General features: G+C 38.5%; 1 pseudogene; it reads left to right on the plus strand.

The window, feature by feature from the left end:
* The first annotated feature begins 31,677 nt into the window (after positions 1–31,677).
* On the plus strand, positions 31,678–36,493 carry LOC136391701 (E3 ubiquitin-protein ligase makorin-1 pseudogene; annotated as a pseudogene).
* Positions 36,494–72,089: the final 35,596 nt, after the last annotated feature.

Here is a 72,089-nt window from a genome sequence, read left to right on the forward strand (position 1 = left end):
CAGGTGGATCCCGGTCGGGCGCATGCAGGAGTCTGTCTGACTGTCTCTCCCTGTTTCCAGCTTCAGAAAAATACACACACACAGAAAAAAAAAGATATGAAAAAAATAAATTAAATAGAAGAAAACATAGGTACTAAACTTATAGACCTTGACTGTAGAGAACAGTTTATGAACTTGACACCAAAGGCAAGGGAAGTAAAAGCAAAATCAACCAATGAATCAATGAATGGGATTGCTGTCATCCCTCGCCATATCACAGTTCACTTTTCATGGTCTCACTGTATCATGGATTTTTTGCTATATTGCAGGATTTTGCAGTATATAGGTATTTTTATATATTTATTATTTTAATTATTTTTGCAATAAAATAAGCATTTTATAGCCTAAAAAATTAAAAACAATATAAAATAAATGTAAAAGATATTAATTAAAACATTAAAAGAATATTAAATTGAAATAAAATACATAGCATACAGCAGATGAGTAGATAAAGACTCACACATATGACTACTGCACCACCTAATGAAGCACCTGATGAAGTGATACCTTTAGAAGAGCTATAATGTTCTTCTTGGCTGTGTGCTACATTCATCTCATTGTCTTCACCTTCGTCGTCATTAGTTCTGTGCAGTTAATTCATCATCATCTTCATCGTTCAAGTTGTAGTATATTCACTGGGGAGTACCCATATAGATTTTATATGTTGTTAAAGAGTTTAAGAGTGTAGAAAGTGTTTAAGAGCATAGGAAGTGTTTATAAGAGTGTGGGAAAGGTTAATAACAGTGTAGGAAAGGTTTATTACAGAGTGTGGGGAAAGTTTATATAGCCTTAAAATATATATAAATAATAAAATAAATATAAGGTTGCTACTTCGAAAATTTTCATCTATCATGGGTGGTTCTGGAACCTAACCCCCACGATAGATGAGGGCCCAGTATATATTAAACTAAAAGGCTTCTGCACAGCAACAAAAACTGACAAAAAAACAAATAGGCAGCCAATTAAATGGGAAATGTTATTTGCAAACAACAGCTGTGATAAGGGGTTAATATCCAAAATATATAAAGAACTCACAAAGCTCAGCAATGAACAAGCAAACAATCCAGACAAAAAATGGGGAGAGGACCTGAACAGACATTTTTCCCAAGAGGACATACAGATGACCAACAGATATATAAAAAGATGCTCATCTATACTAGCTATTCGAGAAAGGCAAATCAAAACTACAATGAGATACCACCTCACACCTATTAGATCAGCTATTATCAACAAGGCAGGTAATAACAAGTGTTGAAGAGGCTGTGGAAAAAAAGGAACCCTCATTCACTGCTGGTAAGAATGTAAATTAGTACAACTGTAATGGAAGAATAGTGGTTCCTCAAAAAAATTAAGAATAGAACTATATATGACCCAACAATCCCTCCACTGGATATCTACCCCCCAAAATCAAAAGCATTGGTATGTAAAGACATATATACCCCCATGTTCATTACAGCATTATTTACAGTAGCCAAGACATGGAAACAACCAAAGTGTCTCTTGATAGAGGATTGGATAAAGAGGAGGTGGTACATATATACAATGGAATACTACTCAGCCATAAAAAATGCTGACATAGTGATATTTACAACAACATGGATGGACCTTGAGAACACTATACTGAATGAAATAAGTAAATCAGAGAATGTTAAGAATTGTATCATTTCACACATAGGTGGTATATAAAACTGAGATACATGGACATAGATAAAATTAAAGTGGTTACCAGAGAATAGGAAAGAGGGGGGAAAGGAGGTGAAGGAGGGAAATGACAGAGTGGCTGAGGGCATAGGTGTAAAGAGGGAGAAATATAAGGTGATGGAAAATGATGTGACTTGGATGATGAGTATACAACATAATTAACAGTGCAAATGCTATAGAAATGTTTTCCTGAAACCCATATTCTCTTATTGAACAATGTTACCCTACTTGAGTTAATTTTCTAAATAAAATTTAATAAATAAATAAATAAATAAAAATTTTACTTTCGCTTGCCTGTCATAATACAGCTTAAATCAATTCTCTGATGATGAACTGCCTATTATAATATTTTCTATTATTTTCAGCCTCTTTTCTATGAAGGTAGGATAAAAATATTTTAACTTCAGGAGAAAATCAGTCATACGTCATTGCAAGTGACAATAAACAAAAACATTTTAGAAAGCCAAAGTAATTTCAAAGTGCTTTAAGATCTATGAATGAGGAGCTATGCAGCATGCCCTGGCTGCTTGATAAGAAAATAATTTCATTTTCAACGATCTGCACAAAGACTTCGATTGGCATCAGAGGTCAACAAATTTATTCAAAGACTGTATCTTGCATCTGCTCATGGAACTCAAATCAATATTTCTCAGTTCTTTATGTCTAGACCTTCTCTCCAGTGCCCTGATGAATTTTCAGATTCAGAATCTCCTTCATTTACACACACACACACACACACACACACACCACATACATTTATCTTCCATCCACTGGGTGGGCTTTAGAGTTATGGTCCAAATTATCACTTATTAACAAGTTACTTACCCTCTCTGTTCTTGAGTTCTCACCTGTATAATGAGATAGCAGTATTATTACAGCAGCTCAGAATCACTGACAGGTCAAACATGATTATGTGTTTTGCACAGGATCTAGCTCATCATAATTATCAAAAAATGCTAGAAGAAAAGCAACCATACAGAACTTTAGAGATGGAAGAGACCTTAGAAATTATCAATTTATAGATAAGGACACTGATTCTTTTTTTTTTATCATTTCCAAGTGAGAGGCACCCCAACCAGGACCCACTTGGGAACCTTCCATCTGGAGCTGATGCTTTACCCACCTGGAGCCACTGTTCCGTTGCTCAGCAACTCAGCTATTTTAATGCCTGAGGCGAGGTCACAGAGCCATCCTCAGAGCCTGGGGACAACTTGCTCAAAGAATTTTGAGCCATGGCTGTGGGAGGGGGAGGGGGGAGAAGCAGATGGTCACTTCTCTTGTGTTCCCTGACTGGGAATCAAACCAGGGACAACCACATGCTGGGCTGAAGCTCTACTACTGAGCCAACTGGTCAGGGCCAGGACACTGATTCTTAGAGAGGGAAATTGACTTCCTAAAATTACACTGATAGTTGATGGCAAAACTGGTACTAGAACACAAATTTTCTGACTCCCAGACCAATGTGCTTTCCAACATTGCTGCTATTTTCTCTTGTGTAACTCAACTTTTACTATCTCATTAATAAATTAAAAAAAAAAAACACTGCAACAAACAAAGTCAAGAGACTCATACTCTACTCCCAGACTGACACCTCCACAAACTTCAGAGTTTTTTCTATAAAATTAAGGGGCTGGAAAAATAGGATTGCAAAGATTCTGAACATCAATAGCATTCTGTGATTCTATTAACAAATCTAAACTCTGCACCATTTTTATGGGTTAAGAGTGGGACTGGAATAATTTACACCACCACTCTACAGTCTTCTGCTCTGATTGTCTAATCACTTTGTAAAATTGTCCTGCCTTGCACTCCCCTCTTTAATATCTCCCTCCAATGTTTTTACTCTGCCTGGAACAATGTGAGCAGAAATGTAATGAGCACAGATGAGATCATGAAAAGAAATTTAGGGATACATCTCTAGCAAGAAGGTAGTGTGTTCTTCATGCCTGATGGTTTATACAACAGGCATCTAAATTAGAAATAAATCAGCAGTCCTATAGAGGCACACAGCATGCTTTGTGGAAATAAACAATAGAAAAAGTCCAAGAAATAACTTCAATTCTGTCTCCAGGATAATGTGTGCTTCTTTCTCTGCTCATTAACAGTAACAGATTATGTACATAGAAGTTCTGTAGGAAACTACAGGGTGTAGTAAGCATATCCATTCCATAGGTTAAAGGAAGAGTGAAGGTGAGCTAGACCATAGTGATGAGATAGAGGGAGATGACTCATCATCTTTCCCACTAGCTTGTAAAGACTTGGGACAGACCCAGATGCACAATAGCATTGCTGGAGTGACATGGAGGAGACTGACAGAGAAGAGAATACAGAATACAAGTAAAATGAACAGGGCTGGGCTGGGGGGATTGCACATGTTCTCCAGGCAGCACTGGAAATATTAAATGGCTGCCCATCTTGTCCCTGAATTCTATTAAAGACTAGATCAATTTGAAGCAAAGAAGTAAGGTTCAAACATGTAAAGGGCTAAGACATGGTGAATAAAAGCAGTCACTTCTCATTAACAAGAGGGACCATAACTCTCATTGTCCCTGGGACAGTACTGGCTTATGTCTGTTAGCTCAGGGCCAGTTCAGCACCCATCCCATTGGAAGTATGTTTATTAAAGCTTCGTTAAGATATCCCAGCATGGCCCTGGGCAATTGGCTCAGTGGATAGAGTATCAGCCCAGCATACTGACATCCTGGGTTCAATCCTCGGTCAGGGCACACATGAGAAGTGACCATCTGCCTCTCTCCCCTCCTTCTCCCCCTTCTCTTCCTCTTCCCCTCCCACAGTCAGAAGCTCAATTAGTACAAGTGTTGGCACAGCACTGAGGATAGTTTGGTCCCAGCATCGACCCCAGAGGGTGTTGCCATGTGTAGCCCAGTCAGGGTGTAAGCAGGAATCTGTCTCACTATCTCCCTTCCTCTCACTTCCAAAAAAAAAAAAATGATAACTCAGCATGGGGTTGGCAGACTTTCACCTCTCTGTTCTCCAGAGTAAATAATACTCATTTAGCTTTGTGTGAAACCCATATGTAATGAATTAAGATCTAACTTTAAGACATGATTTATAACTAAAAGATGATTTTAAAAAAAATCTCTATTTTCCAACCTTTCCCAGAAGCAACATGACTAATATTTCCCTTTCAAGAACAGCATGCAAGGTGCTCATTTGCCCATATGATAAAAGATACTCATATACAAACACTTAGGAAAAACGCCTTCCCAACTCAAGGTGGAAGACATATTCAACATTGCTCCCTCCACTGGTGACTCAGTGAATGAGCCAGTGAGAAGTCTAGATGCACAGAGGCCAAGTTTCCCATTCATCCATGAGTGGAAATCATAGTTGTAATCAGAAGTAGAGTCTGGACAGTTCTGCCATAGAGAGAAATATAGAAAGTTGTGTGAACCCTCTTACCAGAGTGACTTTGTCATTCATTGTATGGAGTTTTATTATTTGGTAATGTTTTTTTATTTTGTAATAAACATTTTGACAGCCTTGATTTTTTTAAGTGCTTTATAATAAAACAATAAGTTCTGAATTTCTATTTCTCAATAATGTTCAGATTTATCTTCTACCATGCGGATAGTGTGATATCACTGACCACATGAAACCCTGAAGAGACAAATCTCTAAAGAGCATCAGCATCTACTTCAAACATTATTTTAAGAAGCCTGTGCCCAAAGATAAAATATAATTCTTTCAGCCATAGAAGATGTATTTACATATCACTCTGTGAGGCATAATTTGTTCATTAGATAAAATGACTCTTTGTCTAAATTAATTTCACTTATTTTATATTTCAAATGTTTCTGTGAATATACCAAAATTACAGAGAAAGCTATATAGATTGACTCTCCAAAGCACAAAACCTTCACAGTTAAATATTGTCAATTTTAATCTGTGTTGTCACTGAAGTTTCAAAGAGAAAATCAGTTAATTCCAATAATAGCTCCAATAGTTCCAATATTTCTATCATCTCATGAAAAAGTTCAGCAGTTAAAATTTAAATTTCTATGGTGGAAACATAATTTTTGAAGTGCAATGTTATGATCAAAGCAATATTCTTAGTAAATTAAGGAACCAATGAAGAGAACAGATAAAAAGAAAAACATTTATTCAAATTCATGTGTTTTAATCTTGCTGTGTCAATGGCTTTCTATAAGTCTAATGTGTTTTCTGTTGGCAAACAAACTAACAAAAAACATACATATATAACCCATGGAGCAGAAATTACTTGAAATTGGTTACGGTGCAGACATAATTAATAATTATGTCCAGATTAATTGTAATTCTTTACCAATGAAAATAGAAATAAAATGGTAATGTGTCATATCTATATTTACAGACATAAGTAGAGTAATTGAACTTAAAAAATGTTAATGTAATGTAATAATGTTAATATAAGACAAAAAACTATTTGCCCATCAGAAAATACTTCAAAAAAGTATGCATTTTGATTATTTGTTGCTCCTTTCACTCCTTTTCAATCTCAAAACTGTTTTAACTTTTTCAAAAGTGTTTTTATGGGCACTCCATTTAAAGCTGACAAGAACAAAATTAATGCAATTAGAAGAAGGTGGTATGGGGCAGATTGCAATTCAAAGTATAAAAGAGGTTTCTAATAATTAGAGGAATTTGACAAGGGGGAGCACAGTGTAGTAGGAAAATAACCTATTAATACATCCAAGGAGAGATAGCTGATTTCAGTATTGACAATGGAATAGGCCAGTTCATGAGGCCATGAGCTCACCATCACTGGGAACGTTCAAACGTGATCAGTGAAAAGACCTTCCTGAGTTGGAGGATCCAGAATGTCTCTGAGGTTTCCTTAAATCCCGTGATTTATTTCTTCAACAAATAATCCTTGCTCTCTGTTGGACTGCTTACCCTTGACAAGGATAGTTATGTTATGAGGTATCTCACACAGAAATTGTGTGAGATGATAAATGTTGTTTTCAGTAGCTAAAAAAAACATGAGAGCCTACCATGTAGGTGGCCACTATTCTAGTGGTGGAAAACAGTGGTGGCAAGTCTATAGTGTAATAATTGTATGAAATGCTAATAACCACCTGATAAAAAAATGAGTAAATAAGTCAAGGGTAGTGAAAATGACTAATTGAAAATGCTCTGAAAACTGTCAAGTATAACATAGACAGGAGCTATAATTATTGTTAAATTGAGCTATACATTGATAGTTATATCTTTAATTTGTCCTATATTTAATCATTAGTTATACATGCAGCTGTTTTATACATGCTACAATTTAGTCTTCCAGGTTCAGGTTTTCAGATTTCTGTTTCTTAGGTTGGGCATACCTTAATTTGTGTTAACCTGTGCTTAGTTTTGTGAAGTTGTCCTTCCACATAAGCATGTTCTACCTCCCAAAATAGCTTATATAAATCTTAAGGTAAGGGTCTCTTTTGCATTTCCTGCTTAGCCCTCATAGTGTTTAGATCAAGTTTCAGTACCCAGAGGGCTCTCAGGAAACAAGACTGGCTGCATAAAGGTACTTTCTTCCCCAGTTGGCAAGAGAAGTCTCAAATCTTTAGCACTTTTTTTTCTGATAAAGAGTAACTCCATTCTTTGTTCCTTCATTGTTCCTATATCCTATTCTTCTCCCACAAAATGAAATTTTATTATGATCAGGATACAGCAAACAAAACTAGCATGACACAAATCCTTAAAACTGTAAGAGCACTTCTCAAAAGAAGTTCAAGTCCACCACTGTGCCCAGTAGCTTTTGATCCCAAAAAAGATAAAGACCTGTGCTTCCATAGCTAATTATTTTCTACTCCCTTGAATTACACTGGGATCCTTTTATCATTATTATAATGCTTCCTTGCATAAATGGCTGAAAGCCTCATTCTGTGCTCTTGAGAGCTTATCTGAATCACACCCATGGGGCATATTGTGTGAACTTGAAATTATTTCTCATGAATATTCTATGAATGTATTGAAACAAACCATGAAAATTTCCAGTCAAATTGAATTTTTTTTAGAACTTTTACAGCATCCCAAGTCCTGAAAACAAGGAGTATTAATAGTAGGTTTTGACATAAAAACTGTGGATGCTCAATTTGCAAAAGCAAAGGTTTCTAGTTCCCACATTCATGATTTTAATGTTTAAGTAGTAAACTATAAATAGTATTAGATCAGTCACCATGCCTCTTTCATTCCCCAATAATTATCACAATGAAGACTTCTACACCAATTATAAGGACAAAGGGGGCTCCCCACTGTCTCCTGATACACACAGGTTAATGGGAGAGTATTTCCCAGACTATTACTGATGCATGGTTTGTGTTCTCTGGCAACCAGTCTTTCCATCATGACTTTGTGAGGGAAAGGGAAAAATCAATGTCACCACAGGAAGGAGGAGAATATGCTGTTGAGGAAGACCCTACCAGACAGGGAGAGAAAATAGGAAGACTTCTTCTTCCAAATTCCAATGGAATGTGGGGAGAAGAGATCAAATATCCATGACTTCACTTGCTCCCTTTGAAGTGAAATTCTGGAAGTAAGAAGCATAATAGAAACATCTGGACAGACAGATATGGGGAAGCACAAGAGCTTTTGTGGAGATTTGAGATTAGTGTGCTTCCCTGGGAGGCTAAAGGCAGGGCCTCGCCCTCAGTATTCTTCTTCTACCAGTGCCACACTGGTAGAAGAAGAAGACCAACCAAAAAAGCCCTGGCAGTGCTCCTTGCTTCCTAAGGCCTGGGCAAGGCATGCAAGAGCTCTAGGGTCTCCTACCTGATTTGAAGCAGGGGTTCAGTGACCCAGGGGGGCCTGTGAAGAATTTCAATCAGGACAAAATGGTTGCAGCATTCAAGGCTTCATGATTAAAGGCAAAACCATGAACTCCATATTGTGGACCTGACCTACAAGTGGCTAGAAAGGAACATATCCAACATTATCACTGGGAACAGACTAATCAGTCTCAGCACAGTGAAGACCAGTGAGGAGTCAAAGGATACTCCATGGGTCTGAAACGCCCATCTCTTCCCAGCTAACATGAGGTCACACATGCCCCACACCCTGATTTATCCAGGCACCATCTTAAAAGGGGGTGAGAATCTATAAAGACTAAATATTTACCCAAAGAGGACTGAATCATTCAAGTGACATTATTTAAACCAGAAGGTATTGAGATTATATAAATTGAGAATTAAATTAGTTTCCACATCTTCCCCTAACTGCCACCATCTAGGTGAGAAAAAGCACATCAGTTTTAGGAAACTCCATTTGCTTCACACAGTGCTGTGAGGCAAGTGAATTTATCATACCAGTCCTGAGCTCTCCTTTGCTGCCATCCAACTCTAAAATACTCAATATATTTTTAAATATTTGGCAGTTTTGTCAATCTCAACATAACATTTCCTTCTTTCTACTGGGTCTCATCTCATCAAGATGTACCGGGGAAATTTTTGAAAGCTGGCAAAAGGATGGCCTCCAAATTCCAACATTGTCCTGACAAAAATCAATGGAGACAGCTGGCTGTGGGGTCCAAGGGCTGCACCGGCTTGAGAACACAATCAGGGGGAGGAGAATGTGTGTGCATGCGTGGTTCCACCCACCTGGGCCAACGGGCTCTGATGTTCATCTGCTGAAACATTCATAGCCAGACTGAAGGGCTCCAAAGGTATTTAACTGTAAAGGGGGAGGGCTTTAAATTTCCTAAGTGAAACACACATCACCTCCAAATCTCTGGAGCCTTGAACAGTAGCTGCAGACTGACATGCCCCTAAATACACACACACACACACACACACACACACAGCAATCACCTGTTAACAGCTCCCCATTGCCACCACAGTGTGCTATCCCAGGCTAGCTGGAAAACCAGTTCCCTCCCTTCCTGCACCTGCACAATCTCCTGCTTGAGTCTCCACATCACCCTGTTGTAAGTGATTCTCCTTCACTCAAGCTCACCGTGATGTTCCACTAATCCCTCAAACCTTTTTTATGAAGAGAAAGTGAATGAATAAATTTATTTTATTTTTATAAAAATAAAAAACATTTAGATTAAGCTGGGACAGGAGAAAGAGGGCAGAGGTCTGCCTTTCACAAGGCAGGCCAAGGCCCAGTGGAAGAGGCCCTATGATCTGATTGCTCCGTTCCTTCTGCAACTGTAATCAAGGTTGACTCCCGCTCACAATCTCCTTTGCTTTCGTCTGTCCAGGGCCTGCCACTATTTCGAATTTAGTCATTCAAGTCTGAGTCCTCAGCAGGGAACGATGTCTGAGACCTTTGCCTTCTTCTAATTAGTTTTGTTTCCATTGCAGAAGCCAACTCACACTTTCCCTCTGCACTCTCTGGGCAGCGTGTCCCAGTTAGAGAATACACCCCATTATATTCGGGTTTGATATTTAAAAGTGCTAGTTCTTTCTTCATATCTGTCATAAAATATCTCCTTTCTCTTCCATCCCAGGCCATAATTAGCACCTGCAAGGTCTGTGGTTGAAAGAAAAATAATAAAAAATATTCTCCTTCCAGATATATTCTTCCTCCTGGTACTCATTGAATGAAAAATTCAGGGCACATTGATTATTATTTCCCAAGTTGTTCCCTTCATTTTTACTTCTAGAAAATTTTTAAATGCTTTATCAATATTTAACAATAGCAATTATCTTGAACTGGCAAAAGTGCTTTCCATTGTATAAGGTTGAAGGATAACATTTAGATAGTCCTTGTATAAAGATTCTTGTCTCATTACACCCACTAGGGGGAAAATGCAATAAATAATTACCTAAAATCCTTGCCATGAATAATAACCTGGTCAGCAAGGTCTCCCATCAATGTACAAAATCAATCTTATGAAGATGCTACCACCTGTAATTGTACACACACTTTATTCCTGCTCACTCCTCATACAGGCCCCAAGTACCTGTTTCCATTCTGACTACACTGCCTTTTGTTGAACTTGCAGCCTTGTTGAGATATAAGACCTGAAATCCTGAACAGGGAACAATCTTTTCTAAAGATTTTTATTTATTTATTCATTATAGAGAGGGAAGAGAGAAAGAGAGAGAGAGAAGAGGAGAGGAGCTGGAAGCATCAACTCCCATATGTGCCTTGACCAGGCAAGCCCAGGGTTTTGAACCGGCAACCTCAGCGTTTCCAGGTTGACGCTTTATCCACTGCGCCACCACAGGTCAGGCAAGAGAACAATCTTTTCTAAAGGGAAACATTAGCTATAAGCGAACCCTTCAGCCTAGCATGTCACTGCTGATGTGGAGAAGCAGCCTGGACCCAAGCCTGTCCCCATCCTCACAGGCTCTGTGAACCTGGCCACTGACCTGGCCTTTCCAAGACTCTGCCTAAGGACTGACTGTATGACTTCTGCCAACACAGTTTAAGAAAGAAACTGAGTTCTCATATGAAAAGCAGATTGAGAATTGCTGTCTTCCTAAATACTTCTAGAACTCTAACCTGATAAATATGTTCATAAAAATTATTGATAAAAAAAATTAGAAGCCTCAGCTGACTAGTTCTCCATCCAGACCACAATGTACTGAGGCCACTCACTGCCTGGACTCACTGTTTTGTCCCACAGGCACTGTCTGCCACTGTTATTACAGCAACTTCTCTGAAGAATGTAGCTCTCACTAAAAAAGGGGTAAAGAAGGTGAAGCATTGTCATGTCTCACCCTTTATCACCTCTTTCTGAACATGGAAGAGAAGCTCTTCATGACAGACCCCTAAGGATTTCTTTCAGCTTCATCCTAAGCCCAGTGTCCAGTGCCTTACATGCTTTTATAATGTATTTTCTACTGAAAGACATCTCTGTTGTTACTGCAGTGACCTTCTCTATTGCAACATTTTTTGCCGATCTCTGAGACTAAAAGAATATGGACCACCTCCAAAAGAACTGACTGATAAATTCAGTGGGCAACAATTCAGCTAGCTAGAAGAGTAAAGCAAGCTTCAGCCAAACATAGTTGGGATTTGTTTGATTGGGGAAAATAACAGGTCTTGGTTAGATGCCACACTGTCTGATGTCCTAAAGAAAAATATTACTCTTAGTCTTAAAAAATTCCTCATAAAAATTACTGCAAGATAAACATAAACAGTGTGTCCGTAAAGTCATGGTGCACTTTTGACCGGTCACAGGAAAGCAACAAAAGACTATAGAAATGTGAAATCTGCACCAAATAAAAGGAAAACTCTCCTAGTTTCACACCTATTCAGTGCAGTTCGATGTTGCCTCATGCACAGATTTTTTAGGGCTCTTTAGGTAGCTATCCCGTATAGCCTCTACAGACTCGTCCCTGACTGATGGCCTACCAGAACGGGGTTTCTCCACCAAACTGCCAGTTTCCTTCAACTGCTTATCCCACTGAGTAATGTTATTCCTATGTGGTGGCGCTTCATTATAAACGTGCCGATATTCACATTGCACTTTGGTCATGGATTCAAATTTAGCAAGCCACAGAACACATTGAACTTTCCTTTGTACTGTCCACATTTCGATTGGCATGGCCGTGGGCTGCTCCGCTGTATACACGGTGTTACATCATCATCTGTGCATGCACATATGCTGCCACATCATCTTACAGAAACTGAGAGGGTTTTCTCTTTATTTGGTACAGATTTCACATTCCTATCACCTTTTGTTGCTTTTCTGTGACCGGTCAAAAGTGCACCATGACTTTACGGACACACTATACATATGTGTGTGTGTCTATACATATGGGAAGCAAAGAACAACATGTGCCGCCAGAACTGGTGTGGATATAACAGAAGCACCTGGCCAGTAGGGTGAAGGAGAAACCTGTACAGAGTGTTTCCCTGTCAGGAAAGAAGACAGACCAACAGCAACTCAAATTTAAAGGTGCAAACAAAGAAGTTTCTATAAATGCATCTCATTTTATGTGAGATAACAGGAAGCAGTGTGTAGACTAAATGAAAAAAAAACAAGTCGGCATGACAATGAAACCTTTCTTTGTGTAATGTCGGTCCCGAAACTGAATCTTACCTTGAACAAAAATGAAAACTTGGAATTTAGCAATACCTACTCAAATATCTCTCCCTCTGCTCAAAATTTTTTCAATTTTTTATGTTTACTTATATAGAAATTACTTTTAATTAAATGTGGTACATTTTTTATTAAATTTGTTGGAGTGACACTAGTTAAAATTTTACAGGCTTCAGGTGCACAACTCTCCAACACATCATCTGTACACTGTATTATGTATCTGCTACCCCAAGCTGAGTCTCCCTCCATCACCATTTACCTTCGCTATACATACTCTCCTCCCCTCCCCCCACCTCCTCAACCCCCTTACTCTGGCTATCACTGCCCTGTTGTCCATGTCCTTGAGTTTTTCCCTTCTTTTTCATTTGTTGCTTAGACCTTCCACCTCCCTCACCCAGTCCCCCCGACAAACAGCTGTCAGCCTGCTCTCTACATATGAGTCTGTCTCTATGTTGCCTGTTAGCTCAATTTTTTCATTAGATTCCACATGTAAGTGAGATCCTATGGTACTTGTCTTTCTCTGACTGGCTTATTTCACTTAGTGTAATGATCTCCAGGTCCATTCATGCTGTTGCAAAGGGTAATATTTTCTTCTTTTTATGGCTTAGTAGGATTCCATTGTTTAAATGTACCACAACTTTTTTATCCACTCATCTGCTGATGCATTTGGGCTAATTATCAAATTATAGTTTAAAGATTACTAAATCTGATATCCTGAAAAAAATTAACAGATGAATTAAGGTTTACAAATTCCAAGAAAGGGAGGGAAGGAAGAAGAAAGGGAGGGAGAGAAGAAATTGGAAAGTATCTACTATCTAAAAGGAGGGAATAGCAACCCATACAATGGAATAATTATTTGTATTAAAAATATATTTATTGCCTAACCAGGCAGTGGCGCAGTGGATAGAGCATTGGACTGGGATGCAGAGGACCCAGGTTCGAAAGCCCGATGTTGCCGGCTTGAGCATGGGCTCATCTGGTTTGAGCAAGGCTCACCAGCTTGAGCCCAAGGTCGCTGGCTTGAGCAAGGAGTTATTCAATCTGCTGTAGGCGCCCAGTCAAGGCACACGTGAGAAAGCAATCAATGAACAACTAAGGTGCTGCAATGAAGAATTGATGCTTCTCACCTCTCTTCCTTCTTGTCTGTCTGTCCCTATCTGTCCCTCTCTCTGTCTCTGTCACACACACACACACACACACACACAAAGATATTTATTTTTATATTTATTTTAGGAAAATTTATTTTTACAACAAGAAAAAATTTATATCATGGAGAAATATTCATCATATAATATCAAGTGGAAAAAACAAGAGATAATACATTATAAGACAAGTTTTCTAAAAACAAAAAAACTTAGCTTGGGTAAATGTATTCCTAAATGGTAACCTTTTTTTTTCTTGATAATATGATACAAAGATTTTTATCTTTTTTACATTTTTCCATATATTCTACAATATACACATGTAACTTTTATATTCATAAAAATGGTTTTTTTTAAAAGACTATCTTAATCATAAAAGGATTAACCATGGATTGAAACATAAAAAGATGAGCCTGTGGGCCAAATAGGCAAACATTGGCATGAACATCTAAGTAACACATGAGGTGTGACCCTGGAGATGACCCTGGCTGAGACTAGGGACAAGTGCAGTAGGCTGTGACTAACTGATGTTTTTAAGAATTCCCATGTGATCTAATAGAATGCACTGCATTGAAGGGGGCTGGTCTGGTGAAGTGCATGCTCTGTGAACACAAATACCAGCAGAACAGCCCAATGAAGACTTAAGCAAGATGCTTCCCCTTCTCTGATTTGGCTGAACCAAAAGGAGACTTAAGAATATGAAAGAGGATCAAGCATCCAGAACAATTAGAATCACCGGTGGAAGGATTAAAATTGATCACCATCTGCCTCATTTTTCCGCATGAGAAAGTTGATGCTCAGTGAGGCCAAGGGATGGAGAGTGATAGGTGCAGGTTAATGGGAACAGGACACAAATGATTCAAAAGACATCCCAGGTAGCTGATTATGTTTTGCTGGCATTTTTTTTCTCCTGAAATTCTTTTTTAAAACTGATTTCTGGGAGACCTGAAGATGGCAGTGGAGTAGGCAGATGTACAGACTCCCAGCTCACACCACTGAACTGGATTACAAACTTATGAACAATCAGCATGAAAAACCAACTCTGGACTACAAGAATAGCTCTCAAAACCAAGGAGCAAAGAAGAACCCACAACAAACCTGGTAGAAAGTGCCTAAATATCCCCTGCTTACAGAACAGAGGGGTGTGAGGCTCCAAGAAAAAGAGCAGAAAATACTACTCACAGCCACTTGCCTGGCGACCAGGAAATGAGTTGTGTTGAAAGGGCCAGATTGTCTTCCAAAAATAAAAGAGAGAGAGAAAGAGAGAGACAGTGAGAGGCAGAGGAATGCAGGGGACGACCTGAAAAGCTGATTCATCCAGTGGTGGAGGCGACCATAACTGGAGGAAGGGCTGATCATTCCACATAACACAAGACTGAGGTGCTTCTGGGTCACAGATCTCCAGATATCTCTCCAACTCCAATCAGTGCAACAAGACACAGATGAAAACAGGAAGTGGGGAGGAGGGGCAGTAACTCAGGTCTCCATGGAGATCTGAGCTACACCTCCCCCTATTGAAGCTGAGAAAACAGCCTGCCCCCAGAGAGATTATCTAGTAGAAGAGGCCTTCAGAGTCTCAGGATACACCCACCACATTCCTGGATACAGTTTCAAGGAAGCCCCCTGCTGAGATCAGTAAACAAGACTATCACCTGTTAAAAAAAAACAAACAAATCAAGATTTCAGAGTGGCCCAAATCCAAAAGTGGATAACAAATAATAGTTGATGCCAACCCAAGAAGACCCAGAAATAAAACAATTAAAAACTGGAGGCAGACAACACCAAGCCTAGAATTAACCAGCTCTACAAACAAAACACCCAAACACACAGACATAATGAGAAGACAGAGAAGTGCAATCCAAATGAAATTAAAAGAGAAACATCCAGGAAATGAACTGAATGATATGAAAATCACCAAACTTTCCGATGTGGAGATCAAAGTAATAATTGTAAGGATGCTTAAGGATCTTAGAACAACAATGGATGGTCATTACAAAGACCTAAATAAAGAAATAGCAAGTATAAAAAAAGATATTGAAATATTAAAAAAGAATCAGTCGGAGATGTCAAATATAATATCAAAAATGAAGACCACAATGTAAGAAATTAAAAACAGGATGAATGGAGCTGAGGATTGAATCAGCGAGTTGGAATACAAGTTGAATGAAGGCATGAAAGCAGAGAAGAAAAAAGAAAAGAGACTCAAAAAGTCTGAGGAAACTCTAAGAGAGCTCTGTGACAACATAAAGAGAAATAAAATCTGCATCATAGGGGTTCCTGAAGAAGAAGAGAAAGAACAAGGGATAGAGACTTTGTTCAATCATATCATGGATGAAAACTTCCCTAAATTAATGCAGGAGAAATTATCACAAGTTGAAGAAGCACAGAGAGCTCCATTAAAGAGAAACCCAAAGAAACCTACACCAAGACACATCATAATTAAAATACCAAAGATAAGTGATAAAGAGAAAATATTAAAAGCTGCTAGAGAAAAAAAGGCTATCACCTACAAAGGAGCCCCCATAAGGATGATATCCGACTTCTCAACAGACACACTTGAGGCCAGAAGGGAATGGCAAAAAATATTCAAAGTAATGCAGAACAAGAACCTATAACCAAGACTACTGTATCCAGCAATGCTATCATTTAAAATTGAAGAAGAAATAAAAAGCTTCTCAGACAAAAAACAACTCAAGGAATTCATTACAACCAAACCAATGCAGCAGGAAATGTTAAGGGGCCTGTTGTAAAGAGATGAAAGTGGGAAAAGAATGTAGCAAAAAAGGAATACACCTTTAAAGAATAAAATGGCAATAAACAACTACTATTCAATAGAAACCATAAATGTAAATGGTTAAATGATCCAATCAAAAGACATAGGGTAGCTGCATGGATAAGAAAACAAGACCCATACATATGCTGTCTACAAGAGACACACCTTAAAACAAAAGATACACATAGACTGAAGGTAAAAGGATGGAAAAAAAACATTTCATGCAAATGGAATGAAAGAAAAGCTGGGGTAGCAATACTTATATCAGACAAAATAGACTTTAAAACAAAGGATATAGTAAGAGATAAAGAAGGCCACTACATAAAAATAAAGGGAGCAATTCAACAGGAAGATATAACTATTATAAATATCAACACACCTAATATAGAAGCACATAAATATATAAAACACACTTTGATGGATATAAGGGGCGAGATCAACAGCAATACTATAATAGTAGGGGATTTTAATACCCTACTAAGATCACTAGATAGATCCTCAAGAAAGAAAATTAACAAGGAAACAGTAGACTTAAAGGACACACTGGATCAGCGGTTCTCACCCTGTGGGTCGTGACCCCAGCAGGGGTCAAAAAACCAAAATACAGGGGTCGCCTAAAGCCATCGGAAAATACATATTTATTATACAATACATTTTTAAATATAATATGTATTTCCGATGGCTTTAGGCGACCCCTGTGTTATGGTCGTATGACCCCCGCCGGGGTCGCGACCCACAGGTTGAGAACCGCTGCACTAGATCAACTTAATTTAACAGATATCTTCAGAACCTTTCATGTTACAGCAGCAGAATATACATTCCTTTCAAGTACTCATGGTACATTCTCTAGGATAGACCACATGTTGGGCACAAAAGTGGTCTAAACAAATTTAAGAAAATTGAAATCATATCAAGCACTTTCTCTGATCACAATGGCATGAAACTAAAAATCAACCACAACAGAAAAACTCAAAAATTATCAAACACATGGAAACTAAATAGCAGGTTGTTAAATAACAAATGGATTAAGAATGAGATAAAGGAAGAAATTAAAAAATTCCTAGAAACAAATGATAATGAGTATGCAACAACTCAAAATTTATGGGACACAGCAAAAGCAATACTGAGAGGGAAGTTCATAGCACTACAGGCACACTTTAAGAAGCTAGAAAAAGTTCAAATTAACAACTTAACCCTGCATCTAAAAGAACTAGAAAAGAACAGCAAGTAAAGCCCAAATGTAGTAGAAGGAAGGAAACAATAAAGATTAGAGCAGAAATAAATGACATAGAGGCTAAAGAAACAATACAGAGCATCAATGAAACTAGGAGCTGGTTTTTTGAAATGGTAAAAAGATCGATGAACCTTTAACTAGACTCACCAAGAAAAAAAAGAGAGAAGACTCAAATAAATAAAATTAGAAATGAGAGTGGAGAAATAACAACTGACACAAAAGAAATACGTAAGAAAATACTATGAAGAACTGTATGCCAAAAAACTAGACAACCTAGATGAAATGGCCAAATTTCTTGAAACATACAATCTTCCAAAAATCAATCTGGAAGAATCAGAAAACCTAAACTGACTGATTACACCAAATGAGATCGAAACAGTTATCAAAAAACTCCCAACAAAGAAAAGTCCAGGGCCTGATGGCTTCACAAGTGAATTCTACCAAATATTCAAAGAAGAACTAAATCCTATGCTTCTCAAGCTATTTCAAAAAATTCTAGAGGAAGGAAGACTTCCAAGCTCCTTTTATGAGGCGAACATAATTCTGTTTACAAAACCAGGCAAAGACAACACAAAGAAAGAAAATTATAGGCCAATATCCCTGATGAATATAGATGCTAAAATCCTCAACAAAATATTAGCAAACCGGATCCAACAATATATGGAAAAAAACATACACCATGATCAAGTGGGATTTATTCTGGGGAGGCAAGGCTGGTACAATATTCACAAATCTATCAATGTTATTCATCACAAAAACAAAAGGAAAGAGAAAAACCACATGATAATTTCAACAGATGCAGAAAAAGCATTTGATAAAATCCAGAACCCATTAATGATAAAAACTCTCAGCAAAGTGGGCATACAGGGAACATACCTCAACATGATAAAAGCCATCTATGAGAAACCCACAGCCAACATCATACTCAATGGACAAAAATTAAAAGCAATCCCCTTAAGATCAGGAACAACACAGGGGTGCCCCCTTTAACCACTCTTATTTAACATAGTCCTGGAAGTCCTAGCCATAGCAGTCAGACAAGAAGGAGAAATAAAAGGCATTCAAGTTGAAAAAGAAGAAGTAAAACTATCATTATTTGCAGATGATATGATATTGTATATAGAAAACCCTAAAGTCTCAGTCAAAAAACTACTGGACCTGATAAATGAATTCAGCAAAGTGGCAGGATATAAAATTAATACTCAGAAATCAGAGGCATTTTTATATACCGACAATGAAAAGTCAGAAAGAGAAATTAAGGAAACAATCCCCTTCATGTAATATTACAACCAGAAAAATAAAGTACCTAGGAGTAAATTTAACCAGGGAGACTAAAGACTTGTACTCAGGAAATTATAAAACATTGATAAAAAAAATTCAAGGAAGATACAAACAAGTGGAAGCATGTACCATGCTCATGGTTAGAAAGAATAAACATCATTAAAATGTCTATATTACCCAAAGCAATCTATAAATTTAATGCAATACTAATTAAAATACCAAAGACATACTTTAAAGGTATAGATCACATATTCCAAAACTTTATATGCAACCAAAAAAGAACATGAATATTCTCAGCAATCCTAAAAAAAGAAGGATAAAGTGAAAGGTATCACACTTCCTGATATCAAGTTATACTACAAGGCCATTGTACTCAAAACAGCCTGGTACTGGCAAAAGAACAGGCATATAGATCAATGGAACAGAACAGAGAACCCAGAACTAAACCCATAGCTCTATGGACAACTGATATTTGACAAAGGAGGTAAGAGCATACAATGGAGTAAAGACAACCTCTTTAATAAATGGTGTTGGGAAAATTGGACATCTACCTGCAAAAAAAATGAAACTAGACCACCAACTTACACCATTCACAAAAATAAACTCAAAATGGATAAAAGACTTAAATGTAAGCCGTGAAACCATAAGCATCTTAGAAGAAAACATAGGCAGTAAGCTCTCCGACATCTCTCGCTGAGATATATTTGCTGATTTATCTCCACAGGCAAGTGAAATAAAAGACAGGATAAACAAATGGGACTATATCAATATAAAAAGCTTTTGCACAGCCAAAGACAACAAGAACTTAAGGAAAAGACAAACTACACAATGGGAGAACATATTTGACAATATGTCTGATAAGGGGTTAATAACCAAAATTTATAATGAACTTGTAAATCTCAACACCACGAAGACAAAGAATTCAATCAAAAAATAGGCAAAAGGAATGAATAGACACTTCTCCAAAGAGGACATACAGATGGCCAATAGGCATATGAAAAAATGCTCAACATCCCTAACCGTTAGAGAAATGCAAATTAAAACCACAATGAGATATCACCTCACACCAGTCAGAATGGTGCTTATCAATAAAATAACACAGAATAAGTGCTCGTGAGGATGTGGAGAAAAGGGAACTCTCCTGCACTGCTCGTGAGAATGCAGACTGGTGCAGCCTCTGTGGAAAACAGTATGGAGATTCCTCAAATAATTAAAAATTGAACTGCCTTTTTACCCTGCTATTCCACTTTTAGTAATATACCCTAAGAACACCATAGAACTGTTCCAAAAGAAGAAATTCACCCCCATGTTTATGGCAGCATTGTTCACAATAGCGAATATCTGGAAACACCCCAAGTGTCCATCAGTTTACGTGTGGATTAAAAAGCTTTGATATATATATACTATGGAATACTACTCAGCTATTAGAAATGATGACAGCGGATCATTTACAATAACATGGATGGACCTTGATAACAATATACAGAGTGAAATAAGTATATCAGAAAAACTAAGAACTATATGAATCCATACATAGAGGGGACATAAAAATGAGACTCAGAGACATGGACAAAAATGTGATGGTAACTGGGAGTGGGGTGGGGGAGTGGGGAGGGGGTGAGGAACGAGAGAGAGGGGGTGGGGGGAGGGGAGAGGTACAAAGAAAACCAGATAGAAGGTGATGGAAGACAATTTGACTTTGGGTGAGGGTTATGCAACATAATCAAATGTCAAAATAATCTGGAGATGTTTTCTATGAACATATATACCCTGATTTATCAATGTCACTGCATTAAAATTAATAAAAATAAGATTAAAAAAGAATTCTGATTATAACTAATTCTTTGGAGAATTCTTGTTTAATTCTTACATTGTTGCTAGAAAGTTCATTTTAGGTTCAGTAGTATCTGATTTGATTACAGTGGGCAAAATTTACTACTTATAATTATCTCCTACCCTGGCTACATTTTATGATTTCTGCAATGATTAAAATAGGCTTTGGGGGCATAGAAGTTTAGTTTGTAACAAGATAATCTGATAACAACAGTCCTTGTCTCTTTACATTGCATGGAAAAAATGTTCAGTAGTGATATCTGTTCCTTATGGTAGAGAATAGAGAATGTAATCAAATTTTAATCTTTCTTAAAAATCTTCATCTTGGCCAATTGTTCAGCTTTTCAAAGCTCTTCACTTGGTTTATTAGATCATAAATCCAATTTAATAACACAGAGAAACTAATCGATTTTAGATCCAAGTAGATTGTTTACTAGTTTACCTTTAATTAAATATTATTTCCTTCCTAAAAGAGACCCATGACCCTGATTTTATATTTTCTTTCTCAAAGAATAAGCTTATATTGTTTTTACATACAACTTACCACTTGGCAGCAATAGTACCCAGGTGTGTGAGATATTATCTTTCCAGCTGTGGTGTGTTAGAGGCATCTGTGACTGTGTTTTACAAAGGGTAGGGGAGTTCTGGTTAGTAGCTCAGTTAGGTTTAGAAAGTTAAGGATGCTTCTACTGGACTTTTCAGATTCATTTGACTTCTGTATCTCTGCACAGAACTTGTCCCCACACCTTACTCTTCTCCAAAGCATCATTTCTCCAAAGTCTGGCACTCTCAGTTTTCAAGATATAGACTTCTCAATGTTTATCTGTTTCTCCAATGCCTAAGAGAACATATTCACTCAGCAGAAACATATTGAGCACCTCCACATTTAACAGGCACTGTGATAGGTGCCAGTGAGAAGGCACTGAACAAGACAGAGCCAGATCCCATTCTCATAAAACTTCCATTTGATAGGGAAAAACAATAAATACAAAAACCCAGTTTCAACTAGTAAGATCAATGAAGAAAGTGAAACAAGGTAATGGAATAAAAAGCGATGGGAAGGTGAGTACTTAGATTGGGTGAACAGAGTAGGCTCCATTGAGGAGGAGAAATTTAAGCTTAAGCCTCATCCAGAGAAGAAGCTGCCAGTAAGAAAGCAAAGGAGGAGCAGACCAAGAGAACTGAAAGGTCAAAAGGACTGAGAGGGAGCCAGCCTGGCTAGATCTAGGGCAAGGAGTACAAGATGACATTGGAGAAGTAGACAGAGGCCAACTCATGCTAGATCTTCTAAGAAGCAGTTCAGATTTCATTTTAAATGTGGATGGGAAAATGCCTGAAACAGCTGCCACCTGATCTGTGGGACTTTATGAAGATGATCCATCTTGTGATGTAAAGGGTTACTGAGGAGTCTTCACCTATATTTTACTTTAAGCCAACCCCAGTGCTGGGATTTCCTATCAGATACAGCTCCAGGGGACCTCTTCAAGATCATGAGTCAAAGGGGAGCAAGTCAGTCTTTCTGTACTCATTTTTCATCTGAAATGCTTTTGCTTTCTTTTTTCCCTTTGGAAATATCACAAATTTTCATTGTAGTTAAGGCAGAGCCCAATGAAGGTCCACATACCCTACTGCCTATTCAGCATCTCCATGAGTGCCTCACGATCAAACCACAACCCACTCCCACCTGTTCTTCTCAGAAACCAAGCCCTCTTTTAGTGCTCCCACCCCAGGAATAACACCGTCACCTCTCCAGTTTTACAAGCTAGGTATTTGGAGATTATCCAATACCTTGCACTCCCTCACCCTTAAATTCAATCTTCGCCAAGTGCTCCTATGAGTCTCTCAATTCCATGTACTTCTCTTCAGCTCAACCACCACTGAGATCTTTGATTCAAACCACCATCATATAGCAGCATCTTTCAACTGGCCTTCTCACAGTCACCTTTGTCCTCCTGCAATACATTGTAGCCTGAATTATCTTAAATTGTGCTTAAGTCTCTTTAATAACTTCTAAATATGCCTAGGACAACCACTAATCCAGGCTACAAGGTTCTGAATAACCAGGCCTTTGTCATTCTCTTCAGACCCATTTGTGTCTCCATGCTCTAGCCATCTTGGCTCCTATCAGTTCCCCAAATACATCATGCTTTCTTGCATCTCTAGGTCTCTGCCCATGTTCTTCCAGCCCCCATCTTCCTTTCAGCTGGTTAATGACTACTCATTTTTTAGATCTCACCACAAATATCACTTCCTTAGGAAAAGCCTTCTGGGGTTTTCCTGTTCTATGCCTTCATTACATCTTTACCTTCCCTTTTTATTATTTATCAAAATTTATAAATGTATGTTAAATTGGATGATTTATTGGATCAGCCTTCCCTACCAATCTATTAACTCCATGAGGGGAAGGGTGGTGTTTTCTTAGTTTACTATTACCTTCAGCACAGAGCTGGGCACCTAATGGATGCTTAAAAAATATTTGTTAACTGAATGAATGGATTGTAACTCTCATGATTATTCAATTCCATTCATACACAGTGCATGGCACAAGCTAAGTGCTGTGGTTAATATAAAGTAACAAAATGTGACCTTATCTTCCAGAAGCTTTCAAGGTGAAAACAGACATGTAATAACAGTCAAGGTGTGAGAAGCACATGAATAATAGAAGTCACCAGAAAAAGGAGAGATTAATTTCCCAATAGAGAAGAGGGCAAGGTTAAGAAGTGTGGTCTAAATCCTCAACTTTTATCTATGCATTTCTTCAAACTCCTGATTGCATTTGATATCCTACCTAACACTTTGGCTTTCCAACATGAAAATCTAATTTTCTAATCTATTAATCTGTATACTGAGCAAAAGTATAAAAAGGTGAAATGAAAAGAAATTATGCACTTTTCTTCTCAAATTTAAGCCAATATGTTCATTCTTCTCCTACCCAAAGCTGCTTAGAATGCCATTGGAAGACCTGGACATAGGGCCCTACCTTATGACCTAATTTAATCTTAATTAGCTACAATAGGCCCTATCTTCAAATACAGTCACTTCAGGGCTAAGGATTCAACATATGAATTTGCAGGGAGAGACACACAGTTCAGTCCATAGCACTGTATAATCCAGATCAAACTCCTTTATTACTCTGATCTTCATCTAGATTAAGGTTTGGCAACTGTAGCCCACAAGCCAAACTTAGCCAACCACTTATATTTGTATATAAAGTTTTATTGGAACACAACCATGCCCAATTATTACATATTGTCTATGACTGCTTTTGCACTACAAAGGCAAAATTGCGTAGTTGCAGCAGTGATCTAATGACCTGCAAAGCCTAAAATATGTACTATCTGACCCTTTACAGAAAAAGTTTGCTGATCCCTATCCTAGATGATTCCTTAAGACTCTTCCAGTTCTAACATTCTAAGACCCTATGCATGCCTTCAGTCTAAAATGTCTTTTTATTTAAGTCAGTGATTTTCACCCATTTAACTGAATTTTTACCTCATGACACACATAGACTAATTACTAAAATTCTGTAGCACACCAAAAAATATATTTTTTGCTGTCATGACAAAAAAAAAGGGATAATTCTGTTTCACTCATACCAGACTGCCGTGGATCAGCATAGCTCATAATTCTAGGTCTTGAGTGAGAATGGTGTGGAATTAAGAAAGCAGACTCATTAAGAAAAAAGGATGGGATCGGGAGGCCTCTTCAATGCTGATGGCAATATCAAAGTACCCCATAGCCCCAGTTTACTTTATTATATAGCCATATGCAAATCAAGGAAGTCCTTGTTACAAAGTTACACATCTGAGGCTAAAACAGGAACTCTCCCAAGGCATAAACAGGAATCCCCCCACCATGCATAAGCAAAATCAACCAACATCTGAATCAAAGAGTCAGAAGGGCATGTAAATTGCTTCCAGCAACTTAAACAAGCAAGTGAAGTGGGTGCAAATACTCAGCATCATAGCCAATATGGAGGTGAAGGGGGAGAACTTAGCCTTTTGCTAAGCCTCGCATCTACAAAGGCTTTTTGCAACTTGCAGTCTACAACAGCAGACAGCTATTGTTTTGTTGGCTGTTGTCATTTTTTAATTAAGAAATCAGCCCTGGCTGGTTGGCTCAGCGGTAGAGCGTCGGCCTGGCGTGCGGGGGACCCGGGTTCAATTCCCAGCCAGGGCACATAGGAGAAGCTCCCATTTGCTTCTCCACCCCCCCTCCTTCCTCTCTGTCTCTCTCTTCCCCTCCCGCAGCCAAGGCTCCATTGGAGCAAAGATGGCCCGGGCGCTGGGGATGGCTCCATGGCCTCTGCCCCAGGTGCTAGAGTGGCTCTGGTTGCGGCAGAGCAACGCCCGGGAGGGGCAGAGCATCGCCCCCTGGTGGGCAGAGCGTCGCCCCTGGTGGGCGTGCTGGGTGGATCCCGGTCGGGCGCATGCGGGAGTCTGTCTGACTGTCTCTCCCCGTTTCCAGCTTCAGAAAAATACCAAAAAAAAAAAAAAAAGAAAGAAATCAGTGTCCCTGACTAAATAGTCAGGTATTGAGTGTTTTAAAAATCCTTATGCACAACAGTTGAAAATTGCTGGTTTAAGTCTTCTAATTCTGCAAAAAGCATTAGTGACCCTAATGATTAATTTAATAAGTATTAAATGCTTATATTGACAGAGGTGTTTTCATTAATCTCGCATTGTAACTAACCTCTGCACTGTTACTCAGTAAGCTTAACTAGACATGGAACAAAGTCTTTCTGCATAATAAATGTATTTTATATCTCTATAGCGAAATACATTCGCATTAATGATTATTTAAGGGGCTCTGTTGAGTGCCTGATGCAGCAGGAAAAAACAGAGAGAGCTAGAAGTGTTCCAGCCTCATTGGTTTCCCATCTCTGCACTGGGGGTAGCCCCTCTAATCTACACCACACAATCTGGCAAAGAGATATGTGCTATTTTGAATGTCTTCTTAGTTACGTAATTTGCATTAGCCTTGTACCCTAAGCTGGACAGGGAGCCAGAGATAGTGCTTTTTGAATCAGAAACACTAAGATTAAAGAGCTAGAAGAGATATTAGCAGTCATTTTTCAACTTTCTCACTTAACAGATGAATAGACTGAAACCCAAACCAAACATAACTTACCTTATTTCTATTTAGTTAGTATATATCAAGTGCTTTGATTCAGAATTTCTGTTTGGCAAGGACCAGAAGAATGATTAGAGAAGAAAATTAGAAAAATAAATAAGGGGGAAATTTTTTTCTGGGGTTCTGACTTGAGAAATTTTGGGTGGAGTGTTTTAGAAAACAATCTAAAGTCTACATGTTCATGTATCTCTAAAACAACATTTTTAACTTGTATTTTGTGGAGCAACAACTCCAAGAGATGCTCCAAGAAAACATGGCCCTATAATGAAATGAGTTTGGAAAAGGTTTCATATTGAGCACCCCTCTTGGAGAACTGTGATAAGGTGTCAAAGAACTGTAAAACTTAGTATTGGCAATGCCATTTTAAAGAGGAAAAGTCAGGCTTCTTGCCCCCTCCATTCTGTGGAAAATGGAGGGAGAAGAATGTAGAAGTTTTCTGGCTTACAAGGACAAATGGGTCATCTAGTCATAATTTAAACTATAGTTCTTTGGAAGGACTGAGGCCACTACTTGCTAGACAACAAAGAAGATAAAGTTTATCTAAAAACTTTCTTTCCCTTTCAATAAGAGACAATATTTACATATCCTATATTGATTTTAACTCTTCCTCCCTTCTTGGAGTCCTGAGAGTAACATATACCTCTAGACAAAGGGATGGGAGGTAGACACTAAAAGATTTGTAAATGTCTTTGATATGTAAAATGACATCACTATTGTGTTACCTTGTAAGTTTTAATATGTAGGAATGTTTTTTATAGATCCTATAGAAAATGTTGTAAGCTTGTTAATAATTAATTATTGTGTCATGCTCCCCCTCCTTTTCCCCCAACCTATATGTGATCAAGTCTACATAACTAGCTTCAGGGCTATTTTGCACACACACGATTTGGGTTAGCTATACCCTGTGTATGTCATATGCAGCCGGCTTATTAATAAATCTCCTCCTAAGAATTCTTCTGTATCCTGCCTTGGTGTCTCTACATAAACCCACAGAATTAAGATACGCTACTTTACAACAGAACCACATATCTATCAGCATAACAAGACCCTGGGAAGCTCTGCAGTAAATGCACCTGATTAACACTGAGACGTACAAACACTTGACAGCAAAACAACTTATTTTTTTCATAGGTCATCTATCAATATTTGAGAAAGAAGAATTAAATAATGTTGCTTAGTAATCATTTTAGAAAAATCTGTCACCAGGCAAATTAAGAATATTTCCCAAAACAATTTTGCGCATTTATCCACATATTCTTGCCATTTCTATCATTGCCACAAATATGAGGGGGGAAAGTGCTATCTTTCTCTTTGAAAAAAAGCCTTATATTGAGCTCCCATCCATTCTCTTATGGTGAGTTTCCTGCCTCCTGAAAGTACCAGTTGCAAATTATAGACTGTCCAGGAATCCATCCTTGCTCGGGCTTCCCCTCTGAGAGTGGCAGGTAGAGGGAAATGGAGATGGATGGTGGAAACCAGGATGGCCATGATTGGTAGCTGTTGAAAACAGATAGGTTTCCCTATAGGGGAATTCCTTCTCTCAGGTTCATGGTATTTACAGAAGAGAAAGAATTATGCAAGCAACTTTTTGTGTATTATAATCCTTAGGACCTATTTTAGATGTAGTAAATCTTAGATCTAATTTTTAATTGAATTTGATACAACATCACCTATAAACTGACTCATCTGATACAATTTTTCAGAAAAATGGTTTGGAAAGACGAACCAGTTTCTAACTTTTAACTGATCATTTTAACCCCTAAGGCTAGGGGTTAAAATGCTTCTAATTTTGTCTACTTACCATCTGAAAGAGCCTACTTAGTGCTCAAAGAGTCTAAATAAAATTATTATTTTGGCCCATATTAGAAATAAGCCCACCTATTTCCTGCACTCTCTCAGGAGACCCAAGTCCACATTCTACCCGAGAGTGACTTTCCTGCTTGTCTGGCCTGGACCTCCAACCTATCATCATCTGACAGCCTGGCAGACACTGAGTCTAAACTAAATCACTCTGTGCATCTCTTCTCCAGGCCCCAGTTTCCATCCTCTGATTCTGTGATTCTTTCAGAATTATTTTTTTCTCTCAGAAAATGAAAAGTCAGAAACAATTTAAGACCTCAAATCAAGCCATGCCAGTATTTACTCAAGTTGAACATACACCTCCCCCATGGCAATTTCTCCCCTGGGTATATACCAAGAGAAATGAGTGCATATGTTCACCAAAAGACCTATGAAAGAATGTTCATAACCATAATAGGCAAAAACTGAAAACAACTCAAATGCCCATCAACAGGTAAACATATAAATAAATAGTGGTATTATACAATGGAAAACTAAACAATTTTTAAGAACCATATTGCTGATACACACAACAGCACGAATTATGTTCAGTGAACAAAGCCAGGCCCAAAACACTATGCACTGGATGATTATATTCACATAAAACTTAAGAATAACAGTGGAAGAAATCAGAGAGCACCTCTGGTACAGGTGGGGAAGGGCAGAAAAATAATTAAAAGGAAACTATATGAGGTGATAAAAATGTTCTATTTCTTGATTAGAATGATGGTCCCATGGGTATGTATATATGTAAAAATCTTTCAAGCTGTATACTTAAGACTAGTGTATTTTACACACTTCATTATCAGTAAGTTTCACCTCAAAGAAAAAGTTTGTAAAAAGGGAGGGATACCTGGTTCATATCAGTAATACCAATAGGTGAACAGTTTGCATGTGAGTTCTGACATCTTAAAATAATATAAACAAAATAACTGTTTGACACTAGTTTGCTAATTCCAGTTAGTCTTTTTATTCCATATCTAAGAAGACATTATATCTTGTTTTGATGAAGAGGTTTTGTTTGATAGTTGGTTTATTTGTTATTATTACTCAGTTTATCTCACAGCTTCAAATGACCGTCATCTTCATCTTCAGCCAAAAAAAAAAAAATAGTGCATGTTCACGGCCATGTCAAAATACTTACATTTTTTTGTTATGTATTCTTTTCTTTTTTTTTTACAGAGACAGAGACAGAGTCAGAGAGAGGGACAGATGGGAACAGACAGACAGGAACAGAGAAAGATGAGAAGCATCAATCATCAGTTTTTTGTTGCGACACCTTAGTTCATTGATTGCTTTCTCATATGTGCCTTGACCGTGGGCCTTCAGCAGACCGAGTAACCCCTTGCTTAAGCCAGCGACCTTGGGTCCAAGCTGGTGAGCTTTGCTCAAGCCAAATGAACCCGTGCTCAAGCTGGTGACCTCGGGGTCTCGAACCTGGGTCCTCCGCATACCAGTCTGACGCTCTATCCACTGCACCACCGCCTGGTCAGGCTGTTATGTATTCTTCTTCAAAATCTCTACTTGGACCCATGGATCCAAAAAGGTCATAAAATGTATGCACTGAGAAGGATGCTCAAAATTAGTGGTTAACTTTATTTTACAGATTAAGAGAAGTCTAGTGACCTGCCCAAGGTTAAATGGTTAATCAGTGACAGAAATGAGTGTAGAAACAAGCTCTTCTGAGCCCTACTCTGATGTTCTTACTCTTTTTTATCCTAACAATAAAAACATAAAATTATTTTATCTTCTCAGAAACAGAAATATCAAAGAAAGACAAAGTCAAATAAATTTGGAACTAGGTTAAACTACTATTCAACTGGTCATTAGCTAATGACAGGTGGACTCTTTCTAGTCTGGCCAGTATGCTGAATAGACTTATACCTTCATATAATAAATAGGACTTAAACACTAACATTCTTCTAAAAAAGTAATAATTTTCTTCTCTCAGAATGGCCACAGTAATATCTTTCCAGGTAAATATAGAATCCACTCAATTGCTGAACAAACTGATCTAATTAAGGCAAAAAAATATATCAATATAATCGTGGATGTCAAATGATAAAAGTAACAAATTACTGGAATACTTTTTGAGAAGGTCTATTTGTAAACCACAGGTAATTTGGTCTTTAGACTTGGTTACAATACTAATTAAGCAAGTTGGTGTTTAAAACATTCCCCAGGGATTTCCACTGCTGGCTAAGATTGGGTAACAGGACTAGATTTACCTTTTCACTTAAAACTACCCAAAAAATGGCCCTGGCGGGTTGGCTCAGTGGTAGAGCATTGACCTGGCATGTGGGAGTCCCGGGTTTGATTCCTGGCCAGGGCACACAGGAGAAGCACCCATCTGCTTCTCCACCCCTCCCCCTCTCCTTCCTCTCTGTCTCTCTCTTCCCCTCCCACAGCCAAGGCTCCATTGGAGCAAAGTTTGCCCGGGCGCTGAGGATGGCTCTGTGGCCTCTGCCTCAGGCGCTAGAATGGCTCTGATTGCGGCAGAGCAACGCCCCAAGATGGGCAGAGCATCGCCCCCTGGTGGGCATGCCGGGTGGATCCTGGTCGGGCGCATGCGGGAGTCCATCTGACTGCTTCCCCGTTTCCAACTTCGGAAAAATACAAAAAAAAAACTACCCCAAAAATGAATGGACAAGTATATAAAATAATGTTTTTCAAGACATAGTACATAAGCAACAAAGAACAGTGATCCCTGAAAGAATACAAAAGAGGTGAACCCTACAATTCCATATGAGACCAGAGAAAACACCATCTGTGTCTGAACCAGACTCACCAAGTCCTGTCAACTTGTGCAAAAGGCCATATGGAAGAGAAAGTAAAAAAGTCTTTAAATTAACAGCCTCAGACTAAAAAGATGCAGGATAACAAAACTGCTGACATTTAACCTAAAACTGCATGTGGTGTTGCAGTTCAGTGTTTTCCTTCTTGATAGTTTATCAATATAGTATACAATCAAATATATATATATAATTGCTAGTGCATCATATATAACCTATTTCCTAGATTTTCTTTAGCACCCCCACCCAGGAATGCAGGAGAACTACTGAAGCCACACATTTCCATACCCCTGAGGAGAAAACTGAAGCCCAAGAAGCAATAAAGACCTCAATTAGATCAGAATGCCACAGAGAAGAAATTACAATTCCAGGAACCAGCCAACCTGCTTGATGACTAAATGCATGCCCCCCTCACAATATACTAACCTCACCTGAAAAAGTATGTAATCAGCCCTCGCAACTGAGATTGTAAATTTTAGGTTTTAGACTAGGATATGCCACTGTCTTCTCAAGTTGCTGGCAATCTTGATTAAAGATGCCTGTTTTATTCTCAGACCCAGTCTCTGCTTATTGGCTATTGCAGCAGTGGGTGACTTGAACCCTGGACTCATTGTATTCCGGTAACATTCTCTCCCAAAGCATGAGGCAGAAGTTTCTTCATTTGTGCATTTTGCTAAAGTTTGACTACTTAGCACTTCTCAAGAAAATAATTTTCAAAAACAACTGAAGTAATTTTTCTCAGTTTGAATATCTGTGAAGAGTGCGAAGAGTGTGAAGAGAAGCACCGCAGTGCCGAGGGGACCGAGTCATCGCTCAGTCTCCTTCCTCTCTCATCCCCTTGCCTCACCACCTTCTCCCCACAGCCTGCTTGAAACTATGTGATCTGGAAGTTCTGGTACCGTTCCTATGTAGGATAAACAGTGATGGTGGAGGCTGCAGCTCCCAGAACAACTGCCAAACCATCAGGAGCAGAAGCAACAGCAGTGTTGGCAGCGGCCTCCCCCACAGTCACCTCCCCTTCCTGGGAAGTTGGGGGGGGGGGTAGGGGATGCATAGGAGGCTGAACAGGTCACCAGCAAGTATTTCATGCATGGGGTTTGTAAGAAGGGAGATAACTGTCACTACTTGCATGACCTCTCTGACAGTCCATACAGTGTAGTGTGCAAGTACTACCAGCAAGGGTATTGTATTTATGGAGATTGCTGCAGATATAAATATAGCAAACCACTGCAAAATCATCCCTTACCACTGCAAAATCATCCCTTGCTGCTTTCTCAAGTCTCTCATCAGTAGCTGGACTGGTTGTTGAAATGAATACAGGAGAGTAACGGTGACTTAAGAGATACTTCTGATCTCTCCCCTTGAAATTTTGACAAATTTAACAACTATAACACAGCAAAGGAGTCCCAGCTGGGCTCACAGGCCTGCCTGAATAATCCATGCACCAAATGGACTAAAGATGGGGCAGGGCAAAGGGGGGGGGTGAAAGATAAAAATGTATTCGTGGTGAGCTTTGGAGAGGAGAGGAGACAAACCAGAAGTGATCGAGGTTTTTTTTCTCTGCTGGATAAGGGGGAGGAGGGAAGCACAGACTCTCTGATTTTGTCTGAGGGGTACAGAGATGAAAACTCAGAGTAAATGAGTCTCCCTCTGCTGGGAGAAGCAATGAGATACAGGGGCAGAAGGGGAGATAAATCAAAGTGGCCAGAGTGCAGGGTCAGAGCCAGTGTTTCCACTGTCTGCCTGCAGCCTGCACTCAGCAAAGACAGAGAAAGCTGAAGTACAGCCCCTAATCTCCCAGATCCCACCTCCATCACCTGTGGTACTGAGAATGGCAGAAACAAACCCCCAAGCTAGCTATCCAGGGTCACTTTCTCCACTGAAGAACAGAGATGCTCTACGTCTGATCCCCAGGTCTGTTGAGACATGGGAAGGAAAGCCCAAAAACCTGAGATCACATTGCTAGAGCTGTTAAAGCCAGAAAGCTGAAGCTGAAAGGCCAAAGCCATAAAGCCTTCACAACACGCCCCCCCCAACATGACTGCAGCCCCACCTACATCATTGCTGCCCACTCTCTCCACTCTTATTTAACATAGTTATGGAAGTTTTAGTCAGAGTGATTAGACAAGAGAAAGAAATAAAAGGCATCCATATTGGAAAAGAAGAAGTAAAGGTATCACTTTTGCAAGTGACATTCTCCTGTATATAAAAAACCTCAAAAACTCCACCAAAAAACTATTAGTAATAATAAAACAATACAGTAAAGTTGCAGGATACAAAAATCAATATATAAAAGTTTATTGCTTTCCTATATGCCAATGCTGAAACATTAGAAAATGAACTCAAAAAAATAATTCATTTTACAATTGCAACAAAATAATTAAATACCTAGGAATAAACTTAACAAAGGATGTGAAGGCCCTATATACTGAAAACTACAAAACATTACTGAAAGAAATTTAAAAAGATACAATGAAATGGAAAATATTCTATGTTCATGAATTAGAAGAATCAACATAGTTAAAATGGCCATGTTACCCAAAGCAATATACAGATTTAATGCAATTCACATCAAAATCCCAACATAGTCTTTTAAAGAAATAGAACAAAAAAATTACCAAGTTTGTAAGGAACCATAAAAAATCTCAAATAGCCAAAGCAATCCTGAGGGAAAAGAATAAAGTCAGAAGTATCACACTACTTGACTTCAAATTATCCAAATATCAAAACAGCATGCTATTGGCAGAAAACCAGACATAAAGACCAATGGAACAGAATTGAGAGTTCAGAAATAAAACTACACATATATTCACATATCATCTTTGACAAAGGAGCCAAAAACACACAGTGAGAAAAGAAAGCCTCTTCAGTAAATGGTGCTGGAAAAATTGGAAAGCCACATGCAAAAAAAAAAAAAAAAGAAACTTGACTACAGTTCATCTCCTTGCACAAAAATTAATTCAAAATGGATCAAAGACTGAAATATAATATCCAAAACAATAAATTACATAGAAGAAAATATAGATACTAAGCTCATGGACCTTGGCTATGGACAACAGTTTATTAATTTGACTCTAAAGGCAAGGGAAATAAAGGCAAAAATAAATGAATGGGACTATATCAAACTAAAAAGCTTCTGCACAGAAAAAGAAACTGACAACAAATAGGCAATCAATTAAATGGGAGATGTTATTTGCAAAGAACAGTTTTAATAAGGGGTTAATATCCAAAATATATAAAGAACTCCCAAAGTTCAGCAATGAACAAGCAAACAATCCAATTAAAAAATGGGGAGAGGGGCCCTGGCCAGTTGGCTAAGTGGTAGAGTGTCGACCTGGTGTACAGAAGTCCTGGGTTCAATTTCCGGCCAGGGCACACAGGAGAAGTGCCCATCTGCTTCTCCACCCCTCCCCTTCTCCTTCCTCTCTGTCTCTCTCTTCCCTTCCCGCAGCCAAGGTTCCACTGGAGCAAAGTTGGCCCGGGCGCTGAGGATGGCTCCATGGCCTCTGCCTCAGGTGCTAAAATGGCCCTGGTTGCAACAGAGCAATGCCCCAGATGGGCAGAGCATCACCCCCTGGTGGGCATACCGGGGTGGATCCCTGTCGGGCGCATGCAGGAGTCTGTCTGACTGTCTCCCCGTTTCCAACTTCAGGAAAAAAAAATGGGGAGAGGACCTGAACAGACACTTCTAACAAGAGGGCATACAGATGGTCAACAGATATTTGAAAAGATACTCATCTTCCTTAGCTATTCAAGAAATGCCAATCAAAAGTGTAACAAAATGCCACCTCACACCTGTTAGATTGGCTATTATCAACAAGACAGGTAATAACAAGGGGTGGAGAGGCTGTAGAGAAAAAGGAACCCTCATCCACTGCTGATGGGAATGCAAATTAGTACAACCATTATGGAAGAAAGTATGGTGGTTCCTCAAGAAACTAAGAGTACAACTACCATATGACCCAGCAATCCCTCCACTGGGTATCTACCCCAAAAACTCAAAAGCAATGGTACATAAAGACACATGCACCCCCATGTTCATCACAGCATTATTCACAGTAGCCAAGACATGGAAACAACCTAAGTACTTTCAATAGAGGATTGGATAAAGAAGATGTAGTACATATATACAATGGAATACTACTCAGCCATAAGAAATGATTACATAATGACATTTATGATAACATGGATGGACCTTGAGAACATTATACTGAGAGAAATAAGTAAATCAGAAAAAGCTAAGAACTGTATGATTTCACACATAGGTGAGATATAAAACCAAGATTCATAGACATAGATAAAAGTAAAGTGGTTACCAAGAGGAAGGAGACATGGGGGAGGGGAAAGAGGGCAGGGGTGAGTGGAATGGTGTAAAGAAGGACAAATATAAAGTGATGGAAAATGATTTGACTTTGGGTGATGGGTATATAACATAATCAAGAGTGCAAACACTATAGAAATGTTTGCCTGAAACTTATGTATTCTTATTGATCAATGTCATCCTGTTAAAGTTAATTTTCTAAGTAAAATTTTAATAAAAATAAATAAATGAATATGGGCAAGTCTGAGTCAAGAAATTCAAACTTTGCAACTATAGGAGCTGGTTCAGAAGACCAGGTGAATGTCATTTTTCCTGGGCTGCCCTACTGTGGCCATAGGCCCCTTGTTGTACTGAAGAACCCTCACAGTGACCATGGACAACTCACAGAAGAAGCAGACAACCGTGGAAACCAAGAAGCATCTTTGCTTCTATGTGGCAGCGAGGGAGTACCCATACAGAGACAATTGTGTGTATCTTCACGGAAACTCTGGTGACTTGTGTGGACTGCAGGTCCTCCATGCAGTATATGCTACACAGAGATCACAACACATAAAATCTTGCATCTGGGGCCCATGAGAAGGACATGGAGCTCTCATTTGCCATCCAGCGCAGTATGGTCATGGTGTGTGGCATCTGTATGAAGGTGGTCTACGAGAAAGCCAACCCCAGCAAGTGCCACTTCGAGATCCTCTCTAACTGCAACCACACCTACTGTCTCAAATGTATTCACAAGTGAAGGAGTGCTAAGCAATTTGAGAGCAAAATCATAAAGCCCTGCCCAGAATGCTGAATCACATCTAACTTTGTCATTCCAAGTGAGTACTAGTTGGAGGAGAAAGAAGAGAAGCAGAAACTCATTCAGAAATACAAGGAGGCAATGAGCAACAAGGCATGCAGCATTTTGTGTTTATTTTTTTGTTTGTTTGTTTAGTTAGTTAGTTAGTTTTGTTTGTTTTTAAGTGAGAGGCAGGGAGGCAGAGAGACAGATTCCCTCCCACATTCCACTTCTTCTATGCACCCTGATCAGGAATTGAACCCGGGATATCCACACTCAGGTGATGCTCTACCACTGAGCCAGCCAGCCATGACTACGTACAGGTATTTTGATGAAGGATGTTGGGAGCTGCCCATTTGGAGGGAACTGTTTTTACAAGTATGCATACCCTCATGGCCATAGAGTGGAGCCACAGAGATGGAAATTGGGAACATCAAGCAGATACTGGTCCTAATGAAGGAACCACTCCTGGAAGCTCACTGAGAAAAGAGAGAACAGCAATGCCTTTGACAACAATCAAGAAGTTGTCCCCTTTGAGCTGGGTGAGATGTTGCTTTTGTCTGCAGGTGGGGGTGATGATTTGACAGACTCTGAAGATGAGGGGGACTTGTTTCAAGATGAGCTGGAAGACTTGGCTCTATAGCAGCTTTGTCTGGAGCGCAGATTGGTCTGCTGAGCCAAAACAGTGGCTGTCCCTGGTTGCTGGTGTGGCAGTGACACGCTTCTGTCCTGAGCAGGCTACCAACTCCAGGTGCTGACGTAATTTCACCCAGGGCCTGTATTCTCAACCCCTCACCTTTCCCCAAGGAGTATGCTGTTTTCACTGATTAAAACAGTCACAAAAATAAACTTAATTTAGTTCTTTTGTAACACAAATTTCACTGTCAGTTAGTGTAGGTTTGTGGCGTAATCTGTTTTCAACCAGATTCACATGGTTGGGGGGTATTGTTGTGGACTTTGTGCACTCATTTGAGGACCCCAGGTTCAAAAGTAGCAGCATTGGACATGCTTTGGAGTCCAAGAATAGCAATGATGGGTGAAGACCTGAAATAGGGCAATCACTTCTGTTACAGACAGAGGAGGTGGACACTTGAGGTCTCTGGTAAAATTTGCACATCCATATTTTTATATCTGTTCCCTTCCCTGCAGTCCCCACCCCGTGCACTTGTTCTGTGGTTTTGGTCTCTTGTTTAATTGCACAGAAGGAATAACTACTGGGTAGCCATAACCAGGTGCAAATGTCTTGAGATTTTTTATTATATTTAGTATGATAGGAAAATTGGTGAAGAACACATGAAAGATAATAGTGGCATAAGAGAGGCAAAGTTGGAAGCCAACTCACAAGAGCTCACAGACTTGGCATGTGTGGGTGTGAGTGTGATAAGCTTCCCATTCCTGCATAAATGCAGCATCCTTAACCTTAGTCCTTAGTTTAGTGGTTTCAGCCTGGTGTGGCAAATAGATTTTTCAAGACAAAGCAGTATGTCAGTAGCTGTTAATAGAGCAATGCTAGTTTTGTCTGTCTATATGAATAAATGAACTTAGTCATCAAGGTGAAAACTAGCTGGTTAACCCATATATGAACACAAACTGGGTCTTAGATACACTTTGTATGCAATGTTTAATGATCTTCTAGCCTTTCCAGCTCAGGCACTTTCTGACAAACCTTTGTCCTCAGTTGAGGGGTTTTATGTTGTTTTTTGTGGGTATTTGCCTCATTTCAACCCTGTGCTTTGCAGGTAGACAGATGTGATTCAAAACTATGTCCTAAGGTGTTTCTTGTAGTGGAGTCATTGGTTTGCAATAATAAGTTATGCTTTCCCTCTAAAGGGATACGGGGGTTGTGATGCATCCACAAGAAAAGTTAAATTGTTCCTTGATTGGGAAATTCAACTTTGTGTTGTTACTGTTTCCTGAAAATAACTTGGAGATGTTCCTGAGTTGTCCCATCTATGCTTTGATTCTTAGGATTCCACCCACTTTCACTTTAAGAAAAAAAAACAACAAGTCACTGTTGCAGAGGTGTCTGTATTTTACAGCTGCCCTTTTGTTAGAAGCACTTTTCACAAATAAAATGATAAAAACCAAAAATAAATAAATAAATATCTGCAAAAGCAACTTCCTCCTTAATAAAGAAACAATTTGCTGCAAATTTTCAATATACCAGGAGGGAGTGGGCACACAACACAATCAACAGTTCAGATGCTATCGAGATGTTTACCTGAAACCTATGTACTCTTATTGATCAATGTCACCCTGTTAAGTTAAATAAAAAAAGAAAATACACACACACACACACACACACACATATATATATAAACACACACATATACACACACACATACCAGGGAGCTTCCAAATTCCATAAGTTCTACTTGGCCAGTCATAGCTTGGAACTGAAAACATATTGCCCATGAAAACAATGCTCTTACTTGTTGATTCGTTCAGCAACCTTTTAGATGGCTGCCTGTAATATATTGAAGCTCCTGGGAATTCAGGAGGAGACATTGTTCTTGTACACAAAGAGTTCTTTTTTAATAGAGAAGTACAGATGTTCAAAAAATAAAATTATATATATATATATATATATATATATATATATATATATATATATATATATATAATATAAATTGGTATATAGTAGGTACTATGAATACCAAGAATAGTGTTTTTAAAATTTGGCCCATGAACTGCTACCATGCCAATCCCCTGGAACATGTTTAAAAATGAAGATCTTTGAGCCCTCTTCTAGCTCTACTGAACCCAGATCCCTGGCAGTTATTTGTATGCACATGAAGTTTCCAGACAATGGAATAAGTGGTATGTGCAACGTACTAGAGAAATTTTAAAATGAAACATCTCTTTCAGCTTCTATAGTCAGGGAAAGGTCTACAAATTCAGAATTGATGAATAGAATTTCCTAACATGGAAACTGAAAACAAAACATTCCACACAGATTCTGACTTGGCAATGACAGAGTGAAGAACTCTAAATATACACTCCTCCCGTAAAAGCAATAAGGAAACTAGTGAAAATTTCCAAAATCATCTTTTTCAGAACTTGGGGGGATAGAACAGATTTTGGGTTCCCCCAAAAGCCTCATATTTCTATTTGACTTGTCTGGCAGTTACCTGAAGACACACCACTTCCATGGCTCAACATCTTTTTTTTTTAGTGGGCACACCCAAGTGAGAAATAGCCAGACAGACAAAAACAGGAAGAGTGAGAGATGAGAAGCATCAACTCATAGTTACAGCACCTTAGTTGTTCACTGATTTCTTTTTCATATGAGCCCTGACCAGGGAGCTCTAGCCAAGCCAGTGATCCCTTGCTCAAGTCAGTGACCTTGGGCTCAAGCCAGTGACCCTGGAGCCATGTCTGCAAGCCCACGCTCAAGCCAGAGATCCCGCGCTCAAGCTGGTGACCTCAGGGTTTCAAACCTGATCCTCAGCAAGTCAACCTGATGTTCTATCCACTACGCCAGCGCCTGGTCAGGCCCAAGGCTCATTTTTACTTGACCTGACTCAGAGCTCATTCAGTGGAACTGGGCTTTTCCCCTTAAGGCATTGGTCAAAAACAATCAGCAGAAGTTGCTTAATACTAACATCTGCCTGAGGCAGCAATGGTGGTTGGGACAAATGAGAAAATAAATAAAAATCTTAAAAAGAAAAAGTGCTCTTAAAGTGAGATGTTCATAAGAACTTCAAAGAGTTGTGACCTATTTCTGGGTAGCTATGGCCATATGCATAGCCCTATTTCTCATCTCTGGCTGAGCATAAAGCTCTGGGCAAGCTGGAAGTAAAAGCTAAGGTATGTTGTAAATTCCACCACAGCACTGCAGACATTCCCTATCACACATCGAGTTCATGGATAAATAGGAGAAGAAACAATTGTAAAAGTTGGTTGGGATTAGACTACCAAAAGAGTCCCAGATTGAAGTGATAAAAGTCTGAAATAAAATAATAGCATTAAAAATGGAAAGGAAGGATAAAGTGAAACATAAATAGACCTGGAGAGAGGAGAAAACACTAAGAAATGACCCAAGTTTACAAGCCTTAGTCATTGCAAGATGGCAGCTCCATTGGCAAAAGTAAGGAAATCAAGAATAGTTGGTTTAAAAAGGAAAAAAAAATATGAACATACAAGTAGAAACCACCAATAAGGGGTTAAAAGTATGGGACTGAGAAAGATTAGGGGAAAGTAACAGTCCTGGTTTATAACTACTGTCCTAGAATCCCACCCAGTTTAGCATTCATCCCAGACAACAGTGTCCCAGTTTGGGCAATAAATTGTATGGTCACCCAATTACTGAGGAAGAAGGTGAAAAGACTAGGGAAGAGCTTACAGGACTATGTGTGGGGCAGCTGTGTTAGGTTTAGTCACAGCTTTACCAGCTGCAAGCACTTTACTTGATTAATGCATGAGCACGTGGCAGAGGCACGTGTGCATAGCCTATATAAGGCTTTGAGTGTTTTCCCTGGGTAGTGATTCTCCCAAATTGCTCTCCCGCCACCATGAGGTATGGTTTTCCTTGCTCCATTGCCCTTACTGTGAATAACAGATTTTTCTTTGTTTATTAGCTCTTTCACTTTTGTTGTTTATTTGCTCACCTGTCTTTGCGAGCCTCCGATAAATGGGTATAGCAGCCCTACACTTTCCAGTTCCGCAGTTTCTCTACCATCTGTCCAAATCCAATGTGAATCTTCCTGACCTCAGCCAATGGCATTACAACAGAACATTGGGCAATGCCCATGGATGAGTAAGAAGAGAAGGAGTGAGTATACGCCAGTTAGGGGACAGGAAAGCACAATCAAAGAAGTAGGAACAGGTTACTCAGAGAAGTGAAGAAGGAATCTGACTGGAGAAAGATGGCCAGCTCTAATGTCATCAGGGACCCCTGGAGGGGTCTCTATCAAGTGTGGATTATTAAAGGTCCATATTTCTTTTTAATTTTTTAATTCAAGAAAGTGACAAGTTAGAAGATAGGTTGTGTTTTAATGTTAAACACTTTTACTGGCTGTAGGATCTAGCAGAGATGAAGTAATAGAAAAAAAGTGAAAGCCAAAACAATAAAAAGGGAGAGGTGACTTAGGACATCAGGACTGGAGGGAGGGAAATAGTAAAGACAGGATGAAAATGAAACGTAAATGGTTAATTTTGAAAAGTCAAAGAATTTTTCTTAAGAATGGATGAAGTCAGGCCCTGGCTGGTTGGTTCAGTGATGGAGTGTGGGCCCAGCATGTGAATGCCCCAGGTTTGATTCCCAGGCAGGGCACACAGGAGAAGCAACCATCTGCCTCTCCACCCCTCCTCCTTTCTCTTCTCTCTCTCTCTCTCTCTCTCCCTCTCTCTCCCTCTCCCACAGCCATGACTCAATTGATTTGAGTGCATCAGCCTGGGTGCTGAGGATGGCTTCGTGTAGCCTCCATGTGGGGCAGCTGTGTTAGGCTTGCTCATAGGTTTACCGGCTGCAAGCCCTTGGCCTGATTGATAGGTGGATGCATAACAGTGCCACATGTGTATGGCCTATAGAAGGCTCTGAGTGCTTGCACTTCAGAGAGATGGGGATTGCAGATGTACAGTGTTGGGCAAATGAGTTTGTAAAATTTATATTTTATGGTTTTGCTCATTTTTATTGTTAAAAATGGACACTGACCATGTGATTTCATTGCCCAGGTAATACTATTAATTACCTTCATGCTTGGGAAGGGGCTTGGTTATGCTAATGTGTACTGGAGGAGGGGTTCTCCAGCCAATAAGAAGAAGGAAGAAGGAGGAGCTAGGAGGCCATTTTAGCAGGGACCACGTTGTTGCAGAAGAGAGGCAGCCAAGATGGCAGGATGCTGAAGGAGAAGCCAGTTTATGCAGAGAAGGAGATGGGGAACAGAGGTGAATAAGGCTGGTGGGGTTTTTGATTCTAGGAAAACGAGGAGAAAATTGTGGCTTTGGGAGCCCTGAATGGAATGGGAAGTGTTTTCCTACTGTGTGTATTTACTCAGCCACCAGTTGTGATCTAAAATAAAAAATGGCTCACCAGTTTTTGGCTCCACAGTGTTATTACCATCTATACCAGGGGTCAGAAATCTTTTGGGCTGAGAGAGCCATGAATGCCACATATTTTAAAATGTAATTCCATGAGAGCCATACAATGACCCATGTACATTATGCATTATCCAATAAAAATTTGGTATTGTCCCAAAGGACAGCTATGATTGGCTTCAGCCACCCACAACCATGAACATGAGTGGTAGGAAATGAATCGATTGTAATACACGAGAATGTTTTATATTTTTAAGGTTATTTTTTAATAAATAAATATTTATTAATGTTAATGGGGTAACATCAATAAATCAGAGTACATATATTCAAAGAAAACATGTCCAGGTTATCTTGTCATTCAATTATGGTGCATACCCATCACCCAAAGTCAGATTGTCCTCCATCAGCCTCTATCTAATTTTCTTTGTGCTCTTCCCTCTCCCCCTTCCCCTTTCTCTCCTTCCTTCCCATGCCCCCCTCCTCCACACACCCAGTAACTACCACACTCTTGTCCATGTCTCTTAGTCTCGTTTTTATGTCCCACCAATGTATGGAATCATGTAGTTCTTGGTTTTTTCAGATTTACTTATTTCACTCCGTATAACGTTATTAAGATCCCACCATTTTGTTGTAAATGATCCGATGTCATCATTTCTTATGTAGTATTCCATAGTGTATATGTGCCACATCTTCTATATCCAATCTTCTATTGAAGGGCTTTTTGGTTATTTCCATGTCTTGGCCACTGTGAACAATGCTGCAGTGAACATGGGGCTACACGTGTCTTTACATATCAATGTTTCGGAGTTTTGGGGGTATATACCCAGTAGAGGGATTGCTGAGTAATAAGGTAGTTCTATTTTCAGTTTTTTGAGGAACAACCATATTTTCTTCCATAATGGTTGTACTACTTTACAGTCCCACCAACAGTGTATGAGGGTTCCTTTTTCTCCACAGCCTCTCCAACATTTGCTATTATCTGTCTTGTTGATAATAGCTAATCTAACAGGTGTGAGGTGGTATCTCATTGTAGTTTTGATTTGCATTTCTCTAATAACTAATGAAGATGAGCATCTTTTCATATATCTGTTGGCCATTTGTATTTCTTCCAGGGAGAAGTGTCTATATTCATATCCTCTTCCCATTTTTTTATTGGATTCTTTGTTTGTTTGTTGTTGAGTTTTATAAGTACTTTGTAAATTTTGGATATTAGGCCCTTATCTGAGCTGTTGTTTGAAAATATCATTTCCCATTTAGTTGGCTGTCTATTTTGTTGTCAGTTTCTATTGCTGAACAAAACCTTCTTAGTCTGATGTAGTCCCATTCATTTATTTTTGCCTTCATTTCTCTTGTCTTTGGAGTCAAATTCATAAAATGCTCTTTAAAACCCAGGTCCATGAGTTTAGTACCTATGTCTTCTTCTATGTGCTTTATTGTTTCAGGTATTATATTTAGGTCTTTGGTCCATTTTGAATTATTTTTAGTACAAGAGGACAAGCTGTAGTCAAGTTTCATTTTTTTGTATGTGGCTTTCCAGTTTTCCCAGCACCATTTATTGAAGAGGCTTTCTTTTCTCCATTGTGTGTTCTTGGCCCCTTTATCAAAAATTATTTGACCATATAGATGTGGTTTTATTTCTGGACTTTCTATTTTGTTCCATTGGTCTGAGTGTCTGTTTTTCTGCCAATACCATGCTGTTTTGATTGTTGTGGCCCTATAATATAGTTTGAAGTCAGGTATTGTAATGCCCACTGCTTCATTCTTTTTCCTTAGGATTGCTTTGGCTATTCAGGGTTTTTTATACTTCCATATAAATCTGATGATTTTTTGTTCCATTTCTTTAAAAAATGTCATAGGAATTTTTATAAGAATTGCATTAAATTTATAAATTGCTTTGGGTAATATGGCCATTTTGATTATATTTATTATTCTTATCCAAGAACAAGGAATATTTTACCATCTCATTGTATCTTTTTTGATTTCCCTTAACAATGCTTTGTAGTTTTCATTATATAGGTCCTTTACATTCTTTGTTATGTTTATTCCTAGGTATTTTATTTTTTTGTTGCAATCATGAAGGGGATTATTTTTTTGAGTTCGTTTTCTAATATTTTATTGTTGGCATGTAGAAAGGCTATGGACTTGTGTATGTTAATTTTGTATCCTGCAACCTTACTGTATTGGTTTATTGTTTCTAGTAATCTTTTTGTGGAGTCTTTGGGATTTTCGATGTATAGGATCATATCATCTGCAAAAAGTGATACCTTTACTTCTTCTTTTCTGATATGAATGCCTTTTATTTCTTTCTCTTGTCTGATTGCTCTGGCCAGAACTTCTAGCATCATGTTAAATAAGAGTGGAGAGAGTGGACAACCCTGTCTTGTTCCTGATTTAAGGTGGAAAGTCCTCAGTTTTATGCCATTTAATATGATGTTGGCTGATGGTTTACCATATATGGCCTTTATCATGTTGAGATACTTTCCTTCTATACCCATTTTGTTGAGTGTCTTAAACATGAAGTTGTGTTGTATTTTATCAAATGCCTTTTCTGCACCTCTTGATAAGATCATGTGTTTTCTGATCTTTGTTTTGTTGATATGATGTATTACGTTAACCGTTTTATGTATGTTGAACCATCCTTAAGATTCTGGGATGAATCCCACTTGATCATGATGTATTACTTTTTTAATATGTTGTTGTATTCAATTTAACAGTATTTTGTTTAGTATTTTAGCATCTATAGTCATTAGAGATATTGGTCTGTAGTTTTCTTTTTTTGTGTCGTCCTTGCCAGGTTTTGGTATGAGGGTTATGTTGGCCTCATAAAATGTGTTTGAAAATATTGCTTCTTCTTCAATTTTTTGGAAGACTTTGAGTAGAATAGGAACCAAGTCTTTGAATGTTTGATAGAATTCACTAGTATAACCATCTGGGCCTGGACATTTATTTTGTGGGAGGTTTTTAATAGTTTTTTCTATTTCCTCCCTGCTAATTGGTCTGTTTAGGCTTTCTGCTTTTTCATAACTCAGTCTAGGAAGGTTGTATTGTTCTAGGAATTTATCTATTTCTTCTAAATTGTTGAATTTGGTGGCATATAGATTTCATAGTATTCTACAATAATTTTTGTATATCTATGATGTCTGTGGTGATTTCTTCTTTTTCATTTTGGATTTTATTTATATGAGTCCTTTCTCTTTTTTCCTTTGTGAGTCTTGCCAAGGGTTTGTCAATTTTGTTGATCTTTTCAAAGAACCAGCTCCTTGTTTTATTAATTATTTCTATAGTTTTTCTGTTCTCTATTTCATTTAGTTCTGCTCTGATTTTTATTATCTCCTTTATTTGGCTGGTTTTGGGTTTTCTTTGTTCTTCTTTTTCTAGTTCCTTAAGGTGTGAAGTTAAGTGGTTCACTTGGGCTCTCTCTTGTTTGTTTTATAGGCCTGAAGTGATATGAACTTTCCTCTTATTACTGATTTTGCTGCATCCCAGAGATTCTGATATGTTGTATTGTCATTTTCATTTGTATATGTCTTCTGATCTCTGTGCTTCTTTCTTCTTTGACCCATTCATTTTTTAAAAGTACGTTGTTTAGTTTCTACATTATTGAGGGGGGTTTTTCTGCTTTTCTGCAGTTGAATTCTAGTTTCAAGGCTCTATGATCAGAAAATATGATTGGTACAATTTCGACTTTTCTGAATTTGTTTATGTTATTTTTGTGGCCCAACATATGGTCAATTCTTGAGAATGTTCCATAAACACTAGAGAAAAATGTATACTCTGTCGCTTTGAGATGAAGTGTCCTGTAGATGTCTATCATATGCAGGTGCTCTAGTATTTTATTTAATGCCAATATATCTTTATTGATTCTGTTTGGTGACTGATCTAGAGCCATCAGCGGTGTATTGAGGTCTCCAAGTATAATTGTATTTTTTTCAGTTTTGTTTTTAGGTCAATAAGTAGCTATCTTATATATTTTGGTGCTCGTTGGTTTGGTGCATATATATTAAGGATTGTTATGTCTTCTTGATTCAGTGTCTCCTTAATCATTATGGAATGGCCATTTTTGTCTCTGAGTACTTTTTCTGTCTTGTAATCAGCATTATTAAATATGAGTATTGCTACACCTGCTTTTTTTTGGATGTTATTTGTTTGGAGTATTGTTCTCCAGCCTTTCACTTTGAATTTGTTTTTATCCTTGTTGCTTAGATGAGTTTCCTGTAGGCAGCATACAATTGGATTTTCCATTTTAATCCATTCTGCTACTCTGTGTCTTTTTATTGGTGAGTTTAATCCATTTACATTTAGTGTAATTATTGACACTTGTGGGTTCCCTATTGCCATTTTATAAATTGCTTTCTGTTAGTTTTGTACCTTGTTTGATTCTTCTCTTTTGTTTTTCTATCATTTGATTTTGTTTGTTTGTATTCCATACTTCTTTCCTCTGTTGCTACCTTTTTAAGTCATGTCCTCTGTGGTGGTTTTTTCAAGGGTGGTTACTATTAATTAATGAAAAGTGTACCTACCATATTCATTGTAGTACCCTATCTTATGAGTGGTTCTACACTTCATCGTCCTTTGCTGCTGTTAATCTCCATCCTCTCCCCTTTTTTTTTTTGCTTTTGTTGTCACAGTTTAAATTTGGTTTTATTGTGTTCTTGGTGGAGCTTTTACTTGTGCTTTTGTATTATTTTGTTCTTTGAATCTGGTTAGAAAACCCACTTTAGTACTTTTTGGAATGGGGTTTTTCTGATAAATTTCCTCATCTTTTCTGTATTTGTGAATGTTTTTATTTCTCCTTCATACTTGAAGGATAGCTTTGATGGGTATAGTATTCTTGGCAGAAAGTTCCTCTCTTTCAGGGCTTTAAATATGGGGTCCACACTCTTTGAGCTTGTAGAGTTTCTGCTGAAAAATCTGATGATAATCTAATAGGCCTTCCTTTATATGTTATATTCTTCTTTTCCCTGGCTGCCTTGAGCATTTTTTCTTTGTCGTTGGTTTATGCCATTTTCATTATGATGTGCCTTGGAATAGGTTTGTTGTGATTAAGAAAACTCGGTGTTCTGCTTGCTTCTTGAATTTGAGGCTCTAGTTCTTTCCACAGGCTTGGGAAGTTCTCAACTATTATTTGTTTGAATATATTCTCCATTCCATTTTCTCTCTCTTCTCCCTCTGATATACCTATTATTCTTATGTTATTCTTTTTCATGAAGTCAGACAATTCCTGTAGGGCCTTCTCATTTTTTTTATTTTTGAGTCTCTCTCTTCTTCTCTCTGTTGTGCCTGAAGTTGCTTGTGTTCTATGTCACTAATCCTACATTCTATCTGGCCTGTTCTATTAGCTAAGCTTGTTACCTCGTTTTTCAGTTCATGAATTGAGTTTTTCATCTCTGTTTGATTTGTTTTTATAGTTTCAATTTCCTTGGTAATATATTCTTTGTGTTTGCTGAATTGTTTTCTTAGCTCCCTAAATTGCCTTTCTGTGTTTTCCTGTATATCTCTGAGTATTTTTAGGATTTCTATTTTAAATTCTCTGTCATTTAGCTCCATGGTTTCCAATATATTAAATTTTTTCTCCATAGATTTTTCCACATCTATCTGTGTTACTTCTCTATCTATTGTATACATGATATTCGATTTCCTTTTTCTTAATGGTATCTGAGGGTGGTCTTGTTGATAGCACTAATGACAATTAATAAAGAATAAAAAGTAAAAAATGGAAAAATAATTTAGAAAAAAAAACAATAATAATGTATTATTTCCCCTCCCTTTTTTTCTTCTCTTCCCCTCCTCTCCCCTCCTCCTTAGGAAAATATCATGATGAACTGTGAATTATATTATGCTAAATGGAACAAAAACTGCCTAAAACAGAGGGCCTGAGTTTGGGGGAAGTGTTCAAAGGGTAAAAAAGGAAGTAGGGACTCACAAAATGCAAAAAGGGAAAAAATTTGGGTCAAGAATAAAATGATTTGCTTGTAAGTGATGGTCGACTAAGAGATATAATGAGAGGGATAAGAGGGAAACTGGAAAAAGGAAAAAAAAATATTGTATTAAGTAGAGCAAAGACTAAATAGAATGGAGATCCTTGGTTGGGAGGAATGCTAATGAGTTAAAAAGCATAGTAAAGAGCACCCAAAATGCCACACAAAAAAACTTGAGTCCCAAATTAAATAATTTTTTTGTGTTTGAGGATTGAATGAGAGGAAAAGTAAAAGGAGAAAAGAAGAAACTAATAGAAAGGAAGAAATAAGAAAAAGGGGGAAAGGAAAAGAAGGAAAAAAAACAAAAAGAGAGATAGAGGGAGAGTTAAGGGTTTTGGAGTGTAACCCTCATGAAGAGTAAGGAAGAAGAAAAGAAATAAAATGTAACACTTATGGGTAGTGTAGTTCAAGAAGAGGAAAGAATAAGATGGGCAGAGAATAAAAGGACCAAGGTGGAGGAAATAGAAATAATAATAATAAAGGCAAGAAGATGAAAGAAACAAAAAAATAGTGGAACAAGTTATAAAGTCTGTGGATTTTTCTTGATTTTGAGAGGTTAACTTCTTCTTCCTTTACCTTTCCTCTCCCTCTTCCTGGTCGGTGATTCTGTACCCCAGGCTCTGCCCCTGTGTCATGCTTAGGTAGGGATTTGCAGTTGATTAGACTCTACAGCAATGTCATATATTTGGCTTTAGTCTCGTTGGTAGTCAAGGCTTGTTAGCGTTTGCAGGCTCTGACAATGAGAGTTTGTTTTCCCGAAGCCTCTCTCCTAGTCTCTCCTTCCTGAATTAGCAGCCTGATGATCTAGCTATGAGGCTGCTGCTGCTGCCTCTGTCTGGGGAGTAAGAGACTCAAAGAGCTGGCAAATTCCCACTCTAACCCCACTCAATGCAGGACTCTGGGTAAGGCTCTGTCAGTCAGAGCCGCCAGCATAATCAGGTGGGGCTGGGAGCCAACTGCTCTCAAGGTGACTTTCTATGAGCCTCCAGGCCTGTTCAGCACACCTAGCATTCTGTGGGACCACTCTCCCCAGGCTTTCTGCACTTTGTAACCTGTTTTGGCAGGGAAGAAGATGCCCTAGTCGCTGCCTGCAGTATAGGAGGTCTTAACATCTGCCAAGTCCCTCTTTTTATCATATATCCCTTGAATATGAAAGCTCTGCCAATCAGAAGTTGCCCCCACCCCTTTCGCAAGAGGCACTAAAAAATATTATGCCTCTTTTCTTGGATGCTGAACTGAGAGAGATCTTTTCAATTAGAGCCGCATAGGTTAGTTTGGAGGTGAACAGACTGTGTGTTAAGCTAATTTCAGTGATTGGATCCGCCAATCTGCTCTAGAGAGGACTGCAAGCTGCCCGCGTGCCCCTCCCCCGATGCTTGATTGTTAGCTTGAATGGCTGGGTGAGGCGCCACGCCCACCTAGAGAAGCTCAGGTGTAGGGAAGTTCGCTTTGGCACACTCCCCATGCGCTGCTGGCAGCTGATGCTTGTGGTGTGGGCGGTTGCTCATGGCGTGCGGACAGTTGCTCACATGGGCTGATTCACCACAGGCACGCTCTTTCCTTGGCTTGAATGAATGTTTGTACCCCAGCCTAGCTTCCTCCACACCCTTAGCTCCCCCAGACTCTCAGTGCCAAGTGAAAGCAGCCTTTGCTCAGGTTAGTGAGGAAGGCAGAGCGTTTCTTTGTCTGACTTATTTCCTTCAAGGTTGATTATATATTTAATCAATTTTTTGCTCAATCCTACCTTCGCCTTCAGTGTGTAGAACTTCCATATGCTCCAAGGATAGATTTTTCTGTCTCTGGTTAATAAACTTGTTGAAATTTTGGGGAGATTTGTCAGTCACACTCCTCATGGCGCCATTTCTCTGACGTTACTCTTGTTATTATTTTTTTTATTAAAGATTTGTCTGCGAGCCAGATGCAACCATCAAAAGAGCCACATTGGGCTTGCAAGCCATAGATTCCCAACCCCTGGTCTATCTGAATCTAATGGGAACCTGCATGAGTCAGGTGGCTGTGACAACCATGACTACTGGCCATACATACAGATTGTCTGCCCCCCACTGTGAGAGACCATTTTTGCTGTTTGCCTGAGAGGTGATTTCCCCTGCCTATGTGCTTGCTCACAGTTATGAGACTTTATTAAACAAAATGGCCCAATGCTTTCTGGCTCAGTAGTTTCTCTACCATCTACTGGAATCCAATGTGGACCTGCCTGGCCTCGACACTCTGGGCATTACACTCCACCTCAGGAGCTAAAAGTAGCCAGTTGCAAACATGGCCCCATATGGGTACAGCATCAGCACCAGATGGGGGTTGCTGGTGGATTCCAGTCAGGGTATATGTGGGAGTGTCTCTCTATTTCTCCTCTTATTACTTGGAAAAGAAAAATAAAATAAAATAGATTGTGATTGTTCATCCTAAGCACAGATAATGAAAATAACAGAAGCTGAAATAGTAATTCTGTCCAATTCCTTGGTAGGATGGAAGGCTGACTCTCACCCAAATACCCCAATAGTGTTATATCATTGCTGCAGAAATGTCCCTAATATTGCAGCATCTATTTGGTCTCTTGAGAAACTATTCTGTATCTGATTCTCAGTTTTAAAAGGATTATTTTAATCTGCTGAATTTTCTCATTTGTTTTCTGAAGTGCATGACTTATGAGCTTTATTCTCATCTCAATAAATGGCCTGATTTCTCCCGGGATTCTAGAAGTAACTGCATGGTGATTTTTTTTTTATCTTCAGTGAACATAGAAATCAGTTCCTCCTCTCTGTCTTGGTTGGACATTAGCACAGGATGGAGTATGTGCTGGATGCGGGAATCATAAAACTAAATCCAGCTGACTCTATCCCTGACCAGAGGTATGGCCTTGTACAATCATGTGTGATCACAATCACGTGTAATTTTCAGGTTTATTGTCTACCAAATGAGGATTTGGGTGATTCCTAAAACTCCTTTCAGCACTAAAAGTTTATTAAATTATCCACAGATTTTTGTGATATTTTCTTTTACTGTAGAAAATACAGATGCTCCTTGACTTAAGATGGGATAACATACCAATAAACCCATTGTAAGTTGAAAATATCATAAACTGAAAATATATACACAGTATATAGATATATATAATATAGCATTTAATATATTGTACAGTAACTCATGATTGTTGACCTTCATGATCACATGGCTGACTGAGGTCTGTGGCTTGCTGACGCTGCCTGGCATCAGGAAAGATTATCATTCCACAGAGTGCTAGCCCAGAAAGAGAGCAAAAGTCAAAACACAAAGTACAATTTCTACTGAATGAGCATAGCTTTGGCACCATCATAAAGTAAAAAAAAATCACAAGTTGAACTATCATAAGCCTAGTACCATCTGTATATGTTTATTTCAACATTTATGGTGTTTTCAGTCAGTATATTTCCTTTTTTCAATTGTACACCTGTATAAAATTTTCATAAGGATATTTTTAGTTTCCCATTTCATCTTGAGATTAGAAGAATTTAAACAATAATTAAGTAATTTAATCAATCAACAAACCTTTATTGAACATTTATTATGTGCCAGGCCCTAAGTTAGGGGCTTGGGAAAATAAAATAAAAGTGATTACAATTCTGATGTAATTAAGTATTTATTTACAAAAATACTGAGTGAGAGACTTGTACACATTTCAGCCTCAAAGCAAAGTACACATCTAGCCTAAGAAGATGTTTAATTCAACAGATAACTATTATACAAGACTCCAGAAGATGCTAAAATCTTTTATTAAAATGACTGTATTAATAATAAACATTCACCAGTGTATTTTAAAGAGATAGTGTGAAAGAGATTTGAGTTCTGAGAACTATTTAAATTAATTAAATTGCCACATTCAACATTTGGTATAGTAGAAAAGAGCTATTATGTTTATCTTCCTACCTCTCCTTCCTCTTTCCCTCTTCTTTCCCTAGGATTAATCTGACTTCTCTCTTATCCTCCTGCCCCAGCTGTACTCACAAGATACACTTTGAAGCATCAGAATCACCAGGCATCTTCTTGGTCCTGGTATTAACACTGGTGAAAGGCTACTGATTTCTTTGGTTCTAACCCAACCACTTCCTACCCTCTGTTCAGCAGCACGTGCTTATGCCAAATGACCTGAAAACCAAGAAGGTGTTAAAAAATTTGGTATTATCCATAGTTTTCTGTGTATCAAGAAACTTACAGAAGTCCTGATGTTAACCAGAAAGCCCAATAATTCACAATGGCAGAAAAAGTCTACATCTTATACTCCACTTCTTGACAAGGCTCAGTAAGTTGAATTCTGTTTCATGACCACGTTTTACAAAATGGATTTTTCTTTGCATTGTTTTGCTGTTTTGTTGTTGCAGCTGCTCCACTAATTAACATAGAACACAATTCTAATTTCTAGCATCCCTCCAAACCAGGAACAAAATATTTAAGAATACAAACTTCAGGTAACTTGCTTTTCAAGTATAATAAAGACTCATTAGTGGTGGTGTATAAATCATTAGCAAAGATAATTTACCACACACAAAAAAGAAACAATTCAATTGTCTTTAAAACACAGGATTTGAGTCATTCTTATATAATGATATATTTTCTAGGAAAAAAGAAAAATATCTTAAACATTATTTAGTAGTCTAATTGTTGTGATATTATTCATATTGTTATTTTTAACTATTTTTTGTGATTTTAATTTTTCATTACATAGATTCAAGTGTCCCCCCACTCCTTTATTCCCCTTGGCCCCTCCATATCCCTCACCCCAATGCCTTTCACCTTTCCCTCCAGGATTTGCTTTCCTGTTCTCTATAATGCTTTGTTATGTATATATAATATAATTTCATTAATCTCCATCCCTTATCTAATCCCATCTTCTCTTCTACTTCCCCTCTGATCGCTTTCCTTCTGATCCCATTGATCCCACCTCTGTCTCTGTTCCATTGCTCAGTTCACATTTTTCATTGGATTCCTCAAATGAGTGAGGTCATATAATTTTCTTTCTCTGCCTGGCTTATTTCACTTAGCATGATACTTTTCAGGTCCATCCATGTTGTCGCAAAAGGTAGATTACCTTCTTCCTCACGGCCATGTAGTATTCCATGTGTATATGTACCACTGCTTTTTAATCCACTCGTCCACTGTCAAACACTTGGGCTGTTTCCAGATCTTGGCTATTGTAAACAATGCTGAAATAAACATGGGGGTGCATTTCTTCTTTTGGATCAATAATTTGGTATTCATACGATATATTCATAAAACTGGGATATCTGGGTCAAAAGGCAGTTTGATTTTTATTTTTTTATATAAATAATTTTTTATTTTAATGGGGTGATATCAATAAATTAGGGTACATATATTCAAAGAAAATATTTCCAGGTTATCTTGTCATTTAGTTCTGTTGCATACCCATCACCCAAAGAGAGATTGTCCTCCGTCACCCTCTATCCAGTTTTCTTTGTACCCCTCCCCCTCCCCCTCCTCCTCTCCCTCGTCCCCTCGCACCACCCCTCGTAACCACCCCACTCCTGTCCATGTCTCTTAGTCTCGTTTTTATCTCCCACCAATGTATGGAATCCTGCAGTTCTTGATTTTTTCGGATTCACTTATTTCACTCTGCATAATGTTATCAAGATTCCACCATTCTGCTGTAAGTGATTCGATGTCATCATTTCTTCTAGCTGAATAGTATACCATGGTGTATATGTGCCCCATCTTCTTTATCTAGTCTTCTATTATTTTTTTACAGTGATTAAAAGCCTTTAAGCAAACGCTTGGCCAATACAGCAAGAATCCATAAAAGAGTAGTGTCCTTAACATGTTCACCAAGTCCAAGTTGGCCCCATCACCATGCCAAATTCCTGAAAAATGCAGCCAAACCACAGTTCAGTCTGTTAGGAGCTGTCACAGGGAACAGGAGTCCAGGAAGAGTCCACATCCAGGAAAAGTCCTCATGGCACTGGAATAGTTGTCACCATTCTATACTTTGCAGCTCATGTCCAAGTCCCAATGACCACTGCTTCTAGCTGGTAATGATTCAGGTAGACTGGAAAAGCCATTTGCAGCATGCTTGGATATGGAGCTTCTGTTCTCCTCTGCCTGGAGAGATGAGACCAGGTTGCTTTTCCCTGGAGCTCTGCGACTGTGGCATGGTAAAGAGAACCTTGGGATACACTAAACTCGGTGGCAAAGGTAGATTCATAATAGAAGTTGGCAAAAGGGGGAAAGAGAGCTCTAAATTAGGAGTAGGTCCCAGCCTGAAATATGAGTGGGGCATTGAGGTAGGAGGGATAAAGGAAACACTATATATTAAGCAAAGCAGCAGAAAATAGGACTATCAACACCCACAACAGAGATCTTTGAGGGAAGAATAAAAAACCTGACTATTCAGGCAAAACATAGTTAAGTGGCCCTTGTGCAAATGAGATCAGTTTACCTGCTTCTTGGAAGAAATACCCTAGGCTCATCCATGGTGTCGTAGATGAGGCCAACGGCCCTGGGCACCTTCAGCCTTCAGTGGCAGACCCCAGCATTCTGGCCAAGGTTAGGTCATAGGTGGCTGGAGCAGGGCTGGAAGAGACTGAACCCTCCCTTAGAGGAGCGAGGGGGAAGCCTACCTTCCAGTGTCCCTGTTTCCTCACAGCAGAGGCATGTAAGCCTGGCAGGCTTTAGCTCAATGATTTTCCTTTCCACTATTGAAGCAGGACCCAGATGGCATCCTATGAGACTCCTTTGGGGCATTGGAGCCTTTAAGGGTGTATCCTAAAAGCTGGTAGTTCCCCTGATCTCTATTGGGCTTTTTCTGCCTCTAGGTATCTTAAAAACCATGCTCAGAAGATCTCGCTGAGGGGTTTGAGGATCCCCATCCACCTATATAAATCTTTTCCATATATCTGGAGCTATTTGGAAAAAGACAAAACTGTTATTAGCTGGATCTAATAAAGAAGGTAGTAGTTGCAGGCAAAAAAGATTTGGTGTCTCCTGTTCATCAGTATTCAAAATAAATGTAAATTTTTTTTTAAGTAAGAAGCATGATATAGTAGACCCATAGGAGTTCCAGGATATGACTACCCCCTTTTAAAATTTTTTTAATTGACCTTAAAATGTCTGCTGAGTACACTTTAATAATACCTTAACTTTAAAGATTGTAAGCATGACAAAATACAGTAAATGCTTTTGCTCCATTTGCAGGAGCATTTTCAGTTTAGCCAGTTTAGGAAATCCAATAATAGAACCATGCATACAGACAATGAGCTATATAACATGCTTAGCAGCCTCTCCTGTTCTGACAGAGGTTACTATAGATCCGGAATATGTATCCACTGTAATGTGGACATACGACTATTTGCCAAATGAAGGTATATGAGTAACATCCATCTGCCAAAGTTGTCCTGGTAGGGGTCCTTGAGGGTTAACTCCAAATGAAGGGGCAGTATAGGACCCATTGGACAGGATTTCCCAATCTGCTGTGCTGCTTCCCGAGAAAGTTGAAACTGTTTATACCGGGCTGCAGTGTTCTGGTGGTGAATAGTATGAGACTGACTTGCTCGGTCTGTCATTGTTGCTCCATATAATTTTCTTTTTGGTAGCTTGATCAACAAGGATATTCCTGAGCCCTGGCTGGTTGGCTCAGCGGTAGAGCATTGGCCTGGTGTGCAGGATTCCCAGGTTCAATTCCCAGTCAGAGCACACAGAAGAAGCGCCCATCTACTCCTCCACCCCTCCCCCTCTCCTTCCTCTCTGTCCCTCTCTTCTCCTCCCGCAGACAAGGCTCCACCAGAGCAAAGCCACCCCGGGCACTAAGGATGGCCCCATGGCCTCCGCCTCAGGCACTAGAATGGCTCTGGTTGCAACAGAGAAACACTCCAGATGGGCAAAGCATTCCCCCCCAGTAGGCATGTCAGGCGGATCCCGGTCAGGCACATACGGGAGTCTGTTTGACTGCCTCCCCATTTCCATCTTCAGAAAAATACAAAAAAATAAATAAAGAAAAGAAAAAATACAACAACAACAACAAAAGGGGGGGCATTCATTTGTGCTAAAGCTCCAGGGAGCCTGGAGTGAGCTTGAATATGTCCTATGAAACATGGAGTTCTATGTTGACATATAAGTCTTTGAAGAACGAGGAACTGCTGAAATAGTTTATCAGCATTTGTCCCTAAGACAGCAGTCTTTATAGTGGAAACACCATAAGTAAATATTTGCTGTCTGTCTATAGATTAAGGGGGGAATGTGGTAAATGCTGAAAAGCCATAATCTTTGTGCCATCCCCTTCCCCAACCCCCTCCCTCTCCTCCCCCCACCCTGTAACCCCAACACTGTTGTCCACATCTCTGAGTCTCATCTTTATGTCCTACCTATGTATGGAATCATATAGTTCTTAGGTTTTTCTGATTTACTTCTTTCGCTCAGTATAATGTTATCAAGGCCCATCCATGTTGTTGTAAAAGATCCTATGTCATCATTTCTTATGGCTGAGTAGTATTCCATAGTATATATATACCAAAGCTTTTTAATCCACTCGTCCTCTGATGGACACTTGGGCTGTTTCCAGATCTTTGCTACTGTGAACAATGCTGCCATAAACATGGGGGTGCATTTCTTCTTTTAAAACAGTGCTATGGTGTCTTTGGGGTATATTCCTAACAGTGGTATAGCTGGGTCAAAAGGCAATTTGATTTTTAATTTCTTGAGGAATCTCCATACTGTTTTCCACAGTGGCTGCACCAGTCTGCATTCCCACCAGCAGTGCAGGAGGATTCCCTTTTCTCCCCATCCTCGCCAGCACTTATTCTGTGTTGTTTTATTGATGAGCGCCATTCTGACTGGTGTGAGGTGATATCTCATTGTGGTTTTAATTTGCATTTCTCTAATTATGAGTGATGTTGAACATTTTTTCATATGCCTGTTGGCCATCTGTGTGTCCTCTTTGGAGAAGTATCTATTCATTTTTTTGCCCATTTTTGGATTGGATTGTTTGTCTTCCTGGTATTAAGGTTTAAAAGTACTTTATAAATTTTGGTTATTAATCCCTTATCAGACATATTGTCAAATCTATTCTGCCATTGTGCAGTTTGTCTTTTTATTCTGTTCTGATTGTCTTTAGCTGTGCAGAAGCTTTTTAGTTTGATAACGTCCCATTTGTTTATCCTGTCTTTTATTTCACTTGCCTGTGGAGACAAAGCAGCAAATATATTGCTGTGAGAGATGTGAGAGAGCTTACTTCCTATGTTTTCTTCTAAGATGCTTATGGTTTCACGGCTTACATTTAAGTCTTTTATACATTTTGAGTTTATTTTTGTGAGTGGTGTAAGCTGGTGGTCTAGTTTCATTTTTTTGCAGGTAGCTGTCCAATTTTCCCAAAACCATTTGTTGAAGAGGCTGTCTTTACTCCATTGTATGCTCTTACCTCCTTTGTCAAATATCAGTTGTTCATAGAGCTGTGGGTTTATTTCTAGGTTTTCTGTTCTGTTCCATTGATCTATGTGCCTGTTCTTATGCCAGTACCATGCTGTTTTGAGTACAATGGACTTATAATATAACTTAATATCTGGAAGTATGATACCTCCTGCTTTATATTCCTTTTCAAGATTGCTGAGGCTATTTGTGTTCTCTTTTGGTTCCATATAAATTTTAGGAATATGTGTTCTATATCTTTGAAGTAAGTCATTGGTATTTTAATCGGTATTGCATTGAATTTATAAATTGTTTTGGGTAATATAGACATTTTAATGATGTTTATTCTTCCTAACCATGAGCACGGTATATGCCTCCACTTATTTGTATCTTCACTGATTTCTCTTATCAATGTTTTATAATTTTCCGAGTACACGTCTTTTATCTCCTTGGTTAGATTTATTCCTAGATACTTTATTTTTTTATGGCAATGGTAATGGGGATTGATTCCTTGATTTCTATTTCTGACAGTTCATTATTAGTGTATAAAAATGCCTCTGATTTCTGAGTATTGATTTTATATCCTGCCACCCTGCCGAATTCATTTATCAGGTTTAATAGTTTTTCAATTCAGATGCTTTTTATTTCTTTTTCTTGTCTGATTGCTGTGGCTAGGACTTCCAGAACAATGTTGAATAAGAGTGGTGAAAGGGGGCACCCCTGCCTTGTTCCTGATCTTAAGGGGATTGCTTTTAATTTTTGCCCATTGAGTATGATGTTGGCTGTGGGTTTGTCATAGATGGCCTTTATCATGTTGAGGTATGTTCCCTGTATTCCCACTTTGCTGAGAGTTTTGATCATGAATGGGTGCTGGACTTTATCAAATGCTTTTTCTGCATCTATTGCAATTATCATGTGGTTTTTCTCCTTTCTTTTGTTTATGTGATGAATCACATGATTGATTTGCGAATATTGTACCAGCCTTGCCTCCCAAGAATAAATCCCACTTGATCATGGTGTATGATTTTTTTGATATATTGCTGGATTCGCTTTGCTAATTTTTGTTGAGGATTTTTGCATCTAAGTTCATCAGGGATATTGGTCTATAGTTTTCTTTCTTTGTGTTGTCTTTGCCTGGTTTTGGAATCAGAATTATGCTCGCCTCATAAAAGGATCTTGGAAGTCTTCCTTCCTCTTGAATTTTTTGAAATAGCTTGAGAAGGATAGGAGTTAGTTCTTCTTTGAATATTTGGTAGAATTCACTTCTGAAGCCATCAGGCTCAGGACTTTTCTTTTTTGGGAGTTTTTTGATAGCTCTTTCAATCTCATTTGTTGTAATTGGTCTGTTTAGGTTTTCTGATTCTTCCAGATTGATTTTTGGAAGATTATATGATTCATGGAATTTGTCTTTTTCATCTAGATTGTCTAGTTTTTTGGCATACAGTTCTTCATAGTATTTTCTTACAATATTTTGTATTTCTGTTGTGTCACTTGTTATTTCTCCACTCTCATTTCTAATTTTATTTATTTGAGTCCTCTCTCTTTTTTTTTGGTGAGTCTCATTAAAGGTTCATCGATCTTGTTTACCTTTTCAAAGAACCAGCACCTGGTTTCATTGATGCTCTGTATTGTTTCTTTAGACTCTATGTCATTTATCTCTGCTCTGATCTTTATTATTTCCTTCCTTCTACTAGCTCTGGGCTTTACTTGCTGTTCTTTTTCTAGTTCTTTTAGATGCAGGGTTAAGTTGTTTACTTGAGCTTTTTCTAGCTTCTTGAGGTATGCCTGTAATGCTATAAACTTCCCTCTCAGGACTGCTTTTGCTGTGTCCCATAAATTTTGAGTTGATGTATGCTCATTATCGTTTATTTCTAGGAATTTTTTAATTTCTTTTTTGATCTCAATGTTAACCCATTCATTATTTAATAATGTGCTATTTAGTTTCCAAGTGTTTGAATGTTTTTCAATTTTTCTATTGTGGTTGATTTCTAGTTTAATGCCATTGTGATCAGAGAAAGTGCTCGGTATGATTTCAATCTTCTTAAATTTGTTGAGACCACTTTTGTGCCCTAACATATGGTCTATTCTAGAGAATGTACCTTGTGCGCTTGAAAAGAATGTATATTCTTCTGTTTTAGGGTGAAAGGTTCTGAAGATATCTATTAAATCGAGTTGATCTAATATATCCTTTAAGTCTTCTGTTTCTTTGTTAATTTTCTTTCTTGAGGGTCTATCTAATGATGTTAATGGGGTATTGAGATCCCCTACTATTATAGTATTGGTGTTGATCTCGCCCTTTAAGTCCATCAAAGTCTGCTTTATATATTTAAGAACTCCTATATTAGGTGCATAGATATTTATAATGGTTATATCTCCCTTTTGGATTGCTCCCTTTATAATTATGTAGTGACCTTCTTTATCTCTAACTATGGTCTTTGTTTTAAAGTCCATTTTGTCTGATATAAGTATTGCTACCCCAGCTTTTTTTTTTATTTCCATTTGCGTGAAATATTTTTTTCCATCCTTTTATCTTCAGTCTGTGTGCATCTTTTGATTTAAGGTGTGTCTCTTGTAAACAGCATATGTATGGGTCTTGTTTTCTTATTCACGCAGCTACCCTATGTCTCTTGGTCAGATCATTTAATCCATTAACATTTAAGGTTATTACTGATATGTAATTGTTTATTGCCATTTTTTTCCTTTAAAACTGTATTCCTCTTTTGCTCTATTATTTTTTTCCTTTGATCTGTTTACAACAGGTCCCTTAGCATTTCTTGCAGCCTTGGTTTGGTTGCAGTGAATTCCTTGAGTTTTTTTTTTTTGTCTGAAAAGTTTTTTATTTCTTCTTCAATTTTAAATGATAGCCTTGCTGGATAAAGTAGTCTTGGTTGTAGTTTCTTGTTCTGCATTACTTTGAATATTTCTTGCCATTCCCTTCTGGCCTCAAGTGTTTCTGTTGAGAAGTCAGAAGTCATCCTTATGGGGGCTCCTTTGTAGGTGATAGTCTTTTTTTTCTCTAGCAGCTTTTAATATTTTCTCTTTATCATTTAGCTTTGGTATTTTAATTATGATGTGTCTTGGTGTCGGTTTCTTTGGGTTTCTCCTTAATGGAGTTCTCTGTGCTTCCTGAACATATGAAATGTTTTTCTGCCTTAATTGGGGGAAGTTTTCTGCTCTAATCTGTTTGAACAAAATCTCTATCCCTTGTTCTTTCTCTTCTTCTTCAGGAACCCTATCATGCGGATGTTATTTCTCTTCATGTTGTCACAGAGCTCTCTTAGAGTTTCCTCAGATGTTTTGAGTCTCTTTTCTTTTTCTGCTCTGCTTCCATGCCTTTATTTATCGTGTCCTCTTACTCACTGATTTGATTCTCTGCTTCATCCATTCTGCTTTTAATTCCTTCCATTGTATTCTTTATTTCAGATATTGTATTTATCATTTCTGACTGATTCTTTTTTATTATTTCAATGTCCTTTTTGATATTTGTTATCTCTTTATTTAGGTTTTCATAATGGCCATCTATGGTTGCTCTAATATCTTTAAGCATCCTAACAATCATTATTTTAAACTCTGCATCTGGTAATTTGGTTATATCTCATTCACTTAGGTCCTTTTCTGGGGATTTCTCTTGTTTTATTTGTGTTGTATTTCTCTGCCTCCCCATTTTCTCTGCATGGGAGTGACTGTGATCACGTGCTCGGGTGCACAAGCGTTGGTGGCCTTGGCCTTTGCCCCACCCCTGTGTGTGACGTTATGCTCAGTCCTGAGGGCACTGGCGAGCACCTTTGCTCAGCTGCGGGTCTCCGCCAGTTTCCGGGCTTTTGCCCTGCCCTTGCAGTAGGAGCCCACTCGAGGAACAGCTGCTAGCCTTGGCTCTACCGCCAGGCAGGACTGCGTGCCCAAGCTCAGCTCAGTAGCAGAACTCCACCTCTTCTGGGCTTTTGGCCCCACCCCCATGGGAGGAGCTGGCTACCAACTCAGACTGCAAGCCTGGGTTGCAGGGGCGGGGCAAGAGTGTGCTCCTCTGTCCTTGCTCAGGGCTGGTCTCCCCCCTTTCCAGGGTTCCCGCCCTTCTCCCGCAGGCTGGATTACAGGCTGCTGGAAGCTGAGCTTTACCGCTTTTGCACGCTCCCTTCTCCCCAACTGGGCAAGATTGAGCTCACACCTGAGCCCAGTGGTGGCCAGCTGGCTTCTGCCCTGCCAGCAGAACTGTGCTTTTGTCTCCCGCTGCCGCCCACCCTCTGTCGCACCCTCAGCCTTGTGGGTGGGGTCGTTGCAGCTCGGACCCTAAGACTCACTACTGTAGACCCAAAAGCTCCCTCCTTCTATGCGACTCTACTCTGAATGCCTTGGGGAAGCTTATTTGGCTGCTCTCCTGCTTCCCTTTGCTGGTATTGCTGTTTCCGGGGAAAATATTCACTTCAGCTTTGGGGAGTGACTCATCCCACGGGTTAGGGTGGCTATCTCCCAAAATGTTTCTCCCTGTGCCTCCTAGATTACACTCTCTTCCTGTTACTCTGGTCCTCTCCTCTCCCCCCCCCATCCCCAGGAGCCCCAGGTGAGTGGTTGTGAGAGAGATGTTCTGCACGGTCCCTTTAAGAAGGATCCTGGGTCTGAGAAATCAGACTCTTTCTCACAAACAGTATCCTGACTTGTTTCCAGCCAAATACTGTCCTTATGCCTCTTCTGGGCTCTGGGGCTGCAGGTTGGGGCTTTGTTCCTGGGGCTCAGGATCCTTTCCCCTCTTCTAAACTCACTTCACGCCACGCAAGTCTCTCCCTGCTGCCATTCGCTCCAGGAAGCTGGGCAGCCCTCTCCGCGTTTCCGCATTTCCGCTTTTCCTACCAGTCTCGTGTGGCTTCTTCAGTGTTCCTTGGTTTAAGAGTCCTCTTAGTTTAGTCCAAAGTTGGTTTTTCCAGATGATAGTTCATAAAATTAGTTTGTAATCCACTTTGGTTCTGGGAGGTAGATGTTGGTACGTCCGCCTACTCCAGCGCCATCTTGTCTCTCCCCTGATTTTTAATTTTTTGAGAAATCTCCATACTGTTTTCCACAGTGGCTGTACCAGTCTGGATTCCCACTAGTAACATAGAGTTCCCTTTTCTCCGAGTCCTTGCCAGCATTTATTATGTATTCTTTTGTTAATGAGCGCCCTTCTGACAGGTGTGAGGTGATATCTCATTGTGCTTTTGATTTGCATTTCTCTAATGATTAGTGATGTTGAACAGTTTTTTATATGCCTATTGGCCATCTGTATGTCCTCTTTGGAGAAGTGTCTGTTCATTTCATTTACCCATTTACTGATTGGATTGTTTATCTTCCTGCTGTTGAGTTTTACAAGTTCTTTACAAATTTTTATTATTAACCCCTTATTAAACATATTGGCGAATATATTATCCCATTGTGTGGGTAGTCTTTTTATTTTGTTAATGGTGTTTTTTTCTGTGCGAAAGCTTTTTAGTTTAATATAGTCCCATTTGTTTATCCTGTCCTTTTTTCACTTGTCCATGGAGATAAGTCAGCAAAAGTATTGCTATGAGAGATATTGGAGAGTTTACTGCCTATGTTTTCTTCCAAGATGTTTATGATTTTATGGCTTACATTTAAGTCTTTTAATTATTTTGAATTTACTTTAATAAATGGTGTAAGTTGGTGATACAGTTTCATTTTTTTGCAAGTACCTGTCCAATTTTCCCAACATCATTTCTTGAGGAGACTGTCTTTACTCCATTGTATGCTCTTATCTCCTTTGTCAAATATCAATTGTTTATATAGGTGTGGGTTTATTTCTGGGTTCTCTGTTCTGTTTCATTGATCTATATGCCTGTTCTTATGCCAGTACCAAGCTATTTTGAGTACAATGGCCTTGTAGTATAACTTGATATCAGGAAGTGTGATACCTCCCACTTTATTCTTCTTTTTCAAGGTTGCTGAGGCTATTCATGTTCTTTTTTGGTTCCATATACATCTTTGAAATTTTTGTTCTATATCTTTGAAGTTTGACATTGGTATTTTTATAGAAACTGCATTGAATTAATTTATAGATTGCTTTGGGTAATATAGACATTTTAATGATGTTTATTCTTTCTATCCATGAACACAGGATATGCTTCCACTTGTTTGTATCTTCCTTGATTTTCTTTATCAATGTTTTATAATTTTTCAAGTACAAGTCTTTAGTCTCCTTGGTTAAATTTACTCCTAAGTACTTTACTTTTTTTGTTGCAGTAGTGAAGGGAATTGTTTTCTTAGTTACTCTTTCAGACAGTTTATTGTTGGTGTATAAAAATGCCACTGATTTCTGAATATTGATTTTATATCTTGCCACCTTGCTGAATTCATTTATCAGGTCCAGTAGTTTTTTGACTGAGACTTTATGGCTTTCTATGTACAGTATCATATCATCAGCAAATAATGATAGTTTTACTTCTTCTTTTCCAAACTGGATGCCTTCTATCTCTTCTTCATGTCTGATTGCAATGGCTAGGACTTCCAGAACTATGTTGAATACGAGTGGTGAAAGGGGGCACCCCTGCCTTGTTCCTGATTTTAAGGGGATTGTTTTTCATTTTTGCCTATTGATTATAATATTGGCTTTGTGTTTGTCATAGATGGCCTTTATCATGTTAAGGTATGATCCCTATATCCCCACTTTGCTGAGAATTTTTATCATAAATGGGTGCTGGATTTTATCAAATGCTTTTTCTGCTTCTATTGATATTATCATGTGATTTTTATCCTTTCTTTTGTTTATGTGTTGACTCACATTGATTTATTTGTGAATACTGTACCAGCCTTGTCTCCCTAGAATAAATTCCACTTGATCATGATGTATAATTTTTTTCATGTATTGCTGGATTGGGTTTGCTAATATTTTTTGAGAATTTTAGCATCTAAGTTCATCAGGGATATTGGTCTATAGTTTTCTTTCTTTGTAGTATCTTTGCCTGGTTTTGGAATCAGAATTATGCTCGCCTCATAAAAGGAGCTTGGAAGTCTTTCTTCCTCTTGAATTTTTTGAAATAGCTTGAGAAGGATAGGAGTTAGTTCTTCTTTGAATATTTGGTATAATTTACCTGCCCCAGGTAAGCCATCTGCCCCAGGACTTTTGTTTTTGGGAGTTTTTTGATAACTGTTTCAATCGCATTTGATAAAATTGGTCTGTTTAGGTTTTCTGATTCTTCTATATTGATTTTTGAAAGATTATATGTTCTGAGGAATTTCTCCATTTTGCCTAGGTTGTCTAATTTTATGGCATACTATTCTTCATAGTATTTTCTTACAACCTTTTGTATTTCTTCTTTGTCAGTTGTTACTTCTCCTCTCTCATTTCCAATTTTATTTATTTGAGCCTTCTCTCTTTTTTCTTGGTGAGTATGGTTAAAGGTTCATCAATCTTATTTACCTTTTTTAAAAACCAGCTCTTGGTTTCATTGATCCTCTGTATTGGTTTTTCAGCCTTTATGTCATTTATTTTCACTCTGTTATTTATTATTTCCTTCCTTCTATTTTCTCTGGGCTTTACTTGCTGTTCCTTTTCTAGTTCTTTTAGAAGTAAGGTTAAATTGTTTATTTGAGCTTTTTCTAGTTTCTTAAGGTTGCCTATAGTGCTATGAACTTTCCTCTCAGGACTGCTATTGCTAGGTTCCATAAATTTTGAGTTGTTGTATATTTGTTTTCATTTGTTTCAAGAAAATTTTTTATTTTTTCCTTGATCTCATTGTTAATCCATTCATTATTTAAAAATATGCTATTTAGTTTCCAAGTGTTTGAGTGTTTTTCAGTTTTTCTTTTGTAATTGATTTCTAGTTTTATGTCATTGTGATTCAAGAAGATGCTTGATATAATTTCAATCTTCTTATGTTTGTTGAGACTCGTTTTGTGTCCTAGCATGTGGTCTATCCTAGAGAATGTACCATGGGCACTTGAAAAAAATGTATATTCTGCTGCTTTAGGGCGAAAGTTTCTGAAGATATTTATTAAATGCAGTTGATCTAGTGTGTCCTTTAAGTCTGCTGTTTCCTTGTTAATTTTATTTCTTGAGGATCTATCTAGTGATGTTAGTGGAGTATTGAAATCCCCTACTATTATAGTATTGCTGTTGATCTTGCCCTTTATGTCCATCAATATCTGCTTTATATATTTAAGTGCTCCTATATTAGGTGCATAGATATTTATTATGGTTATATCTTCCTGTTGGATTGCTCCCTTTATTATTATGTAGTGACTTTCTTTATCCCTTATGATAGTCTTTCTTTTAAATACTATTTTGTCTGATATAGTATTGCTACTCCAGCATTTTTATCATTTTTATTTGCCTGAAATACCTTTTTTCATCCCCTTACTTTCTGTCCATGAGTATCTTTTGTTTTGAGGTGTATCTCTTGTAGACAGCATATGTACAAGTCCTGTTTTCTTATCCACACAGCTACCCCATGTCTTTTGATTGGAGCATTTAATCCATTTACATTTAAGGTTATTATTGATATGTAGTTGTTTATTGATGTTTTAGTCTTTAAATCAATATTTCTCTATTAATAGATTTTTTTCTTCTTTGTTTTATTTACAGCAGGCCCCTTAACATTTCTTGTAGCATTGGTTTGGTTGTAATAAATTCCTTGAGTTTTGGTTTGGGGTTTTGTTTTTTGTTTGTTTGTTTTTGTCTGGAAAGCCTTTTATTTCTCCTTCAATTTTAAATGACAGCCTTGATGGATAGAGAAGTTTTGTTGTAGGCTCTTATTTTGCATTACTTAAATATTTCTTGCCATTCCATTCTGGCCTCAAGTTTTCTGTTGCGAAGTCAGATGTCATCCTTATGGTGGCTCCTCTGTAGGTGATAGACTGCTTTTCTCTTACAACTTTTAGTATTCTTTCTTTATCTCTTAATCATTATATTTTAATTATGATGTGTATTGGTGTTGGCCTTTTTGGGTTCATACTTAAAGGAACTCTCTGTGCTTCTTGAACTTGTGTGACTTTTTTCTTCATCAATTTTGGGAAGTTTTCAGCGATGATTTCTTCAATCAGATTCTCTATCCCTTGTTTTTTCTGTTCTCCTTCAGGAACCTCTATGATGTGGATGTTATTTATCTACCTGTTGTCACAGAGCTCTCTTAGCATTTCCTCAGAGTTTTTGAACCTCTTTTCTTTTTGCTGCTCTGCTTATGTGCTTTTGTTTATCTTGTCCTCTAACTCACTGATTTGATCCTCAGCTTCATCCAGCCTACTTTTAATTTCTTCTAGTAAGGTCTTCATTTCTGATATTGTATTTGTCATTTCTGACTGATTCTTTTTTTATTACTTCAATGTCCTTTTTTATACTTGCTATCTCTTTATTTAGGTGCTCATTATGTCCATCCATTGTTGTTCTAAGATTTTTGAGCATCCTAACAATCATTATTTTAAACTCTGCATCCAGTAATTTGATTATGTCTATCTCATTCAGATCTTTTTCTGGAGATTTCTCTTGTTGATTCATTTGGGTGGCATTTCTCTGCCTTCTTATTTTGTCTTTGTATAAGAAGGGTGTGGCCACAGGAGTGCAATGGGTGTGGTCTCTGTGTTCCCTAGGTGTGGTCTATATGCAGGCCCACCATCCCCTGTGCCACCACCTCGGGATTTGGGTACAGGCATTGCTAGTTCCAGCCTGCTTCAGTAGTTGCTGCAGTTTTCACCTCGCCTCCGCAGGCCAGACTGTGCTCACATGCTTGGGCTGCAAGCCTTGGCCAGCCCAGCCTCCACACCTCCCCCAAAAGCTGGACTGCACTCATGTGCCTGGGCTACAAGCCCTGACCAGCCCTCAGCCTTCATCCCAGCCCTGCAAGTAGGACTGCATTTATGTGTTTGGGCTGAAAGCCTTGGCTGGCCCACTGCCTCCACCTTGCCCCTGTGGGTGGAACTGTGCTCCTGCATTCAGGCTGCAAGCCTTTCCTGCCCTGGGCTTTTGCCCTGCCCCTGTGGGCAGGACTGTGCTCAAGCGCCACTTCACAGGCCTTGGCCCCATGGGTGGGGCTGCACTTCTGCACCCAGCCACAAGTCTCAGCTGGTTCCCTGGCTTTTGCCTTGCCCCTTCAGGTGGGATTGCAGGCAGGATGTTTCTCACATGCCCCACCCACAACCACAAGTTGGATCACTTTTGTGCGCCCCTTCTGCCACTGAGGCCGCCCTAGGTGGGATTGTGCTTATGCTGGGCCTCAGTCATGGCTGCCCCTGGCTTCTGCCCCTGTGGTCTGGACTGTGCTTGCACCTGGGCCACAGCCAATGCCATCCCCCACCTTCTGCCCCACTGACAGGACCATGCTTCCACATACCACCACTGCCCTCCCTCCAGTGAGCACTCAGCAGTGTGAGGGTGGCAATACAGCTCAGATCTTAGTACTCGATACTGTATCCCTGATGGCTCCCTGCTTCTAAGTGACTCTGCTCTGAGTCACTGTTTGGCTGGTGACCTGCTTCTTTTTGCTGGTATTTCTGGTTCCAGAAAAAATATTCACTTCAGATTTGGGGAGTGACTCAGCCCAGGGATTAGGGAGGCTGTCCCTCAAAGTGTTTCTCCCTGTGCTTCCTAGATTACTCTCTCTTCCTGATACTCCAGTCCTCTCATCTCTTCTTGTCCCCCAGAGCCCCAGGTAGTGATTGTGAAAGATATTTTCTGCCTGGACCCTTTAAGATGCATCCTGGGTCTGAGAAATCTGTTGCTTTATCACAAACAGTATCCTGACTTGTTTCTCAGCTAAATATTGTCCATATGCCTCTTCTAGGCTCTGGGGCTGCAGGCTAGGGCTTTGTTCCTAGGGACCAGGACCCTCCCCTCTCCACTAACCTCACATCCCACCACATGAGTCCCTCTGGGCCATCACTCACTCCCAGGAGCTATGCAGCCTTCTCTGCATTTCCACTTTTCCTACCAGTCTCAGTGTGGCTTCTTCAGTGTTCCTTGATTACAGAGTTTTCTTAGTTTAGTCCAAAGTTGGTTTTTCCAGATGATTGTTCTTAAAATTAAGTTGTAATCCACTTTGGTTCTGGGAGGTGGAAGTTGGTACATCCTCCTACTCCATCACCATCCTGCAACCCCTATTTTATTATTTTTAACTATTTAAACATATACTACAATAATTACATTAAAAATATGCTGTTGTTATTAATAATTAAGGTTTACAATGTAAGAGAAAAGAGGCAAATGTGTAACTTCTTTTTAAGTAAAAACTCCACAGCTTGGAAGCAATAATGGCCCAGTAATGAGCACCCCTACTTACCAGAGTTGAGATTCAAATATTATAAACCACTAAAGGAACCAGGAGTACTTGGATAAAAAGCTGATTCCAGGCCTGGAGCCAGAAATTATACAAGATGAATCTGGAGTATTTTGTTATTCTAAAAAGTAAGGAGGCCATCAAAGTTTAAAGGGACTTTGTAAAGCCAGTGGCCATTGCCATGGCCATGCAGGTTCTCATTGGATTCACACAGATGGTAAAGGAACTGTGGAGACAGAAAATGGTGGGCCATTCTGTTTATTAAAGTCTCAAAACGGCAAATGAGCAAACAGTCAAGGAAGGCTGCTTCCCTCTCACTCCGGGCTCCACTCATTCTTTGGCTTTACCATAGTCATAGGCCCCCACAAGCCTCAGCATGGCTCTAAAGCCACTCAGCACTCTCCAGCCAAACAGGTCAAAAGACCTCTTCTCCAGCAACAATAGCAAACAATTTCCCCACCCAACCAGAGGAAAACAATCCACAATTTCAGTCTGCCTTTTTGAGGGCAAACACGAGCAGCCTTTCACAGACTACACACACATGGCACTGCCCTACACCAATGCAAAATACATTGAGCAAACCTAAACACATACGAAACACATCAGTTTGCCCAAGAGACTTAAAAGGCCCTGGCCGGTTGCTCAGTTTGTTAAGAGCATCATCTATTGTAGAAACAACAAGGTATGGGTTCAATCCCCAGTCAGGGCACACAAAGGAAGCAACCAAAAATGCATGACTAAGTTGAACAACAAATGAGTACTTTCCATTCCCCTTCCTTCTCTCTCCCTTCCTCTCTATCTCTCTAAAAATCAATAAAAATTAAGCCCTGACCATAGTACAGAGGCTGCCGGTTCAATTCCCTGGTCAGAGCACATAAAGGAGCAGCTCAAAATTTCTGCCTCTCTCTCTCCCTGCCTCTCTCAAAAGAAATAAAAAAATTTTAAAGAAAAAAATGAATCAAATGACTTATAAGGTCACAGACACCACCTTTACAAGACTCCCACTGACCAGAAACAGGATGATTTGAGTATCAAAATGAATAATGATTGCAATTGGTTGAAATACAATGAATACATAAAAATCCATGAGAAAACATTTTTAAGGTACAGAAGAAAACTTTTGAAGAAAATGAATTTAGAGTTTATCTTCCTCTTTTTAAAAGGAAATAAAACTTTATTTCAGTATACCAAATGGCTCCTGTTGATGAGAAAAAAGTTCTCCTTTTTATTCTGCTCATGTCTTATATATTTTTTAATTTTATTTTTAAATTACATTTTGCATTCAATGTTACTTTGTACTAGTTTCAGGCACACAGCATAGTGGCAAGACTTTACAAAGTGATCCTGCTGATATTTCAAGAACACACCTGGCCCCATATATAGTTAGTATATTATTGACTATATTCTCTGTAATGTACTTTATATCCCCTTGACTATTTTATAATTACCACTTAGTACTTCTTAATGACTTCCCCTTTTTCACCCCGTCCCTCAACAACCCTCTCCTCTGGCAACCATCAGTCTGTTCTCTGTATTTATGAATCTGTTTCTATTTTGTTCGTACATTAATTTTTCTCTTTAGATTTCACATATAAGTGAAATCATATGGCATTTGTCTTTCTCTGTCTGATTTATTTCACTGAACATAATACCATCTAAGTCCATCCATGTTGTGGCAAATGGTAAGATTTCGTTTTTTATGGCCAAGTAATATTTCATTGTATATCTGTACTGCCGCTTTTGATGGGCACTTGGATTGCTTCCATATCTTGGTTATTTTATGGGCACTTGGGTTGTTTTCACATCTCACCTATTATAAATAATGCTCCAATGAACACAGGGGTGCATATATTTTTTCAAATTACTGTTTTGGGTTTCTTTAGATATATACTCAGAAGTGGAATCACTGAGTCATAGGCAGTACCATTTTTAATTTTTTGAGGAACCTCCATACTGTTGAGAAAGTTTTTCTTTATAAAAGAATTTCAATTAATAAATAAGGCAAGAATTATATACTGCTCACAAAAATTAGGGGATATTTCAAAATTAATATGAAGATACAAAATATACCCTAATTTTTGTGAGTAGTATAGCACTAGAAAATCACTATTTTGCAACCCTTAATGGAATAATTATCCAAGCAATCATCAATAGTTGCTAAAACAATTTAGTGAAGAGATAATGATAACTGATATTCATAAGGCATCAAAGTAACACCCCACTGATTAGTCACTGGGCTTGAGAGAAATGCAACTTTACAAAACAGTAGGATCAGATGATCACTCTTTGCATCCTTAACACTAGAAGACAACATATGCTTCCTATAGTACCCAGCTCCACATATGAAGTATTCTTGTCAAAAATATTGAACCTGAACTTAACCAAGACAGTAACTCTAACTTTCAGTTTATGAGAAATAGAAGGGAAAGAAAAACACGTTAAGTGTCATCATTCAGGAGCAGTCAGACAAACCAGAATGAGGGCTATTCTCCATGACAACTAACCTGGTCTTTTCAACAGTAAGTAGCATAACTGAAAGAGGGGTTAAGGATTCTTTTAAAGATTAAAGAATACTCAAGAAACACAATAATCAAATATAGGTACCTTAATTGTATTCTGACTTGAACAGATCAATTTTTAAAATAAAAAAGACACTTTAGAAAAATTTAAATACTGACTGGGTATTAAGTGATATTAAGAAAAAATTACTAATTTTGTTTGGCATTATAGCGGTATGGTGGTTAAGTAGAAAAGATTTTTATTTTTAAAGATCTATGAATATACTGAAATATTTAAGGAAAAAAATATCAGATTGTGCAGGATATGCTTTAAAATTAAAAGAAAAAAGCAAACACGGTAATATGTTAATAATTATTTAAGATGAGTATATAGAGCTTTATAATCTATTTTTAAATTTCAATATGTTTGAATTTTTATAACAAATATTTACAAGAAAAGATTTTTCAAATGTAATTTAAAAAAAAAAAAGGCCCTACCCTCCTGGAGACTATGTCATGATGATTATAATTACTTTTGCTATAGGGAAATAACCATTGGCTTTCAGAATCTCTCTATAAGCATCAAAAGTCTTAAATTCATGGTGACTATTTTTGTACTCCATGTAATTGTTTTCCCAAAATTGGATATAATATTTCTCTGAACTCTTCTTTTATCTAAATCTTATATCAACTGCCATCTGCTCCACTAAGTTTATTCATTCACTTAACAAATACCTATTGAGTGGCCTCAATATGCTGTATCTTATGTTACACACAGGAGATCCTGTGGAAGCAATAAAGACAAGTTCTTGACTCTCTCTGCATTGACACTATGTGACAGAGACACAGAAAGAGAAAATTACAGTGCTCAATGAATCATGCTATTACAGGGGAACTGGAGGATAACATAGGAGAGAGACCTAACTCAATCTTTAAGGAGTAATTTGCGCACTGAGACCTGGAGAGCCAAGAGGAGTAGGCCAATGGTCAGGAGACAAAGAGTAATCCAGGTATTGGAAACAGCATGTGCAAAAGAACAGACATAAATGAGAACAAGGCATGTTCTTAAA

Source organism: Saccopteryx leptura, chromosome 2 (assembly GCF_036850995.1).
Source record: "Saccopteryx leptura isolate mSacLep1 chromosome 2, mSacLep1_pri_phased_curated, whole genome shotgun sequence".
NCBI lineage: Eukaryota > Metazoa > Chordata > Mammalia > Chiroptera > Emballonuridae > Saccopteryx > Saccopteryx leptura.